General features: G+C 36.3%; 4 protein-coding genes, 1 long non-coding RNA gene and 1 other non-coding gene across 7 annotated transcripts; 3 read left to right on the top strand and 3 right to left on the bottom strand.

The window, feature by feature from the left end:
• Positions 1–3754: 3754 nt before the first annotated feature.
• LOC141615413 (uncharacterized) lies at positions 3755–5544 on the top strand. The gene is made up of 2 exons (XM_074433781.1): positions 3755–5250; positions 5327–5544. The coding sequence occupies exon 1, from the start codon at positions 3880–3882 to the stop codon at positions 5248–5250; it is 1371 nt and encodes a 456-aa protein (XP_074289882.1). The 5' UTR covers positions 3755–3879; the 3' UTR covers positions 5327–5544.
• A 4565-nt stretch (positions 5545–10109) lies between these two features.
• Positions 10110–10191, top strand: TRNAS-GCU (transfer RNA serine (anticodon GCU)). Its single transcript has one exon. It is a non-coding gene; the product is annotated as a tRNA-Ser (tRNA).
• A 424-nt stretch (positions 10192–10615) lies between these two features.
• LOC141615412 (uncharacterized) lies at positions 10616–13143 on the bottom strand. 2 transcript variants are annotated; one of them, XR_012529844.1, is made up of 3 exons: positions 11716–13143; positions 10850–11603; positions 10616–10773 (listed from the first exon to the last, which is right to left on the bottom strand). XR_012529844.1 is itself a non-coding variant. In XM_074433780.1 (2 exons), the coding sequence occupies exon 1, from the start codon at positions 13084–13086 to the stop codon at positions 11716–11718; it is 1371 nt and encodes a 456-aa protein (XP_074289881.1). In that variant the 5' UTR covers positions 13087–13143; the 3' UTR covers positions 10827–11603. The 2 variants fall into 2 exon arrangements, 1 of the variants encoding a protein (XP_074289881.1); XM_074433780.1 differs by lacking the exon at positions 10616–10773 and having other exon boundaries at positions 10827–11603.
• A 5386-nt stretch (positions 13144–18529) lies between these two features.
• LOC141615411 (uncharacterized) lies at positions 18530–20420 on the bottom strand. Its single transcript, XM_074433779.1, has 2 exons — positions 18921–20420; positions 18530–18808 (listed from the first exon to the last, which is right to left on the bottom strand). The coding sequence occupies exon 1, from the start codon at positions 20289–20291 to the stop codon at positions 18921–18923; it is 1371 nt and encodes a 456-aa protein (XP_074289880.1). The 5' UTR covers positions 20292–20420; the 3' UTR covers positions 18530–18808.
• A 5176-nt stretch (positions 20421–25596) lies between these two features.
• Positions 25597–32021, bottom strand: LOC141612493 (uncharacterized). Its single transcript, XR_012529106.1, has 9 exons — positions 30860–32021; positions 30147–30704; positions 28666–29579; positions 27599–27750; positions 27426–27475; positions 27219–27277; positions 26791–26899; positions 26557–26653; positions 25597–26430 (listed from the first exon to the last, which is right to left on the bottom strand). It is a non-coding gene; the product is annotated as an uncharacterized LOC141612493 (long non-coding RNA).
• On the top strand, positions 25947–28163 carry LOC141612492 (protein PLASTID MOVEMENT IMPAIRED 2-like). Its single transcript, XM_074431288.1, has 2 exons — positions 25947–26078; positions 26188–28163. Exons 1-2 carry the CDS (start codon positions 25947–25949, stop codon positions 27907–27909), a joined length of 1854 nt encoding a protein of 617 aa, XP_074287389.1. The 3' UTR covers positions 27910–28163.
• Positions 32022–63033: the final 31012 nt, after the last annotated feature.

Below are 63033 nucleotides of genomic sequence, written 5' to 3'. Positions count from 1 at the left end.
AAATGATTCACACCTCACTTGAAATATCTTGGTAGTAAACTTTCTTTTTTTCTACATCTTACTAATATTATACATAGTATATTATAACATTAAATTAAAATAGCTGTCAGTTTGTACAAATAAAAGTTTGTACAAATAATTTTATTGTAGACATCCTTCTATATACAAACTCTACAAAATACCATGTTGTAGCACGGAAACTATACTAGTTCATAACAATCGTCTAGTAAATTGTAGAAAATATATTTTGACGATATATAATGACAATATAATAAAAACTTTTTTTTTCTTACGAACCCCTTTTGTCATCCATAAGAATGACATAATTCGTCATCCACAAAATTAAAGGAACTATGTCGTCATATACAAATGCAAAAATCTTAGCCCTAATTTTAAATGATACGGTGTCAGGGAGGGGGAAAGCAGCAAATTTCTCGACGTCTTTGAGTTTTTGTAGCCTAAACAAACTTAAACCGTATCCCTGACATTTTATGTTATCAATCTTTGTTACTAATCTAAGACCTATATCAATGAACCTCCTCGCGGTAACAGTAACACTGGAAACATCCCTAAACATTGCGCAATTCGGGTTTATAGCATGTGTCACTGATATAAGAATCCCAGTTGGGTGTATGCATAATGCACCCACCATAGGCTAAACATCAGAAAGTTCAACATCATCATTATCATCAGAAATTCGAAAAGTATTGGGGATGAACCTTTGCTAGGGTAGATTAGTATTTATAGAACGATACGGATACTATTAGAGTAAAGCTCCTTAAAATTAAAATCGCAAATTCGTTGATTAAGATGAGAATAACCCGCTTAAACCTAAAATAGGTCGAATATAGTACTCCATATCATTTATGCAAGTGCGATATCATTTGCGCCGTTTTATTTTAAGACAAATGTATCTGCCTTTAAGGACTTGTGTTGATGATGACAATTAGGTAAACGGTAGACCTGTTAAAACTCGACCCGACTCAGATTTTTAGGGTTGGACACTCATATATCTTGACTCGCGACCTAAAATGACCCGTTATTTTAGGATTGAAACTCAACCCACCTGTTCGGCCTGATAGATCATAGATAAATTAAGAATATTATTAAAATATTAATATTTTTATATTATATTAGCTTAGATCTCGCGCAATGAATCCACGGTATTTATAAAGTTTTTATTTTTGTATTACTTAATCATGCTAAATTAACACCTCATTAATTTTCATATTTCACGTCATTATATTTTGATATGAGAAAAAAAAAATTGAACTTTTAAATTATTTAAGAAAACTGAGTAAAATTGAAGTATAAAATAATAGTGTGGTGTCTCATTAATTGTTCATTTTTCTCGTTATTGTATTTTGAGCAAAAAAAAAATTTAAACTAAAAATTAATTCAAGAGAATTGAGTAATATGTTGAAATGTACGGAGTATTTTTTATAAAATAGTATTTTTTTTATACAACGAAGATAATGATTCCAATTTATAAATTTTCTCAACTTTTTTTGTATGAAAGTAATCAAACGATTTATAATTTTGTTTATACATAGTATGAGTCAAGTCATTCTCAAATAATAGCATCAATAAGAGATTTAATAGTTTGTATTTAATTAAAATATTATAGTTTAGTATTTAGTGAAAATTTTATAATTTGATGAAAAATTAATTTTAATGAAAAAATTTATATAATGAAATACATTATAATTATTATTTTCCTTATTTAGTGAGCACAGTTACATTATCAATGACTTTCTTATTTAAAAAGATGCTTTTTGGATGAAAAATTTGCGAGTTTACTTATTTTTTTTCTTATATAGGGGATTTGAAATAATAAATAGAAAATTAGTTATTTTAATATTTTAGTAAATGGATTTTTTTGTCAAATACAACCTTAAAAAAAAAAACATTTTCAAACACCACCTTTAAAAAATATTTTGTGAAGCATAACCTTTATTATTTTATATTTGTCAAACACGACATTTTGGTCAGGGTTTGGTCACTTGCAATGGGGTGACTTTTAATCGATGTTTGAAATAACGAAAGAGGTCGATTTGAAGCATTCTTGGGCTCGTTGGAAAGGTGGGAGTACAGGTTTTACAACAGTTGTCAAAACGGTGGTCAAAGATAGCCTTATGTGGGATAGATTTGGTGTGTAAAGTAAGGCTGATCACAGAGGGTTGACGTAACTTAAAGTAGGATTTTATCGTGGGTCAATTCACTTCCCATAAACCACCACTTGCAACCAACGACCACCACAAACAACACAACTACGACATACCTTGCACTTCCCTGAATTTACATACCAAATTTCAGACCAAACAAAACATCATAACCCCTTAAAAAGACCCGCGAAAAACCCTCTGACCACCTGCTATAAACCCAGACTTACAACCCTTTCTCTGACCAGCCTTACTTTACACACTAACCGACTCCACATAAGGCCACCTTTGACCACTGTGTTGACAACCCCTGGAAAGCCTATACTCCCACCCAGAAAGTCACCCCTTTAGGTCACCACCCATTTTTTTTGTTTACTTTGTTGTCCTCATTATTTGAGCAATTAGAAGGTGACACCTACTAGGTCACCAAATTGGTATGAGATTGATACCCATGGTATCAAATTACAAATATTAAAAAGTGATAAAAAAAATTGTAAAAAAAATCATTTTATATATTTATTTGATTAAATTTTCTTTACATGATTTAATAGTATAAAAATTATTACTAAAATATTGTATTTTGAAGAGTTTTTAGCTTTGATTGATTTCTAACCCCATACCCCCAAAATTGAACCAAACACAAGGTATGAGTTATCAAGTTCCAACCTGATACCACTCAGGTATGATTCCCGATTCCAAACCCATACCCACACGTGAACCAAACACCCCCTAAGGGGGCTGTATGTAGAGTTGGCATAAAGGGCCGCGGGCTGGCGTGCGTCACGGCCAGGCACGACCCACGACCCGGTGAGAAAATCGAGGAAGCACGGGCACGGCACGACTGGGCTTGAGACGGGCTCTGACACAATTTTCTTCAGAAATCCGTGTCTAGACACAGCACAACCCAAGCACGGTGGAGCCCGGCACGCACTAGGCACGACGGGCCTGGCCCGGCCCAGCCAGAAGAATAGCCCGTTGATCATCATTTATTTAAACAAAAAGTACACTAATATCGTAAATTCTTATTATAGACGAACACTATCCGTCACAAGCTAAAGACGGATAGTGTCTCTCTCACAATATCACAAGTGGGAGGACAAATGGAGTGCTCCATTTAATTCCCACTTGTTTTGCCACTTGCATATTGTAAGAGGGACACTATCCATCTTCAGCTGATATTGTAGAGGGACCCTATCCGTCTTCAGCTTGTGACGGAGAGTGCCCGTTTTCAATGAGACAAGCTGTTTATTATAGATATGACTTTTGCTTAGACATGGTAAAATGGACCCAACCCGAATAGTTTGACCCGTCATCAACCTCAAGTCATGAGCTTAACCCGACCCAACATAACCCGAGCTAAATATTTATGGCTCCACACTGATTATTATCCATAAATAGTTTGATAATAATTTCCCAAAAATGACCCTGCTAGACCCGACCAAAACCCTACAAATCTGAAATTGATTAGAAGTCAAAATCAAATTGACTTGATCTGGTTAACCCGTTTGCCATGTCTACTTTTGCTTGCTTAATGAGCACGACTTTTGCTCTCAATTGAGAAAGACAAAACTTGTGATCGTCTCGGTTCGGTCCAATACAGATTTTGAAAAGGGCGGCTCAATACCGAATTGAAATTGGGGGTTTCGAAACCACCAAACCCTAAGAATTGGCGGGAATTAAATCCCAGAATCAGAAAAAAAATCAGAAGAGGGGAAAAATGGATGGGATTGAACAAGGTTTTAGCGTTGGTAATGGTCTAAAATTGCACAGGACAAAGGGTTTGATAATGGCTTGCAAGCAAGGCGATAATGAGACGATCACTGAATATTATGGACGTCTCAAAAAGCTTTGGGACGAACTTGATAAATTTGATCGACAACCAATTTGCACCTGTGGTGGTTGTAAATGTGACTTAAATAAACAACTTGACAATAAACGTGATGAAGATAAGCTTCACGATTTCTTGTTTGGTATTCATTCATCTTATTCCACTGCGGCGTCGACTTTGTTGCTGCAACAGCCTCTCCCTTCTCTTAATAGCGCTTATTCTACGCTCCTCATTCAGGAAGAAGAAAAAGATGATGATTATCATAATCCTCCGGGTAAGTTATTGGTTCGGACGTTGAAGCATTTGGAGAAGCCGGATAAAATATTTAGTATCGAATTTAATTTCCACTTGATTGATCTAAAAAAGAAAAAGATAGAATTGAATTACATACCTGCAATCCCTTTGATGAAAGAAGGTGCGATGGGGAAGATGGTGGTGTTCGATTCTTGTATCTACATTTTGGGCGGCGTCTTGAACCGGACTGAATTGAACCAGAACAAGGCCAAGTATGAAAATATGAATCATATTCACTGCGAGTCATCAAAATACTGTTTGGTATCAAAACGTTGGGATGCTTTTGATGCTCCTATTCAAACAGAAGGCTGCTCTATTCCTGATACTACTATTTTCGGTAAATTGTATTGTTTTGGATTACCATGGCGTCGTCCCATGGCTGTTTATGAAAATGGTGGTTGGAAAGATTTGAAGTTACCTGATCACCTTATTCATCGTAAAATCTCTTATCCTGTTATTCCTGATCGTATAAATAATCGTTATCTTGTTTATTTCTATGATTCTCGTGAAATTTATGCCTTCCGCCCCAACTCCAACTCTACTGCTACTGCTTCTGCTACTGCTGCCGGGGATTGGACTTGTGTGGTTGATAATTTCAATAAAGAATGGCATACTACAGTGGCGGTTTCAGGCAACATCCTGTTTTTTCATGTATTCAGGCTCCACTACTTTGTTGCTGCATATGACATGTCAACCAATAAATGGTTGGAAATTGTTGAGGATTTCACCAGGGTCGGTGCAACTGTTTCACACTTTAGTCACATGTTTACTTTGCCCGAAAACCATGATGTCTTATGTTTGGCCACTGGGCTGCCTTCTACATGCAATAACCCCGCAGCTGTTGACATCCTTAGGCTTAGATTCAATCATACCAGTGGCAGTAATCAGTTGACACTCACTGCTCTTGATTACCACTCTTATAATCTTCCTATTCCATCCAGGGTTAACGATTTCCTTCTGCTTTAGGTACGTACATAGGCTGTTTCTAATTCTTCTGCGTTCTTCAGTTTTCCTCTGCTAAAATGCGTGTTTATTTTTGCAGGAGCTTTCATTATATGCTTTCGGAAGGGCTTATTTCTCTGGAGATGCCTGAAAACCTAGATTATTAAGATGATGTTGTTTTACGTTATGATTAAAATGATGATGTCTTGAGTTAGTAAGATGCTGTGTGTATTTCTCATTTTCTCCTGACGGTTTCTGTATTGAACATTCCAAATATTTGTCGTGTTTGGGGTTTTTATATTATGGCGATCATTTTAAGACCATGATTTCTGCTTATATGCTAGGAAACTTAGGTTATTTAAATTTTGTCTGTCACTGAAAGAGCTCACATACATCATACTTTGCCTTTCAAGGATGAGAGATCAACATATTTTCCAGTGCAGTGTCCGTGAATGTTTCATATCTAAAATTCCAGTCTCTACCCGTCAAAGGCTGAGATTCGTTTACAGTACACAGTTTCTCTTGATGTCCATCCCCTGCTATCTTATACACCTGCAGCGGGTAATCTGGTCATTCAGATTGGCTTAGGTTAGACACATTTGTTCAATTATGATTTAACACGATGTATATCATAACACTGAATTGATTGTTTTTTGTGCGCCTTGTGATGTTTTGGGGCTTTAGACGGTGCTTGGTAGTTTATTCTCTTAGAAATTTTGAGGTTCTTTGGCGACTGATGAAATCATTTATGTTGATGTTTGTGTAACATGTTCCATTCTATGTTCTGTTTGCTGGGGAATCTGTTAGAAGTTTCAAGATATTGTTGTTTTGATTGGTTATCGTGTTTTGTTGATAAATCATACGATTTTTTTAACGAGTTTATTTTGCATACAAACGTGTGAAAAGAAATAAAACTCCTTGATCATATAGCTCTGATCCTCCCATACAAAGGGAGTTTATCATCTTTGACGTCCGGATTCTGAGAACACATGGCCATGCTCAGACAAGGTGAATGTCAAGTTGTTATGACAATTCAATTCACAGATAACTTTGAAGAACTTTTGTCAGACGGCATTTCTTTCGACATCAAACCTTTTGGAAGAAACTATCTGGCGAGTTTATGATGATTCTTCAATGCAGTGCTCCGTATATATCAGTGACAACAGGTAGTTTAAACTATCTGCTTTATATCATATTTAGTAGTGACGCCTTCCAACTTCTAAAACAAGTTGGTTAACGTAAACACCTTCCTTTCCTTGCAATTAATGTTTGCACGGGACTTAGATGTAATGGTTGCCCAAGTTACTTTTGCCCCCAAAAAAAAAAAAAAAAAAAACAAGATTCTGGTTGTCTGTAATATGTTAGTAATGGAGTATGGATAAAACAAAGCAATTTCAATTATGTTAGATACATTGTGGTAATCAGATGATCTCTCTTTGCCGTAGTTACAATCCTCCGTATCATATTTTTCCTGATTCTGTTTTTTTTTTTTTTTTCAGGTAATTTTCAGTTTTACAATTACTTGTACTCCGTATCATTTAGGATTGCTGTTTTCTTTTGACTGCTCAAAGTTCTCATCTTGCTTTTCAGCTGAATTTGCCCAGACACATTTTTGCAGTAACGAACATGAAATAACGGACAGCACTTATGCTGCAAGAACTCGTCTCCTTTTGTATTTGTTATGTACTCTGTGTCTGCGTCTGTCTGTCTGTCATTAAGGCGTTCTTGCCAGTATCCCGCAGTCATCACTTAAGTTGCTCTTGTCCATGTTCTATTTGTCTTATCTTAAGTATTATTCCATCGATCTACGAGAATGTTTTTCCAAAATGGGGCGTAAACACAAACAAATTAACGAAATAGGTTGAGTTTCAAAGTATTTACCCAAAATGGGTCCACGTCATCATCGAAGCTAGGCTCGGATTCAAGTCGCTCTCCCGCTCAACGACCTTACCCAAAGTGTCACTTAATGTCCACCCAAACCTCAGTATGCTACTTAAACGGCAAGTCGCTCCGGGAGTGAGCGATTTTAGCTCAAATCGCCTACCCCCACAGCGACTTAGGTGTTCGCAAAAAAAAAAAAAAAAAAAAAAAAAAAAAAGGCTGTTAAGGAGAGTCGAACACAGGACCTTCCACAAAACTAACACTTATTCAATATTACCTAACCATCAGTGCAAGAAAGTTTATATGTTAAAGGGAAGTGATTAAAGATAATATTGAGTAATCGTTATTCAAGTCCCAAAACACATTTATTGCTGTTAGCATTAAATATGGAAATTTAATCCCCTTAATAAGACATCACTTTACACTTGGTGTTATGGTAAGGGGTGTGAAAGAAATGCTAGTAGATTCCGTGTTCCATTCCCATTAGCTACAATTCACTTCTCTTTTTTATTTTTCTTCTTTTTTTTTTTTTTTTTTTTTTTGGCTAAGTCGCCCAGCCGCTGAGCATTTTTCCTTCAAGTCGCTCTCTCGATCTACCCTAAATCAGATGACCGTTTTTTACTACCATACAAGTTCACAACTGCTCTTTTTGTAGGGTTGATGGAGGGCCAGTCCTCAACTGTTTTGGAGATATTATCTGAACGCAATATCGTTACAAGATGGTGGTAACATTTCAAAACTACTGGGTAAGTTAAACTTCATTTCCGCAATATATGACAGTTCCAAACCTTAACCACACACAGCTATTGACATCTTTAAGATCAGATTCAGTCATACCATTGGCAGTAATCATTTAATACTCACTCCTCTTGATTACCTGTCTTATGATCTTCCTATTTCATCCACCGTTTATGATTTCCTTCTGCTTTAGGTACTATGTAAGCTGCTTCTATTTCTTTTTGCAATTATCCATTATATCAGCGCATGCATTCTTCTGTTTTCCTCTGCTAAAATGCGTGTTTATTTTTGCAGGAGCTTTCGTTATATTATGCTTATTTCGGAAGGGCTTATTTCCGCGAGTTTTCTTGGTATATGACAGTTCCAAACCTTTTGGAAGAAACTATCTGGCGAGTTTATGATGATTCTTCGATGTAATATATATCAGTGACAACAGATAGTTTAAACTTAATAGTCCTGGCTGCTTTATATCATACTGTATGTAGTAGTGAGACTAGTGACGCCTTCCAACTTCTAAAACAGTTGGTTAACGTAAACAACTCCCTTTCCTTGTTATTAATGTTTGCACGGGACTTAGATGTAATGGTTGCCCAAGTTACTTTTGTCAAAAAATTCCTGCTACTATTTTTGGTAAATTGTATTTCTTCGGATATACCCATGGACCATGGTGTCCTCCCATGGTTGAAAATGGTGCCCTTGGTATGATGTTGATAATAATGGTTTCCACATTTAATTTTCTTTTATAGCGGCGTCCTGCTTGTTCGAATCAGCCTTGTGATTTTGGTTGTCCTTTCCATTTTATGTTAATTTCTTGTTTGATTGTATCTTGGTAATTTTGTGGTTCCTGATTTTTTTTGGCTATACTCAGTTTCTTAAGGTAGAAGCATGATATCTGATGTTGACTTTCATTTTGCATTAGCTGGCCTGTTTCTTCTTTCATCTATTCCAAATAACGGTTTCCTCAGGGCTCTCGCTAGAGCTGGCAAAAGCTGACCCGACCCGAGGAACCCGACCTGCCCGAAACCCTGCCCGATACAACCCGGAAATTGGGTGAACCGAAACCGAACCGACCCGACCCGACCCGTCTCGATAACCGATAGAATCCTTATTTTTCCCAACCTGAACCCGACCTGAACCGACCCGACCCACGACCCGATATTTTCTCAACCCGATATATGACCCGATAATAAACTAGCTTAATAATAGTTTAAATAACATCAAATTGACATTTATCTTAATTATTTTCACTTAAAACTACAATTAATAAACCTACACATTATTTAAACATAAAATTACCATCTAAAACTAAATATATAAGATAAAATATATGCTGATAACCTGGCCCGACACTGACCCGCTAATGACCCGACCCGACTTGCCACCCGTTGATGATCCGACCCGAAAATGACCCGACATAAACCGAACCGGCCCGAACCCGTCGCTGGCCCGACATAACCCAAACCCTATATGACCCAACCCGCTTTAACCCGACTCGTAACCGACCCGAGTGACCCGATTGCCACCTCTAGCTCTCGCTGCCATATTATTAGATTCGTGAAAATAAAAAATTATTAAAATAAGTTAAGAAGTTTACAAAATAAAATCATTAATAAATACATTTCACGACATTTTAAATGTAAAAATGAGTTAATCAATAGTAGATTTATTAAATGTAAAAATAAGTTAATGACAACATTTTAATTACAACTTTCTCTAATACAACCCTCACGTGATCTATATACTAGTAACATAACAAATGTAAACACTTTGGTGAGATAGTTTAATTTACTCCCATCATATTAGTCATCCAAAGACCTAAGTCATTCGAGAGTCGAGACAATCTATAAACTAGTCTTAACAAGTAGCTAGGCATGTATATGTAATTCCAGTTTATCGACATTACTTATACACGGTTATCATACCTCAAGCGAGAATGCTATGTCGAAATTTTGGTGAAACATACACGTGGTCATATATATCTTCTTTCAAACAAAGGTTTAGAAGTTAGAACTACAAATAAATTGATTAAATAACTTCTAATATCGGTATACTCGAGATCTCGAATAATAGTTCAAATAAACACGAGATTTGTAGAAGAAAACTGATTTTTATTTTTATTCCTTTTTGGTCCATTTCTTCAGCAATGTACGTACATTCACGGAATCACGAAGTTTAAACAAGTGCGAGAAAAATAAAGCGCTTTACCTGTAACAAAGTTAGGTACCATCTATAAGAACCAGCAATGCGCAACTTGGGACAATAAAGTCGCTTTGGCCGAGTGGTTAAGGCGTGTGCCTGCTAAGTACATGGGGTCTCCCCGCGAGAGTTCGAATCTCTCAGGCGACGTTTTTTTTTTCTAAGGTAATTTATTTTCTCGAGTCACAAAATTGTTGAACTCGTAATGTAGAAATGCTATAGTTTCAGGGAGGCAAGAATTATTTTTGTATTAATCCTAACTGGCGTGTATATATGCAGGAAGTTACGGAAAACCAGAGAGAGTGTCCTTGAGAAATCCAGAGATTATGTTTGCGACCAAACCAATGGTATGGGATTTGAGATTTCGAGCATATCTACAAATTTCAAAAATTTATGAATAGAACATGGACGAGAGCAATTTTTGAATAGAACATGGACGAGAGCAACTTAAGCGATGACTGAGTGATACTGGCAAGAAGGCCTTAACGACAGACAGACGCAGAGACACAGTGCATAACAAATACAAAAGGATCCGAGTTCTTACAGCATAAGTGCTGTTCATTATTTCATAGAGTTCGTTACAGCCGAATGTGCCTGGGCAAATTCAGCCGAAAACAAAGATGAGAACTTTGAGCAGTAAAAAGAAAACAGTGATCATAAGACATTATAATAACTAGGGTTTTCAGCATCGCCAGGGAAATAAGCCCTTCGGAAAGCATATAATGAAAGCTCCTGCAAAAATAAACACGCATTTTAGCAGAGGAAAACTGAAGAACGCGGAAGAATTAGAAACAGCCTATGTACGTACCTAAAGCAGAAGGAAATCTTTAACGGTGGATGAAATAGGAAGATCATAAGACTGGTAATCAAGAGCAGTGAGTATTAAATGATTACTGCCAATGGTATGATTGAATCTAAGCCTAAGGATGTCAACAAATGGGGGATTATCGCGTGTAAAGGACACCCCAGCGGCCAAACATAAGACATCATGGTTTTCGGGTAAAATAAACATATCATCAAATACGAAAAGAGTTTCTTCGACCACCCAGCTGAAATCCGGAATAATTTCCAACCATTTATTTGTGGACATGTCATATGCAATAATAAAGCATGGGAAGTTGAGTCCATGAAAAAACAGGATGTTGCCTGATACCGCCATTGGCCGAGTCCATTCTATATAGATATTACCGGCAACTAAAGTCCAATCCGCAGCAGTAGCATTAGAAGACGGAGAGTTGGAGTTGGGGTGGAAGGCATAAATTTCACCAGAATCAAAGAAATGAACCAGATAACAATTATTTATACGATCAGGAATAACAGGATAAGATGCTTCACGATTAACAAGGTGACGAGGTAACTCCAAATCTTTCCAACCATTTTCAAAGACCTTGGGAGGACACGTTTTGACACCAAAGAGTATTTAGATGAATCGCAGTGATTGTAAACTAGCAAGCACCCTTTAAAGCCCCAAAACACAAGAAGGCGCACACACGACAATCAATTTAAAGCCCCAAAACACAACAAGGCGCACAAACATCGTGTGAAGCATATAATGAAAGCTCCTGCAAAAATAAACACACGCATTTTAGCAGAGGAAAACTGAAGAACGCATGCGCTTACAAAGACATAATGGGATAATTGCAAAAAGAAATAGAAGCAGCCTTAAGTATGTACCTAAAGCAGAAGGAAATCTTCAACGGTGAATGGAATAGGAAGATTATAAGAGTGGTAATCAAGAGCAGTGAGTGTCAACTGATTACTGCCACTGGTATGATTGAATCTAAGCCTAAGGATGTCAACAGCTGCGGGCAGCCCAGTGGCCAAACATAAGACATCATGGTTTTCGGGCAAAGTAAACATATCACTAAAGTGTGAAACAGTTGGACCGACCCTGGTGAAATCCCCAACAATTTCCAACCATTTATTGGTTGACATGTCATATGCATTAACAAGGTAGACGAGCCTGAATCCATGAAAAAAGAGGATGTTGCCTGAAACCGCCACTGTAGGATCCCATTCTCTATTGAAATTATCAACCACACAAGTCCAATCCCCGGCAGCAGTAGCAGTAGAGTTGGAGTTGGAGCTGGGGCGGAAGGCATAAATTTCACGAGAATCATAGAAATGAACAAGATAACGTTTATTTATATGATCAGGAATAACAGGAAAAGAGATTTTACGATGAATAAGGTGATCAGGTAACCTCAAATCCTTCCAACCACCATTTTCATAAACAGCCATGGGACGACGCCATGGTAATCCAAAACAATACAATTTACCGAAAATACTAGTATCAGGAATAGAGCAGCCACTTGTTTGAATAGGAGCATCAAAAGCATCCCAACGTTTTGATACCAAACAGTATTTTGATGACTCGCAGTGAATATGATTCATATCTTCATACTCGGCCTTGTTCTGGTTCAATTCAGTCCGGTTCAAGACCGCGTCCAAAATGTATATACAAGAATCGAACGCCACCATCTCCCCCGTCGCACCTTCTTTCATCAAAGGGATTGCAGGTATGTAATTCAATTCTATCTTTTTCATTTTCAGATCAATCAAGTGGAAATTAAATTCCATACCAAATATTTTATTCGGATTCTTCAAATGTTTCAACGTCCGAACCAATAACTTACTCGGAGGATTATGATAATCATCATCTGGTGCAGCCTTCCATTTGACACGACCTTCTTCCTGAACGAGGAGCGTAGAATAAGCGCGATTAAGAGAAGGGAGAGGCTGTTGCAGCAACAAACTCGACGCCGCAGTGGAATAAGATGAATGAATACCAAACAAGAAATCATGAAGCTTATCTTCGTCACGTTTCTTGTCAAGTTGTTTATTTAAGTCACACTTACAACCACCACACCTGCAAATTGGTTGTCGATCAAATTTATCAAGTTCGTCCCAAAGCTTCTTTTGACGTCCATAATATTCAGTGATCGTCTCATTATCGTCTTGCTTGCAAGCCATGATCAAACCCTTTGTCCTGTGCAATTTTCGACCATTACCAACGCTGCTAAAACCTTGTTCAATCTCATCCATTTTTCCCCTCTTCTGATTTTTTTGATTTTGGGTTTAATTCCCGCCAATTCTTAGGGTTTGGTTATTTCAATCTGAGAAAAACGTAATTTGGAAATATTTTTGTTTATACATCGTCTATTTATACAAACTCCGCCTGTGAGTGTTTTCGGGCATTTACTGCCGGTCCCAAGCCCGGATAAAGGAGGAGGGTTGCGGTAGGTCTGTGGCAGCCAGCATAAAAACTTAGTCACATTTTATGGACATGAATCGGAATTTGAACACCGTTGGGGCGTCTCCTCAGAAGCGACGCGATGCACTTCTTAGACCCGGGTGTAGTGAAAAGTATGTGAGGGTTGCTAGGTCGTCGCCCGGAAGCGACGCGCCATCTTTACATCTGGGGGTGGTGTCAAATAGGCAAGGGTGCGCTACATCTTCTAGACCCGGGTGTAGTGAAAAATATGCAAGGGTTGTTAGGTCGTCGCCCAAAAGCGGCGCGCCACCTCGAAGTATGGGTGTGGTGTCAAGTAGGTTTGGATCTAGGAAGCATGGTCAAGAGCGGGTAAAGAAATCAGGACATGACTTTAGGAAGGGTAGTAGGTTACGTTTTGGTACTTGGAATGTTGGCTCTTTGACAGAGAGATTAGCTGAGATAGAGGAGGTTATGAAAAGGAGGAGAGTGCATATAATGTGTCTTCAAGAGACAAAGTGGGTCGGAGATAAAGCAAGGGTGATAGCGCCTTGGGGTTATAAGCTTTGGTACACGGGTAAAGACAAAAGTCGTAATGGAGTGGGTATTGTCATTGATAAAGATTACATTGATGATGTGGTAGAGGTATCGAGAAAGAGTGATAGGATAATGAGCATTAAGCTTGTAGTCGGGGATGAGGTGGTGACGGTTATAAGTGCTTACGCACCTCAAGTAGGTTTGGATGCTTCTTTTCGACGAGCCTTCTGGGAGGATTTGGAAGAGGTTGTAGAACGAGTCCCTATTGGAGAGAAATTGATCATTGGTGGTGACCTCAATGGGCATGTGGGTACTAGTCGAGTTGGCTTTGAGAACATTCATGGGGGTTTTGGGTTCGGGGAGAGAAATGAAGCAGGAAGTGACATATTGGATTTTGCTTTGGCATATGACTTGGGTGTAATGAACACTTGGTTCGAGAAAAGACATTCTCATTTGGTGACTTATAGAAGTGGAGGTAATGCTAGTCAGATTGACTTTCTTTTGGTAAGGAATGTGTGGAGGAAAGAGTACACCGATTGCAAGGTCATACCCGGGGAAAGTGCCGCAACACAACATAGACTAGTGGTTCTTGATTTTCGGGGTAAGAGAGACTTGAGGAAGAGAAAGACAATCGGTGAGGCACGGATCAAGTGGTGGAAGCTACAAGGGGGAAACCAACAAGCGTTTTTGGATAAGGTTGGAAGTAGCGATATTTGGTCGGATTGCGAGGAGAAAGATATTGATGCAACGTGGGATAAATTGGAGCATGTTGTAAAGGATTTGGCGAGGGAGGTGTTAGGGGAATCTAAAGGGAATAGACCATCAAGTAAGGACACATCTTGGTGGAACGATGTGGTGAGACAAGCGATAAAGACTAAACGTGAATGCTATAAGGTTAAGGGAAATGCATGAGTGATGAGAACTTTGAAAAGTACAAGGAGGCTAGACGAGCCGCTAAAAAGGCCGTACGGGATGCGAGGGCAAAAGTTAACCAAGAAGTGTATGCCAGGTTGGACACGAGAGAAGGAGAGAAGGATATCTATAAACTGGCTCGCATAAGAGACCGAAAGACGAGAGATATTGGGAGAGTTAGGTGTGTGAAAGATATGGACGACAAGGTTCTGGTTCAGGATAACGAAATAAAGGCTAGATGGAGTTCTTACTTTGATAATTTATTCAATGGACATCAGGAACAAGGTTTTGGGGATGTAGAGGTTACACCAAGCATGGTTAATCGAGAATTTGTGCGTAGAATACAAAAGAGTGAAGTTAGGAAGGCGTTAAGGAAGATGGGGTCAAAGAAAGCAGAGGGACCGGATGGTATACCCATAGAAGTTTGGAGGTGCTTCGGGGAGAAAGGGATTGAATGGGTAACCATGCTCTTCAACAAGATTTGGAGGAGCAACAAGATGCCATCGACTTGGAGGAGAAGCACTCTTGTCCCTTTGTACAAGAACAAAGGTGATGTTCAAGAGTGTTCCAATTATCGGGGAATTAAACTCATGAGTCATACGATGAAGTTATGGGAGCGGGTAATCGAGCAAAGGCTTAGGAGATGTGTAGACATCTCGGAAAACCAATTTGGATTTATGCCTGGGAGATCGACTATGGATGCGATTTTTATCATGAGATAGTTGATGGAATACCATCGGGACAAGAAGAAGGACTTACATATGGTTTTTATTGACTTGGAAAAGGCATATGATAGGGTACCAAGAGAAGTACTTTGGCGGGCTTTGGCGAGAAAGGGTGTGTCGCGAAAATATATTGACCTCATAAAGGACATGTATGAGGGGGCTAGTGCAAGTGTTCGCACTAATGTTGGGAGAACGGAAGAATTTCCTATTACCATCGGGGTGCATCAAGGTTCCGCACTTAGTCCTTTTCTCTTTGCTATAGTTATGGATGAGTTGACAAGGGATATTCAGGACGACATCCCTTGGTGTATGATGTTTGTTGACGATATTGTGTTGATTGATGAGACAAAAGAGGGGGTGGAGAGAAAGTTGGAATTGTGGAGCCAGACTTTAGAGACTCGTGGGTTCAGCCGAGCGGGAGTAAGACCGAGTATTTGAGGTGTCGTTCACTAAGGTGGCGGGGTTGAGATCGACGAGGCGGGGAGTATTTTTTTCGATGGGAATGTTGTCGAGGGTTCGGATTTCTTCAGATATCTAGGATCTATTATTCAAAAAGATGGGGAGTTAGACGGAGATGTGGCTCACAGAATTAAAGCGGGATGGTTGAAATGGAAGAGTGCTTCAGGGTTTCTATGCGATAAAGATATGCCCCAAAGATTAAAAGGAAAATTTTATCGCACGGCAATTAGGCCTGCCCTACTTTACGGCTCCGAGTGTTGGGCCGTGAAGCATTGTCACATTCAAAAGATGAGTGTGGCGGAGATGCGCATGTTGAGGTGGATGTGCGGACATACAAGGAAAGATCGGTTAAGGAATGAGGTGATTAGGGAAAAAGTAAAAGTGGCGCCAATAGAGGACAAGATGATGGAAAACCGCCTAAGATGGTTTGGCCATGTGAGACGGAGACCTATGGACGCACCTTTTGATTAGGAGGTCGGAGACTTGGAGAACGAGAAAAAGGTCCCTAGAGGCGAGAGGAAGACCGAGACGACACATGGTTGAGAGTGATAGAGCACGATATGAGAGTTCTGGGGCTTGAGGAGAGTATGGTGACGGAGAGGGCACAATGGAGGGAAATGATACATGTGGATTTTTAGTATCTGATGTTTTTTGACAGATTTAATGTTTTTTTTTATTTAATTTAAAGAAACTAAATTATTTATTTTTCTCTCTTTTATTACACTTTTTCACCAACCACTTTCTTATAGATTTTACCCGGTTCATTCCGGATCCTTAACTCTATTTCGGTTTTTAAAAATCGTTTTAATCTTTTCTCTCGATTTAAATTTTAAGTTTTTATAAAAGAAAGACGGAATTCGATTTTAAAACCCCTAAGTTTACCTTGCCTTTCCATTACATTTTTCGTTCTTCCTTTTTGTTTTTCATCTTCCCTTTTTTATTCGCATTTTGAGGCTTGCGTTCACCCATAGACGGTTCGAAAGGATGATTCATGTCAGCCGACCCCAAATCATTTTGGGATTAAGGCTCTGATGTTGTTGTTGTTGTTGTATCGTCTATTTATACAACAGTAGATGTTACCTAAATACAATTCTATATACTAAAATATAAATATACATAACTTGGGCAACAAGTCACGAGATATTTAGTAAATATCGTCTAGTACTCCGTCTCGAAAAAGTACGAGTTTTTAATGTAATGGTGCAACCTTAACACATGCAAAACAACTTTTAATTTCCATTTTGTTTCCGGACCTGGATAGTTATACAGCTGGCAAGTCCGGCCCAACCCGACCCGCAAGGACCCGAAAATATTGTGACCCGAAGCCGACCTGATCCGACCCGATGAGAACGCGTAACCTGACACGACTCGATTATCAGTGACCCGAACCCGACCCAGGCGCGACCCGATTTTGACCCGACCCGACGCTGACCCGATTAAATTGATGACCTGAGAATTATTAAGCTTAATTTTGATCAAAATGAAAGTGATTTTGTGGTTAGATTGATATTGATATGCTTGACTTAGTAATGAAGTAATTAAACCAAATAATAGGTTAAAAACTGAATTTAATCGTAAAAAAATTATAGTAACGCGATTAAGTTACCGGACCCGATTATGACCCGACCCGACCCTATACATCATTTGACCCGAATGACCCGACCCGATAACGAGTCGTCTCGACCCGAAAGGGTATGCTGACCCGATATGACCTCAACCCGACCCGACTGACCCTATTGCCACTTCTAGATACAGAGATGCGAATAAATCTCGGGATTATGAGCATGAACTGACTTCAGTGCTGTTATACTGTCATAATCAGAAGTAAGTGGATTGGCATTCTACAGGAAAATCAGAAGAACCAATTAGATCAGCACTATGAGCACCCCTCTTGTATTATTGATTCCTGTAATCAGAAGTAAGTGGATTGCATTCCTGAATGAAGCTAAAAAGTCACCCATCACATACAGAAGAGAATTGTGAGCAAGACTGGCGATTTCGGAATGTTAAATGAATATGCATCTAACGACTCATGAAAGCACCCAAAACACAGATTGTCCATGCTGCTAATTGAAATATGAGCATCAATTGATCTAAGAATTAGCTTCTGCACAACCCAAAATCACACCCATTCCACCAAGAGAAATAAACGCCGCTTGGAATTTTGTCAGCTGCAGTTCATTATTGACAATAGCTCTGATAATATTGGCACTTCATACATACTATTCCAAGAGATATGATCATTAAAAAGGATTTTTACAAGTCGATATGGCAGTGAGGGCCCTGAGGAAACCATTATGGGGATCGATGAAAGAAGAAACAGGCCAGCTAATTAATGCAAAATGCTTCTAGGTTAAGGTTTGGAAGTGTCACATACCAAGCAAACTTGTGGGATCAGAGTGAAATCTAACTTACCCAATAGTTTTGACATGTTTCCACCATCTTGTAACAATATTGCATTCAGATCGATAATATCTCCAAAACAGTTGAGGACTGGCCCTCATCAACCCCACAGAAAGAGCGGTTTATGAACTTGTATAGTGGTTACTTAAGATAAGACAAATAGAACATGGAGGAGAGCAACTTAACTGATGACTGAGTGATAATGGCAACAAGGCCTTAATGACACACAGTACTGAACAAATACCAAAGGAGCCGAGTTCTTATTTCGTATGTGCTGTTCATTATTTCGTTACAGCCGAATGTGCCTCGGCAAATCAGCTGAAAACAAAGATGAGAACTTTGAGAAGTAAAAACAAAACAGTGATCCTAATTCCTAAACGATAAGGATACAAGTGATTGTAAACTAGCAAGCACCCTTTAAAGCCCCAAAACACAACAAGGCGCACAAACGACAATCAATTTAAAGCCCCAAAACACAACAAGGCGCACAAACATCGTGTGAAGCATATAATGAAAGCTCCTGCAAAAATAAACACACGCATTTTAGCAGAGGAAAACTGAAGAACGCATGCGCTTACAAAGACATAATGGGATAATTGCAAAAAGAAATAGAAGCAGCCTTAAGTATGTACCTAAAGCAGAAGGAAATCTTCAACGGTGAATGGAATAGGAAGATTATAAGAGTGGTAATCAAGAGCAGTGAGTGTCAACTGATTACTGCCACTGGTATGATTGAATCTAAGCCTAAGGATGTCAACAGCTGCGGGCAGCCCAGTGGCCAAACATAAGACATCATGGTTTTCGGGCAAAGTAAACATGTGACTAAAGTGTGAAACAGTTGCACCGATCCTGGTGAAATCTCCAACAATTTCCAACCATTTATTGGTTGACATGTCATATGCATTAACAAGGTAGACGAGCCTGAATCCATGAAAAAAGAGGATGTTGCCTGAAACCGCCACTGTAGGATCCCATTCTCTATTGAAATTATCAACCACACAAGTCCAATCCCCGGCAGCAGTAGCAGTAGAGTTGGAGTTGGAGCTGGGGCGGAAGGCATAAATTTCACGAGAATCATAGAAATGAACAAGATAACGTTTATTTATATGATCAGGAATAACAGGAAAAGAGATTTTACGATGAATAAGGTGATCAGGTAACCTCAAATCCTTCCAACCACCATTTTCATAAACAGCCATGGGACGACGCCATGGTAATCCAAAACAATACAATTTACCGAAAATACTAGTATCAGGAATCGAGCAGCCTTCTGTTTGAATAGGAGCATCAAAAGCATCCCAACGTTTTGATACCAAACAGTATTTTGATGACTCGCAGTGAATATGATTCATATCTTCATACTCGGCCTTGTTCTGGTTCAATTCAGTCCGGTTCAAGACCGCGTCCAAAATGTATATACAAGAATCGAACGCCACCATCTCCCCCGTCGCACCTTCATTCATCAAAGGGATTGCAGGTATGTAATTCAATTCTATCTTTTTCATTTTCAGATCAATCAAGTGGAAATTAAATTCTATACCAAATATTTTATTCGGCTTCTCCAAATGCTTCAACGTCCGAACCAATAACTTACCCGGAGGATTATTATAATCATCATTTGGTGCAGCCTTCCATTTGACACGGCCTTCTTCCTGAACGAGGAGCGTAGAATACGCGCGATTAAGAGAAGGGAGAGGCTGTTGCAGCAACAAACTCGACGCCGCAGTGGAATAAGATGAATGAATACCAAACAAGAAATCATGAAGCTTATCTTCGTCACGTTTCTTGTCAAGTTGTTTATTTAAGTCACACTTACAACCACCACACCTGCAAATTGGTTGTCGATCAAATTTATCAAGTTCGTCCCAAAGCTTCTTGAGACGTCCATAATATTCAGTGATCATCTCATTATCGTCTTGCTTGCAAGCCATGATCAAACCCTTTGTCCTGTGCAATTTTCGACCATTACCAACGCTGCTAAAACCTTGTTCAATCTCATCCATTTTTCCCCTCTTCTGATTTTTTTTGATTTTGGGGTTTAATTCCCGCCGATTATAGGGTTTGGTTATTTCAATTTGAGAAAATGTAATTTGGAAATATTTTCATGTATATTGATTGACTAGTGGAAAAGCCCGTGCCATGTGCGATGCACGAAGTTTTTTTAGGATTATTTGTAAAAATATATTCTTTAGTTGATAAAAAAAGTCCATTTATGTTGTCATTGATGGAAAAAAAATCCGTAATTGGTGTAGATAATAGTCGATGAATTATTAAAGCTTTGGCATCGAGTATAACATCAAGTGACATAGTCATAGTATGTAGCTAGCTTTTTCATTGTTACAGACACAATCGGATTTTAATTAAATCCAAAACGCTATCTTTGTAAACACGGTGCAGCTCACCAATATGAACCCTTAATAGCGGAGACATGCATTTATGAGTTTTGCAAATTATTTTACAGCTACGTAAAACTGAATGATGTTACAAAAAATAGCAAGTATCATAATTATATATATTTAGTGCGTTGAGAGAAAATGTTAGATCTCTTACAACATAATTTTACCTTTAACTATTTAAAATTAAGACTATTTGCTCCTTATCATCTGTGACAACATCAATTAGTAGGTTATGTCATTTTTAAAATAATTGGGTTACCAAGTTAGTATAATAATGCCAGTTAGTAGTATATATTTTATGGCAACGATGAAAGCATTGTTTTACGTTACCATGATATGGTAATAGAGAACTATTAAATTTAACAAAAAGTCAAAATATGCTAAAAATGGGAGCAAACAAAAATTTTCCTATGCTCGGTTGAGTACCTTTTGCCAACTTTGAAATCCGTAATTATCTTTCTTTCTATTTTGAATTTCTCAAAGCGATTGATAATAATACAATGTCTCTTTAGATAGTTCTCTTACGGAGTTACAAAAGGGCGAATCTAACTAGCATGTGTATACTACTCAGCTACTGTATATAAGCCCAGGAATTTCAATGTTGAGATTATATTAATTAACATTAGAGTTCTTTGACAGTTTCACTACTAATTGTTACGTTTGCTCACATACACAGGCAAAAGATTAGCTCAGTCACTGCGTGCAGTACGATTACCTCAAAAACAAAAAAACACAGCTCAAGCTCAAACAAATGCAAATTTCCCTTACGAGCTACTAAAATTATGGGGTAAAAGATTAGCACTTAAGCGTAGTGAGCTGCACCTTACGCAAAGTGGCACGCAGCAGGAAGTAGCATGTGGTTATACTTGGCTATTCTAATAAGGTAAATAAATGATCGGGATGGAGGGAGTAAATGATTAGCAGTTTAGCAGCAAGTGTAGTGAGCCGCGCCTTAGGCAAAGAGGCACGCATTGCTAAAACAGTGCATAAATATTTACGCTTAGATGACGATTGACATTCGATAATGATTCGGGATGCAGAAAAGATGATTTCCTTTGGTGGAGGTCAGAGGATACATATTCTTACCATGTTTCTCAATCATCTAGGCTACAGCATATGTACATCAGTCAGTATATGCATATATACTTAGGCATAAAACGTAAACAAATGACTGGGACGGAAAGAGTAGTAATCCGTAATTTTATAATTACAAACAATGAAAAGCAATTAAACGAGAACCAAGTACTAGATACACTGTTAGAGATAAAGTATTGTTAGAGATAGAGTATGACTAGTAGCGAAATAACATAACATGTCTCGGACAAATTAGCTTATGTGTTATAAAGTAAATAATATAATTGTAATTATGATAAATAGTTATGAAATTGTAAAAGGAGAAAGTTTATCTGGATAAGGAGGAGGTTGTGACGTGACTTGAGGTCACTGTCCTAAAGTCAAATATGCCCCGTCTGCTACACACGGCCTCAATGGCATTCGACCCCCAGGATTAACACAACCGCTGCGACTTCGGTGTAGGCAAAGACGCAGATGAGAACAGCCAAGATAGTTGCCAGAAAACCTCAAAGAATATTTCTTAAGAATGTATGGGAGAAGAATGATTTTGTTGTGCCTCAAACTGAAGAAGAAGGCTTGTTTATATAGGCTAAAAAGACTTAAGAATTAACGAAATCAGATTTTGGAAAATAAGAAAGCATGGTAAACCGGGCAATCAGTTTGGATGACCACAAAAGTCAATTCCGTAGACTGCGCCAATCAGTCTCGGAAATTGAACTCTTGAAAACATTAAAAAATGTTCCAAAAAACAACTTAGCTAGTATTTTTCCAATGTGGACAAAAAGACCTATTAAAGCCATTATTCCAACATACACACCCGAAGTTTTGTAAGCTCAAAAGTCATGGAAGCTCACATTGTTTATGGCATTTTCCGGCGGCTACTTCCTGGTTGGAATGCACCAAACTAAGCTGCATTGTTTGAAGAATGTTGGTGATGAGCTATATCTAGTCTCATGTTTTAGGCAGGCAAACATGAAACATGTCTAGTATCAAGGTGTAATAGGTAGAATTATCATCGGATCGAGTATTAAGTTTCAAGTCTGGGACTATTGTTGGAGTACGTACACAAGTATCATATTTGTGAAAACTAAAGACTAATTTTTTTTTACTATTGACACGCCTAAAACGTCGCTATTAAAGGCACGTAAATTAACAATTTATATACCATAATACTAATTATTATAACAAGTATAGAAGTAAGCAATGAGATCAAACCCAAGAGAAGGGGGTTTTGTATTTGATTTTCAAATTATGTAAAAGAACAAACTAGTTCTGTTACCCGCGAAATTCACGGGGTTATCTTGTTTGATGACAAAGGGGAATCGTAAAAAAAAAAATTTGTTAATCAATACCTATATTGCCGTAATATATAGTCAATGTATTTGTTCCACAATTTACTAAACGTTTGCCACGAATTATTAGTATTATGCCTCGAATATTTCTATGTTTATTAGTATTTTATCACGATTATTGTTATTATTATTATAATCGATTTCTTTAGCTACGTAATTAATTCAACTTAGAAGAATTTTTTTATAAGAGAATGTTCTATATTTTTATTTGTGAACTATAATTCAAGGTAAATTGAATGATTGACATTGTTTTGAAAGATTATGGTGAGAATTAAAGGCTGAAAAAATAAATGATGATTTTATCTGTAAAATCTATTCCAACAAATAAGATCCTAAAATTTATTTAGTATTTGCTTTAATGTTTAATTTACTTTTAGAATGATATTTTTTCCAGATTTGATTAGAAGTGTTTTTTAATGGTACTGTTGTAAGTTTTATTAATTTTAGTGTAAAACTAACTATTTTTTTTGTTTAGCATTGGTTTAACTATAAACCAACTGAGTTCGTCTCCTTCACGGATCCAAAAGATGCCATAGGCATCATGAATGGGTTGCTGAGAAGACCTTTGTTAGCCTTGATAAGGACAATCCCACGTCTACTATAACCTTGCTACTATAGCCTTCAAATCAAGGTCTCCACTACAAACCGTTTCCTGGAATGCCTTTTCAACTCCGGCCTCATTGCCGCTTTTTTTAAGATTGATCCTGGTACCGAGGTTGTTTCAGTTTGGCATTCTCCTGGCCATCCATACAGTCTTTACCCCGGTTCTGGTTTTTTCAGGTATGTCTGATTTATTTTCCTTTTTTCGATTAGAGGTCAATCACTCACTGGTATTGTAGGGATTTAGCTGCGGCGAACTCTATGAGATAAAAGACGGCATTTATTTTCCCAACATTTGAAAAAATAAAGTAGTACATTTTCTATATTACATGTTAAAAATCAATTTCACCATTAATTATACGTCTCGGTTCACTTTGCTTCTGCCATTCTTGAAGTAGAAGTAGTGGATATTTCGGTTTGGGGATGGAGGAGTAAAGAGTGTGGTGCTGGGGCTTCTACAGATAAGAATGGAAAGACATTGGTGGGAGGACAAATAGATAATTGAAGTTAGTTTCCATTTTGTTCAATCCCATCCATTTTTCCCCTCTTCTGATTTTTTTTCTGATTTTGGGATTTAATTCTCGCCAATTCTTAGGGTTTGGTTATTTCAATCTCAGAAAAACGTAATTTGGAAATATTGATAAACTGTTAAGACAGGAAGAGCTCCTTTATCCTTGGTCTTTATGTCAAAACAAAAATAAACAAATGAACGGAACGGAGGAAGTAATAGTTATCATTTTTATTTATAGGGGGGATTCGTGATCCAATATTATCATTAAAATGCATTTTCTCATATTTTATTGGTGTTTATACTGAATTCAATTGATAACTAATGAGTGACGGCATAGCGATTATTAGGTAATATTACTCCTTTCGAACCATTCATTTTTTTATCTTCAATTAAAAAGTAGTAGCTTGGCCAAAAACGATAAATTAGAGAGTTTTAAAAGTGCTTTTGAGAAGTCAAAAACTGATTATTCACCTCCAAAAGGACACTTCTACTTCTACTTTTTATATAAATAACCAAATAAGTAAACAAAAGTTGTATTAAAGTAGTTAGGCCAAACATATAAATTTTGTAAGAAACCGCTTTTACAAAAGTATGGCCAAACAACTAAAACTTTTCTGAAAAGTAACTTGTGAATAAACTCATTTTAAAAAGAAAAATCTTTTTTTTTATAAGCAAGGCCAAACAGCACCTTACTCCTTTCCAACCATTCATTTTTTTATCTTCAATTAAAATACAAAGCTTAAAATGACTAAGTTATTTTATTACTATTTGTAAAGAGGATTAAGATGTGATCAAGGACATGCAACATTAACATTACAAGTGGAAGAAATGCGCTTAGCATTAAGGGAATCAACATATCGCCTAAGAGCAGGACTCCTCTTATACTGACAAAGGCATGGTTTCCGAAGATAACCGAATTTGAATGTTAGCGTATACTTTCTCCATTCCAATTATTTCTATACAGTTGATATACGTGAGTTATATTTTAATCAAAATGTATATAATTGATTAAAATAGACGGAGTAATCCAAATCGGCCTGGGTAAGGACAGTGCTGAAATCATTCCAAAGTTTTCAGAGAGCTTTAATAGGTCCATAATCTATATGTTGTGTATATAAAGGCCTTCTTACCTAAAATAAACATTAGAAGACGGTAAATTATGCAACTGTAGTAGACGTTTTGCGTCACGCATCTTCGGCCACAGTAGACTGAAGATTATCTTAAAAAAACTCAATACCACCATGGTAACTGGTAAGTATTGGCAACGCTTCGTATTTAAAACAAAAAAAAAAAAAAATGAGCTTCGTCATATTTGGAAAAACAAATAATTGCAACATATTTTGGTGACCGAAAGACGAACAGCATTACAACCCAATTTAAACCGGTGTGGAAATCTTCTGAGAGATTAATACAGAAAATGACATACAGGTAGCAAGTTGGAAAAATTTACAAGAAAACAGATGATAGATAACGTTGCAGTCTCAAAATCCAGCCAAAATAGATGGATCACATTGCTATTCAACTACCACCAAACATTGTTCTTTCTACATACCCTACCATTCTATACAATACAAAATAAAAAAACCAGCTTCAACTCCCATTTTATCGATTTCATTATCCATTTTAAGCGGAACAAATACGGGAGAGCAATCGACGTCAATCAAAGTTTACCAGAAAACCGGGAATGGAAATGTAAGGCTGTATTTTTCAGAATATTGAGTTGAGATGGCGGATAAAGAATTAAAGGGCGGAAGTGAACTCGGGTCTGTTAAAGCGGCCATTAACAGATATGGTGGGAAGGTTTATAGAGGGCCGGGTCTCAGAATTGACCCTCAGACAGATGCACCAGTCTCAGAGGTAAAAATTTACTAACTGTAAAAAAAAAATGCAGGTCGGATTTTGACAGGTCTAGATTAGTGTCTACTTATATGAATTCACCAAAGTGACATTGTTAATCTTTGAGCAGGAAGCGAGTTCAAAGGCGCAAGAGCTCCATATAGCGAAGAAGACAGTCGACAAAATCAACGAGAACAGAAGATCGGCAGAGACAGTAACATCCCAAGCTGAGATAGAGCTTCTTACAGCGAAGAAAATAGTCAGAGAGCTTACTTCACAGATAGAAGACTTGAAAGCGAAGGCTAAGCAGAAGATACACGAGCACGAGCTTCAAACAATCGACGTGCTAGAAAATCGTCAGTACAATGATGTTCTGCAAGAGTTAGAGAATGTGAAGTGGGAAGTCAGCAAGATGAAGCTTGATATGGCACGTGAATTAGAAGACAAGTCTCGAGCTGAAAAGGAAGTAAATGCTGCGAGGTTGAGACTCGGGTCTTACATGAACACTGCGGAAAAGTTGAGGAAAGAGATTGAAGAAGTTAATGAAGAAGAGGTACTGGTTGAGCTAGCGCAAATCCAGGCACGTAAAGAACTTGCTGCAATTGAAGCTCAGAGAAAAGAGGAATTTGAAAAACATTCTTCCAAGGTTGACGAAGCGAAGAAGAAAATCAATGTTCTAATAAAGGAAGTTGAACATAAAAAGCGACTCGAGGAAGTACTAGCCATTACTAACTCAGAAGCTGACGTGTTGCAAAATGAGCTGAATTTGATCAAGGAGATGGATGAGAGGATTGCTTTGTCCAAGAACTCGGAATTGCAGTCGGTCACCAAAGAGTTGGAGGCTGCAAGGAAAGAACACGCGTTAATTAAAGCAGGTGTTTTTGAACTGATGACAGGCATGGATTCAACTAGGGTTGAGCTGAGGAATATTGTCAAGGAGAGGGAAGAATTAGAGAAAATGGAAGTGAAAACTGAGAAGTACATAGAGAAGCTGAACATGAAGCTTCTTAGATCGAAAGATAGGCTAGAAGCTGCCAAAGCTTCCGAAGAAAAGGCTAAATCAATGTTGCCTAGTTTTGTAGTTTCTCTAGAGGAACTGGAGAAAATTACCAAGGCAGCAGTGGAAGAAAAGAAGGGAATTATACAGGAAATAGAAGATACCAGGGGTGACATTCAGAAGACGGAGTCAATGACTGATTCAACCGAGGAAAAGCTACTGGCTGCAATGCAAGAGATGGAAGAAGTTAGAATGGCAGAAGCGAAAGCTCTTAAGAAATTGAAATCTCTTGTGGAAAGTGTGGTTGTAGATAGAGCTTCTAGAAATGCAGAGAACATCAGCATATCTAAGTTTGAGTACGACTACCTTACCGGTTGTGCCACGGGGGCAGAAGAAATCGCGAACAAGAAAGTAGCAGCAGCTAATGCATGGGCAAATGCATTACGAGCAAATGCAAAAGAGATGGAGATTAGAACTGCAGTATTAAAGAGAGAGGCCAAGGAATTGAAGCTCAAAGAAGAAGAGTCAAGTAAGATCAAGGTACCAGTAGATAAAGATCATGATAAAAAGAGTGTCCAAGGAAGGAAGTCAGTGACAGAAAACAGCTCTAGCTCGATCCAAGCAAGACAAGCGAAGTTCAGGAAATCTATTGGATCTCCGGCTGCTAGACGTCCAATAATTTCCACTTCTTTGACCCTGAAAAGGAAGCGAAAGGTAATCCGTAAAATTGCAAACTATTTTGTTAACAAACATACTGAGAATGAGAATGAAAACGAGAATGAAAATGAGCATGAAAATGAAAATGAAAATGAAAACGAGAATGAGAAGAAAGACTTGCTGGAAGAGAAATTGTGACAAACAGTCGGGGAATGTTCGAACATGATGTTAATTAGGGTAGTGGGATTTCATGTGATGGTTGTAAAGATTTCGGAAGGGTAGTTATTGAGTGTTGATAGAGGGTACAATAACATTCTCATATTATTATATCCTCTGTCAAGAATGATTCTTTTTTATATAAAATTCAAAGATGTTATTAGCTCTGACAGCTTCTGTTTTTTTTTGTACTGGTGTTTCATTACTGAATAGTGAATACTGATTGAGTGATTTAATTTTGTACTGATGAGACACTGCTTCTTACTAGACCTCTGAGTTCACAGGCTAAGAACCGTATGCTTGTGAGTTGTGACTCTAAACATGTCATTACATATGTTAATTCGACTCTTCATATCACCTCAGGAACTCGTGTACTCATGTTTGGTATCCGTACAGACTCTTCTAAGAATGTTTCTAGGGGTGGAATGCTGTAGTACCTAGGTTTTCAGGAGCACAGGGAATGCAACATAAAGACTGATTACAAATACTAGGAAGGTTTATAGCAAACAGCACGATGAACAAGTGAAACATTGACAGAGATGTCATACCAGGAAATCAATTTCTGAAAACTAAACACACAGATGATTTCACTAGATAAAACATGAACATCAGAATACTAAAATAGACTAATTCATTAAAATACCAAATTCTACTCCACATTTGACAGAAGTCACAAGTTACTATGTCGGTAATTTAGTATGGAAATGTAACCAACTTTTGATACACAAAATAAATAACCTCAATAAGATCAATGTTGTCGTTGCTGACTGCATAAAACTCCCCCGAGTCCCTGACAGCATCATGTTTCCAACATCAGTTGTTTGTACCTGAGAAAATAATGTAGGTACTGAAGGCTGAGCTCTGTATATTTGTGCAAGCATTGGATCTACATACTTACTGGTGTAGTCTGTGTTCTCAAAATAAGAAATGGCCATAGGTTGTGATGGGTCGCAAACTGGCAGAACAGAATTCAAACCCACTTGGGTTTGACTAGAAGTCTAAAAGTAACAGTCAGAGGGCGTTGCATCGACATATCACATCGGTTATGTGATTGTCCAACACCCATATGGTATCAAGTAAACGGGATATTGCTGATACTGCACCGCTTGCAGTGCTTAGATGTACGACTCGTGCATTGTGGAACTTGGATTAATATTGTTTAACATAATGGGTTTGGGGAGTTGGATGGTGAATGTAATGCTGAGGTGCAGTAAATCGTGGTAGTGAAGATGGGGCTTGTCGAGGATGATCCACGGGTTCTGATAGTATATACCCAGATACCTCAGTATATCGCTTTGAAGAGAACTTTCAGAAGTCAGGCTACATTTTAACAAAGTTAGTGGAAAAGGGTTTTATCTCAGCTTACATTTTAAGAAATGCATTATAAGTGATTCTACGCACGAACTACCCCAGGACTTATTGCAGCACCGGAAAAAATCCTACACATGAAGTGATTGGAAGATCACTAGATGGCAGCACAGGAAAGTATCCTACAGACAAACTACCCCAACTTTGTTCCCCAAAGTGATCAGGAAATCACTAGATGACATCGATACTCAAGCTGCAACAGAGGAAGTAGCAACTACCAACCAGTGATAATACAATAGAATCACCTAATGTAAAGATCCATTTCAGACGAAATGCTCACAACCCTGCAGAGTTACAGTCCTGGTTAGGGCATAATGCACAAGTCTATTTATCATCACTGTTAATACGTCAATCTCTATTTTTGCTCGCATAATGCGCAAGTCTAATCGTTCTTCAATCTACAGCTAAGCTAACTACACCCTAACTTCAACTGAAATGCAGCACGCACAGCATTGTAACACCAGGCTTTCTAAACTCGTGATCTCGTGACAACTTATATTGCAAAAGTTCTGCTTTCTTTCTTTTTGTTTGTATGAATATAAAACAGAGGTAAATCAACAATTTTGTTCAAATTAGTGTGTTCTACATTATTTTCAGCAGGTACACTTATTTAGGCAACTTCAAACAATCTTTCATATTAACCGACCCCAAATCATGCTAAGATTCTAACGTTAAGTCGTCATCAATGACTCAATGTTTAGGCAACCAAACAAGGCTATAAAATTAAAACTCAAACACAAATTATGAAAAAATGAACACTAAAAAAATTCAATAACAAAACTAAAATGTAATATCACAACACTAACATAAAATACAATCATACACAAAAATAAATAATTAAATAGCCTTACTACGATCAATGTTGTCATTGCTGCCTGCGTAAAACTCCCTGACAGCATCATGGTTCCTACAGCAGTTGTTTGGAGCTGAGAAGGTAATTTAGGTACTGGAGGCTGAGCTCTGTATATTTGTGCATGCATAGAATCTTCATATTTACTGGTGTAGTCTGTGTTCCCAAAATCAGAAATGGCAACTCGAGATGGGTGGCAATGGCCATTGATGGATACTTGATAGTGTCACCGCCTGCTATTATAGGATTCAAACCCCCTTGGGGTTGAGTAGAAGTCCAAAGGCAACCGTCAGGGAATTTCTTCAGGATACTGCTGATACTGCACGGGTTGCAGTGCTTGGATGGACGGTTGATGCATTGTGGAACTTGCATTAATATTACGCTGTGGTAGTTGATGGGACTTGTCGCGTATGAACCAGGGGTTTTGATAGTATATATACCCGGACACCTTCAGGATCACTTTGAAGTGAACTTTCAGAAGGCATGCTTTCATTTACGGCAAGGTTAGTGCAAAAGGGTTTATTTCAGGAGATCCTAATGCAACTTGGTATACAATTGCCTGCTGGCTGAAGTTTGGGCTCGCAATGCTGCTGTCAGCCTATCACTGTACCATTGATAAAAAACATAGCACTATATAACAACTATGCAAGAAGAAAGTATTCAACCCATAAGTGAGTTTTATCAGCACGCAAAGAAATGCACTCTAATTGATACTACACATGAACTAACCCCGGACTTATCGCAACACAGGAAAGTATCCTACACACGAAGTGATTGGGAGAACACTAGATGGCAGCACACAAACTACACCCGACTTTTGCGCCCCAAGTGATCAGCAATACACAAGCTGCAACAGAGGCAGTACCAACCAGCCATAAATGATAATAATATAGAATCACCTAATGTAAAGATCCATTTCAGACGAAATGCTCACAACCCTGCAGAGTTACAGTCCTGGTTAGGGCATAATGCACAAGATCCATTTCAGATGAAATGCTTTCTGAACTCGTGATCTCATGACGAATTATATTGCAAAAGTTCAGATGAAATGCTTTCTGAACTCGTGATCCATTTCAGATGAAATGCTTTCTTTTTGTTTGTAATGAATGTAAAACAGAGGTAAATCATCAAATTTTACATTCTTTTCAGCAGGCACACTAAAGTCCCTTATCATTTATGGAACTAGTCATTATCGACTTCAAACAATGTTTCATGTCAACCGATCACAAATCATTCCGAGACTAAGATTCTAATTTTACTCCTCGCAAATGTTTAGGCAATCTTACAATTCAAAAAGAAATATGAAAAAATGAAACATTAAATTAAACAATTCAACAGCAAAAAAAAAAAAAAATGTAACATCACAACACTACATATAGGTTACAACCCGATTACGAGGATCCTTTTTCTTCTTAAACCCGAATACATCCGACTTAATCGTATCCCAACCCGACCCATATCCAAACCCATTCCCATACCCAAACCCAACCCCGACACCACATCCGAACCCAAACCCGAACGCAATCCGGAGATGATTCCAACCCCAACCCGAAACCCCAGCTCCACCCACGAGCCCAAACCCGAACCCGACTCCACACCCGACCCCAGCTCCGGATCCGGGTCCTAACAAAACAGGCGTTTCAGCAGCGTTTTTTGTGGGGTTTTTGTTGAAGAGTTCATTTGGGGAGAAACGTTTTTCGTCAAGTCTCCATTTTTGGACGGTTTTGGATTTGGGTTTCTTGTGGTCTTGATTCCAGTTCCAGAATGATTCGGGCGGGTCGGGTTTGTCGAGGATTTTTAAGGTTTTAGTGATGGGGTTCATGGTAGTTGAAATCGTGGATTTTGGTGAAGAACTGTAGTAGATAAGGGTGTTTATGTGCAACTAATTTCAAAATAAGAGATTTATTAGTTTTAAACCCGTGCAAAGGGTATGTATTTGGGCAATTATTAATGTTTGGATGTATTTTTTTATTTTTTGCATTTCTGTTGTACTTATATAATTGCTCTAAATCAGCGATCTATATAATTAATGTTTAAACTTGTTACAAATACGTGTTCACATGCAATGGCTTAAGAGGAAATAACAAAAGATATTTTTTTTAAAAAAATATATCGTACTATCTGGTTTTTAAAAATTATGCATGTAATTTATTCGCATTATATGTAATTCAATCCCGTTATTAAATATAATTCCTTCTCGCAATTATGTAATTTTATTATTATTTAATTTTTTTTAAAAAATTATGTAATTCATTTATTTGTAATTAGTTTCATTTATTCCGATTTGTAATTCATTTCGCTTATATGTCATTAATTTCATTTATTCGAAGTGTATAAAACTATTCATAGTATTTGTTCTAAGACGGAATTTGTCGCATGTTTGTATAGCCGGAATTCTGAATAAATGAATACATTACACACTAACGGTTCCCACCATAACATGTATTTCCCAAAAAAAATGAATTAATGACGTGACACGCCCTGGATTGAGTATTGTCTTCTGAATTAATAAAGATAAGATCTTAAGATGGGTTTTTATTTTAAAACCGAAAAATCAAAATGTAATTATTTAATGATAAAAGGTTAATGCAACAAAAGTTATCACTTTAAAAAAGAAAAAAACTGATGGTAATATTTTATTAGAAAATATTTACTTCATATGTTTGGTTTGTGATGGGGTTTTAGATAACCATAAGCGCACGGTGTGTTATAGTACTTGGGGGTCGAATCCACGAGGAGCAAGTAGACTACTAATTGTTATAATTCAACGGTTTAGCTAAGTCTAATAAAATGGATGTGTGGATATTAGCTAACAACTAGTTTAATGAACAAGAAGTAAATAAACTAAGTAAATTCTAAAATAAAGAAACAAGCAATTGAATACAGTTTTTATCAATTAAAGGAAGGCCTAGCCCCTAGGATCCGATCAAGCCCTTAGCAATGACTAAATAAAGAAATAAGCAATTGAACACGGTGTTTATCAATTAAAGAAAGCCCTAGGATCCGATCAAACCCTTAGCAATAAGAGACACTCACGTTAATATATAATTGTAATTTATTTTCACAATATAATTTTTACTCAATTCAGTACTTTTTACCCACAATTTTTCATTTGTATACCCTCTAACAAAAAACCAACATAATTCTCTCTCAATAGCTAGCGGCCTACCTCCTTCCTGGCGCATCTCAAAGAATCAAAGTAAACAATAAACCGTTTTATTTAATTATGAACAATAATATGGAAAAATGAAAAACGGATGAACACAAAGAACTGGGGAAGATTTTGATTATTATTGAATGAATTAATCATGAGGATACAAGATAAACTTATATACTAGTTTACAGAAGATACGATCCTAATTGCTTGCCTATAAACAAGAGATTATTTACATAAGGAGCACATATATATTATACACCGAATATTGCCACAATATCGTAAAAATATCGTAACAATATTATTCAATACTCCCCCTCAAGTTGGAGCACTTGGCAGACCAATGCCCAACTTGGACCGTAGATAACGAAATGCATCACCCCCAAGCGCCTTTGTAAAGATATCAGCAATCTGCTCTTTACTTCGTATATGTGATGTTGAAATTGTTTTGTTGACGAGGTGATGACGTATGAAATGACAGTCAATCTCGATGTGCTTTGTACGGTCATGAAAAACTGGATTTTTGGCAATGTGTAATGCCGCTTTGTTATCGCAGAAGACTTCAATTGGACCCGTATGATCAATACCGAGTGACTTAAGGAAAGATTTCAGCCATATTACTTCACTAGTCACGCCAGCTAGTGCTCTATATTCCGCCTCGGCTGTTGATTTTGCCACTGTCGTCTGTTTTCGTGCCTTCCATGAGATGGGTGACTGTCCCAAAGATACAAAATAACCTGTTATGGATCTTCTTGACAATGGGCATGTTGCGAAATCCGAGTCCGAGTATCCACGCAACATCAAATCACAATTTCTTTCTATCACGATCCCCTCACCTGGACTTCTTTTTATATAGCGAATAGTGTGAAAAACCGCATCCAAATGCTCTTTTCTCGGGGCATGTACGAACTGGGACAATATGTGTACTGCGTACACTAAATCTGGTCTCGTGATAGTCAAATAAATGAGTCGTCCTACTAAACGTCTATACTTCATGGGGTCCTTCAGTATGTATCCATCTGCTAATGCCAATTGATGATTCGGTTGGATAGGAGTATCTACTGGCTTCGCTCCTTCCAATCCCGCTTCCTTTATAATTTCTAAAGCGTACTTTCTTTGGCTAAGGAACAATCCTTTAGACCCGGTGGCAACCTCGATTCCTAAGAAGTACTTAAGTCTTCCTAGGTCCTTAATACCGAAACTTTTGTCAAGAAAAAGCTTGAGACGGTTACTTGCTTCCTCATTATTACTCACAATTATCATATCGTCAACGTACACAAAAATCCCAAGAAAAACGTCGTTTTTATTGTAAGTGAATAATGAGTAGTCAGCCATAGATTGAACAAAACCGTACCTTGTCAAGGAATCCGTCAACTTAGCAAACCAATTTCGTGAAGCTTGCTTTAGCCCATATAAAGACTTCATTAGCTTACATACTTTAGTCGATCCCCCTTTGTCGAAGCCAGGTGGTATTCTCATATAGACTTCCTCATTTAAATCCCCGTGTAAGAAGGCGTTATTAACATCTAATTGAGTGATAGACCATCCTTTTGACACGGCCACAGCAAGCAAACAACGAACACTTGTCATCTTAGCAACCGGAGCGAAAGTTTCATGATAGTCCACGCCTTCTATTTGGGTGTAACCTTGCGCGACTAACCTTGCTTTATATCGTTCAATAGTTCCATCCGCCTTATACTTAACCTTGTAAACCCATCGGCATCCAATAGGTCTTTTTCCTTTTGGGAGATCAACTATCTGCCACGTCCCATTCATCTCAAGGGCCTCAAACTCTTTAGACATGGCCTGTCTCCATTCATATGTTTGAGCAGCTTCTTGATAGTTGCGCGGCTCTTTTATCGTATCTACTTTTGCTAAGTAACTTCTGTGATTGTTAGAAAAACAATTGGTAGTGACATAATTGAAAATTGGATAACGAGTACCTTTCCTTGTAGATGTTGATTGAATCGAGTGAGCACTTGCAGCGGGGTCTATGATACGGGTCGACTTGCAAACATAGTCTTTCTTCCAATATGGTTCAAACTTTTCGCGAGCACCACGTCCCACCATTTCATTTACTTCACTCGTCACAACATCGGTGCCCCCTGTTTCCATTTCCTCTGCCATGTCATTTTCTATTATTTGGTCACTATTACCATTTTCTTCTTCATCATGAATATGTTCATGATTAGCATTTTGTTCATCACTACTATGTGCATCATCTACGTACACATAGGAATCAGTGGGACATGCTTGTCGTACTTTATTTTCGTCGATCGACTCAGAATCAGAAAAAGGAAAAACGTGCTCGTAAAATATCACATCTCTCGACTCAAATAATTGTTTTGTTTTTAAGTCATAAACTTTCCACCCCTTTTTACTATGTGGGTATCCTACAAAAACGCATCTTTTCCCTCGTTCTTTAAATTTGTCTCTGGGTTTGTCTTTATTGTGAGCATAACATATACTTCCAAAAACTCGAATATTATCAAGGCAAGGTCGTTTTCCATGTAAAACTTCATAGGGAGTCAAGCCATTGAGTAGTCGAGTGGGTGTTCTATTTATTAAGTACGCAGCGGTTAGAACACATTCTCCCCAAAATTCAACAGGTAAATTGCCTTGAAAACGAAGAGCCCTCGCCTTTTCTAAGATATGCCTATGCTTCCTTTCCACCCTACCATTTTGTTGTGGGGTGTCTATATTACTGGTCTGAAAAACTATCCCGTGTTCATTGTAGTAGTTTTTCATAATACCCGAGAGAAATTCGGTTCCATTGTCACTTTGTACTATTTTAACCTCTTTTCCAAATTGTGTTTTTGTCATTTTACAAAAGTTTATCATAAGCTGACTAACTTCTCCCCTATCGCGCATCAGGTGAACCCAAACGCTCCTACTTCGGTCATCAACAATAGAGAGAAAATATTGTGCCCCCGACAAACTTTTAGTATGGTACGGTCCCCAAATATCACAATGTATGAGGGCAAATAATTCAGAACTTCTCTTATTATTGGGTTTAAAAACTGACCGAGTTTGTTTGGCCCGGCAACATGGGTCGCAAATATCACGAGAATTCCATGACAAATTAAAACCAACTAAGCTTGAGAAAAGAGGTAAAATACTAGACGATGGATGTCCGAGTCTTTTGTGCCAAAGCCGCGCATCACCACTTGTACTTGCTCTTGCCACAATGTTCTCACCTCCTCCTTGAAAATAATAGACCCCATCGCTGTGCTCACCCCGTACAATCTTCATCCTCGTAGATTGGTCCTGTATAACACAATGATCGGTATAAAAAGTCACGACACAATTGTTTTCTTTAATCAATTGTTGGATAGAAATTAAGTCACAAGTTAAAGACGGTACAAAAAGTACGTCGTTAAGAATAAAGTTTTCATTTAATTTCACACTCCCATGCTCATCCGCTACTATTTGTGACCCATCAGGTAAGCCAACAGTGGAGTTTCCGCCACGCCATATATTGTCGAGCAAATCACGTCGTCCCGTCATATGATGCGATGCTCCACTATCAAGCAACCAATTACCAAAAGATTTATTATCCATACCTGTTTGGGATTTATGACTACCTGCAACCTTTGCATTTAAATTAACAGGCCCCTCAACTGGACTACTTCCTCTTGCGTGAATTCCTGCTTTTGCGAATCACTGTCATTTACCGTCGCAGCATTAACTCGTTGGTGACGGCCACCACGACCTCTTCCTCTGCCTTCCTCAATTCCTGGTTTCTTAACGGTACCCTCGACAAAGCTCATTTTATTTTTGGCGTCGAGACCGTTCTGCCCATCTGCCCGTAACTCAAAATTATCCCCATTAAAAATGGTTTGAGTTAATGTCAAACATGGGCTATCATTTGGATGCAGGTACAATGGTGAGGATGGTGAGATTTTCTCTACTTTGTTATCATTCTTTTCAATTCCATCTTCCCGTGTCATTGTGTTTTCTTGGTATTTTTTTTGTTGTAATTTATGTGTGAAGGAAAAGAAAGCCAGGATCGAGATTAGTGCTCTGATGCCATGAAAAACGGATGAACACAAAGAACTGGGGAAGATTTTGATTATTATTGAATGAATTAATCATGAGGATACAAGATAAACTTATATACTAGTTTACAGAAGATACGATCCTAATTGCTTGCCTATAAACAAGAGATTATTTACATAAGGAGCACATATATATTATACACCGAATATTGCCACAATATCGTAATAATATCGTAACAATATTATTCAATAAAAAACAAGTTTTAATTTTTTTATTGCATAACTATAATCAAATTACTTCTTTACCCTTTAATTCATTGACCTCTTTATTAATTTAAGTTTTGTGTTAAATTATAATTTATTGTTTATGGGTTGTTTGTGGTACTGGTGGTAGGATGGTGGTGTGGGTGGAGGACGGCAAGAGATAACGGTGCAGGTAGAGGTTTTTGTGGCAGATGGTGTCGTCGGCGATAATGGGGCGGGTTCAGATGGCTAGCAGGGAGAGTGGAAGAGTGCGGTCTAGGTTTGCCTTTGGGAGTAGGTGAGTGAGAAAGGAGAAGTCGTTGCCGGTAGAAGGAAGATGGACGGGAAGTTGCGCGAAGGGAGTGGAATAGGGTGGTCACCGACGGTGGTGGCAGGTGGTCAACGATGGTATTGGTGGTTATGGTTACTTTGAGGTTTTTTCCTTCCTTTTCTTTTGGACGTGGTATAGTTGATTTGTGAATTGGGGATGGAATGAGAATGGTAAAATGGTCAAACATGTACATGAGTAAAATGCGTACTGCGAAAATCAGGCCACTTGACAATCTTATATATATATATATAAAACTGGGTTGAAACGCTGTGGATGCGACACGTGTCAACCCAGCATTAAATACGAGTATTAATTACAACTGGACATTTATGCTGCATTTATTATGTTTATATTAAATGTCCAGTTGTAATTAATACTCGTATTTAATGCTGGGTTGACACGTGTCGCATCCACAGCGTTTCAACCCAGTTATATATATATAAGATAATTTAATAAATTTTATTATAAAATTATATTAAATAATTAGGTTGATTTGATTCTAAATTTATTAAAAAAAATATTTGATAAAAATTCTAAATTGTAAATAAAAACGTTCATTGCGAAAAATGCTTTCAATCGAGTATACTTTTCATTATATTTATTAACATATTTTGATATGTAGAGATGATTAAAGTGAGCATCTTACAATGTTTTACATTTACGTAAAAAAAATATTTTGAGAAAGTTATAAAACTTAGACCATTAATTTTATTAAGAAAAATATATTTTGAAGAGTCATTGTATATATTAAAAAAAAACTTAAAAAAAACTACTAAGATATAAGTTTTTATAGGGTGGGAACGAAAAAATATATTGCGACAAAATGAATACATATGAGATTTTGAGAGGTTTAAATACTGTGATAACGAGTATGTATGTACACAGTGATCACGAATAAATTTGAATAATTAAAAAAACAGTAGGTCTCATGAGAGTCCGTCTTCCACTAATTTAGTAGGAGACATAATAGGGAAAAAATAAATTGAGTGGGTCCCTCACCCCATCATGTGAGAGGTCTCTCAATAACGTTATTGAGAGACCGTCTCTCCGAAGTTTTTGTGTTAAAAGAAAAGCAATGATTATTAAGTAATATATAATTATACAGGTTTTTTCTACGTGGTACCCCGTGTTTCTTCGCATTTTACGTGGTACCCCTATATTTTTGAAAATATAAGTGGTATCCCTAAATTAAGTAAAATGTTCTAAAAATACCCAATCTACTAAAAATCACGTTTTAATATGTTAGATTTTGTAAAGAAGATATGTTTACAATTGAGTAATGACATGACAAATTATTGCCAAAAATCAATAAAAAATGTATAAATTAAACATTTTAAAGAGGCGGATTATAGCATTTTTTGTATTTTAAGATGTTTTTATCATGTTTAGGGGTACCACGGGTATTTTTAAAAAGTGAGGGGTATCACGTAGAATTCGAATAAATACAAGGGTATCATGTAGAAAAGCCCTATTATATAAACAACATGAAAAAGTAGAATACACATTACATTTTTCTTGAATATCTTTAGTTAAATATGTATACGTCAAGAACAAAACATTAGTTATGACTAACTATATATTACTTTTATTTAAATATTTTATATGTTATCTTATAAAAATGATATTTGAGAAAATTCAACCTATTTTATTTATAGTAAAGTCTTAAACATCGTTATATATAGTTGTTAAATGATATAATTTGATACCTTAATGTTGATTGTTGCATTATTCGAATAAATTTTATTTTAATTAATGTGATATTTGATCAGTTACAATTTTTTTGTAAAACGTTGATCATGCGTAATTAACTATAACTTAGTAGTATTAGTTTTAATTAAAATTATATGTATTTTATTTTAAAACAGTGAACTTAAACCTAAAAAAATAAAATTTGAGAAAAAAAAAATTATTTTTATTTATAGGTAAAAATATTAAAGGTTATATATGAATTATATTATTTTTTTTCAATTATGATAATAAAATTTTAAAACAGACCGCGCGAAGCGCGGGATACTACCTAGTATTACAAGAAGTGTATATATGACATTTAGCATTGTAGCACTAACATTCAATTCTTATTGTAATTTCACGTTTATAAATATCATTGTAGAGAATATATTTACAATACAAGATACCATCAAATATATTATTACTTTTTTTCCTTAATAAAGATTTATTAAATTCGTTGATTAAACACAAGGGTTATACTATTAACTCTAAACAATTAAACAAATATTGTATTCTGCCCGTGAAAAATTACTAGACATTTTAGGGAGCTATGATTTCAATAAAACAGTACCTAATAAATTATTTAACCTCATTTCATATATTTAACTTAAAATAACATTTAATAGGCGATTTCATGCATAAATAAAGAAGTAATTAATCAAATTGTGTCACGACCATTAATAATTTATTTTTCATAAGCATAGGACATCATATGCATAAAAATAAATTTTAAATATTTTATTTGTATTTATTTATTATCCTAACACAATTAAACCTTATTTATGGACTAATTAGTTATAAAATTCAAAAGTAATTATAAAAATTACAAAATCGACATGAATACTAACTTTTATACACTAAAATAAGTCATCTTATGATGAAACATTAAATTTTTACATTTATTTATATATTTTATATATTTACTTGAGATTAATTGCATAAAACACGAATATATATTAAATAAGATCAATAATAATCATAAAAATCAAATAATCAATTTAAATACTATATAAGTTATAATAGGCCATAATAAAATTAAAGAAGTAATTTTTCGAAATTATTTTTATTTTAATACATTTATTAGACGACTATCATATAAAACCGTGATTAAATATCAAATAACAACAAATAAAACATATAATAATTATAGAAATCAAATAATCACATGAAAACTCATAAATAATGATAATAAAACAGAATATAATCAAAAATATAATTTTCATAGAATTTTGATATTTTTGAGTACCAATTTGGATAAAGATGGTTTTTGTTTGCAGCATTTAGTTATGGGTTAGTATTGTTTGTTTGATTAAATTCTGAGATTGTGTGTATGTATCTTAGAAACTTTTGAAGACCAATTTGGATATAGATGATAACTTTTCTTTCTATTTGTTTATTTTTTCGATATCTAAAGGTACGACGACATGGTTGTTCTCGCTAAATGGAGTTGTCTCATTAGGCAAGGTTGGCCTAGGCGTTGGGTTTGGCTCATGAGGCATTGTAGGGCTAGGCAGAGTAGGCCTAGGCGACTTAGGTCGCCTAACCGTCCAAAAGTAGTGGTGGTAGAAAAGTGTAAGAGAAAGACTAGAAGTCGAAGATTGGAGGAGTTTCTGAAGAACGCGTGCTTTATTCACGTTGACCTCATCGAAAATTCATCCAAACTAGAATATATTTTCAGAGGGGGTGGTGTTTTTATATCAAAACACGGTTTGATTGCCACATGCGATCACATCATTGAGGATCCTAGTAAAACCGTAGCTGGCATTCAAATTAGGTGTCATGGCAAAAAGGAAAACTTTATCAAGGCAAATATTGTTTTTAGGTATCCACAAATTGATTTAGCTATTTTGAGTATTGAAACCTCCTCCATAGCTAAATTTAGGCATGTGAAACTCAATAGCACTCTCAATGTGGATTGGGGCCAGTCCGTCGTTTCAGTCTCAAATGCGCAGACCCCATTTTCAATCTCCCGTGGGATTGCTGCCTATCCGTTTCCAAATGACGTTGAATTGCCTGAACTGAAACCAGTTGGGCATAAAGTAGAGGACCTGAATGATGGAGAACACCCATTCCCTCGGTTTCAACACTGCAAACCAGATGGAACTATTAACCAGCCGGATGTGCCTGTTGTCGTGGTTCATGGCAACAGCTCTGGTCCCGGTACTTCTGGCTGTCCTATATTCAAAGAGAAGAACAAGCGCTTCGTTGGGATTAGCCTCATTAGTGGTCATGGTTTTACGTACTGTTTGCCATCGAGTATGATTTTTAAAGTTCTAAAAAATGAGGTATATGCTTCCATCTTTTCATTTGAAATAGCAAAAGGTTTCAAACTGATTTCATAACATTTCCTACAAGTAAAAGTTAGCCTTTGATATTGGAAATCTTATCGAAACTACACGTCACTCGTGTGGGTTTTAACTACAGGTTGAGAAGGTTGAGAAGGCTTCAAGTGCAGCCGGAGAGGGTTGGAATCCTATTTTGACAGATTGGTGGAAGGATTTGTTTTAGTTTGTAGATAAAAGAAATGGGAACTATTAATTCTACTGTGAGTATTTCATTTTATGTTATTTAACTCTTAGCTTTCTATAATTTTGATTTTTTTTTTGTTATTTTCCCCGCCTATAACATGTACCTAAATTCTGAATTCTGCTCGGAATTCTGTCACCCATTTTTTGAAATAGAAGTCGTCAACCTTTACTATGTAGATCAGATATAGACATTTCCAACGACACATTCATGGTTTAGTCTTTTTTACCGTCACAAACATGAGGCTCGTGTAGGAAGCTTGAGGGGTACGTGACTTTCCTAGCTAGTTCCTTTCTTTATCATTATAAATTTGTCAAGACAGGATTTGACATACAATGATTTAGAGAAAAGTGCTACGATATACAAGTCTGCATATTTTATTTGTTAACTAGTTTTATTGCCCGTGAAATTCACGGGTCTAGTTATATTGGGGTGTTAAATTGTTAATGTGTTATGCAAACCCAATACTGAGGACAAAAAGGCCTTGTAAGAAAAAAAAATTTATTAATCAATACGTATATTTGTATAATGCCACTAATATTGCTATGTTTATTAGTGTTTTACCACGATTATTGTTATTATTGTTGTTGTTGTGTTTGATTTTTTTTTAAGTCTTTTTTTATTAAACTCCCTCCATTCCAGTCATTTATTTTATTTTATTGTTCTTTCATTAAAAACAGTTGAGCTACTTATTTAATTCAACCAAAAATAATTTTTCAAAATAGAAATTTTTATATTTTTATTTGCGAACTACTCCCTCATATTCTCTAACATCTTCCACATTTTCTACAACGACAAATTTACTAAGATATTCCAATTTCCTTATTAGTCTATAATTTGTGATTATTAGGACTTATGACCCATATTTTCTCTCTTACCTTCCATTTCCTCCATTTTGCACCACAAATCTCAATTCTCTTAAAAACTAATCAAAAAACAATGTGAAACATAATAGTGAATAGGAGGGAGTATAATTCAAGGTAGATTAATCGATCAACATTGTGTTGAAAGAATATGGTGCGGATTATAAACGTTGAAAGAATAAATATTATTTTATCCGTAAAATTTATTCTAACAAAAAAAATTCAAAATTTATTTAGTATTTATTTTGATGTTTAACGATTGTTTAATTAGTTTGAAAATGAAAAGCCAATTTTAATGATTGTGTTTAATCCTATAAACTCTTACAACAATTTTTTTTTTTTTGCTAAAATAAAATAAAATAAATGCATAACGATGTGGTTTGCAAAAATTCTGTCAAATGGAATGTGATGCTTTATCATGTCTTTTTTTAGTATATATTAGTTTAATTTCTCGTGAAAATCACGTAAATTATTTTTTACTACTTTTGTAATAGTTTGATATTCACATATTTATGTTGAGTTGTGTGTGTGTGTGTGTGTGTGTGTTATTGTAACCTATTATTTTTTTTATTCTTATTTTGGCTTTTGTTACGGAATTATATAAATTTTGCTCGATGACTGAATTATAATTTTTTTAGTCCAACTCTATCAAAATGATAATAAGAAGTGTTAATCATAGGTATATACTTATTTTTATTTTTTTCTGTATGTTTGGAAATAACAATGATATTTTATAAAGGTAATTATTATTTTCCCTCATTTTTTATTAACCGTTGTAACGTTTAATCAAGTAAAAACAATTTAAATGAGAAGGGTATAATAGACAAAGCAACATCAATACTCATGCAACCTTCTTACATTAAAATTAAAAGATATACTATTTCTACAAAGAAAGTATAAATTTATTTTTAAGTCACTTGATAAAAAAACATAAAGAATACTATATTTACACTAAATTTGCTTTGGTTGATGCATTTGTAACATGTTGTTAATATCAGTCTCGATAAATTAAATACACATTAACAGTTACGAATATATTAAAAATATCCCAAAATATTCCATTGCTATTAAAAATGTGAGACTAAAAAAATTTATACAATTTGATCAAGTTAAGGTTTTATTCAACAAAGTTGGACCTCCATTCGGCATAATGGATAATTATATTTGATTATCGACAATCTTAAGTATCTTCAACAACATTCGATAACGGCAATAGCGAATTATACAATACGAATACGTGTCATGTTGTTCTCTTTTTTATTCTAATTCCCTTTTATCTCTTAATTTCTCATCCATTAATTTGATTCTAACTCACCACAAAGGAAAAATATGATTTTTTTTTTTGAAAAATCAAACCAAAATAAAATATATAGGTGAAAATAGACAACCTTTTATGTTCTTTTTTTTTTCTAGGAATGTGTTAGAGTTCTTATCAATTGATCATCTTTTTAGGCAAAATTTTATCGAATTGATCTCATAATTATAGAATATGAAAAGTTTGGCATTAAGTAGAGATATTGTGGTTATGAAATGAAGTAATGCGTGGAAGATGATGGTTTACATAATGTGGAAAATCAGTATATTAATTGCTACTTTGCCTTTTCATGTTTTTTTTTTTTACTTTTTTTATTATCTTTTTTAGGTAAAGCTAATTTTGTTACCCGTGAAAATCACGGGTTATCTCTAGGAAAATTAAAAATTTAGATAGTTGCTTTTTTTGGTGAATATCAAATGAAATCGGAATTTATTTCATCATTGATCATATGCCTATTCTTTAATTTTGATCATCAACTAATAAAGATTCATAAATTTTAGAATTTGATTATGTACGAATTAGAAAACTTAAAACCAAATTAAAATATTGAAATTGCTAGTTGTATAAAAAGTAAATTTACCTGTGGAGTATGCATGAGCATGGCATCAAGAGTTAGCCGCTAACCCTATGACTTCACCACAAGGCCTTCCTTTCGTATTGCTTACAAAACAAAAGTACAACAAAAAATAATACACAAATTAGTATTTCGTCATCCCAAATTCAAGTTAAAGAAAATACTGCAAATTTTTACCATCCACAAATGATTGTTTTGGAGGAAAACAAATTAAATGAGACGTTCTTAAATAGGAGAGGCTAAATAATGTTAATTTGGAAGTTAAATAATGTACACTAAAATTAGTGTTCACAAACTTTAAATAACATAAATATTAATTAGGAAAAATACAAAAACATTCAAAGGGTTGTATATAGTGGGTTGCTTTATACAATCTTTATGGTGGTAGGAATTATTGCAAAATTAGTATGAGAGTTAAATGGAGTAACGGTTAGGGTAGGGTAGGGAATTAGAAGAGACTTGTGAGAAAATTCGACGATGCCTTTAAGAAAATCATTGGACTTATGTGAAAATTATCGTGGGTTGAACTTAAATAATGGTTGAATATAAAATGCCATAATTTTACGTTTAAGAATATTATTAAGCTCATTTATTTTTCTTTTCAAGTTTGTGTAATTTTAAATAAATAAATAAATGTATAACTTTTATGAGCTATATTACTATGAAAAATGTTAATCGATTCACTAACATTTCTTTTTATTGTAAAATGGGAATTTTAATTGTAAATTAAGAAATTTTGATGTGAATTTTGATAAGTTACATATTTTTTTTTTGGAATTTTTTAATTCAACCATGAAATATAGTTTGTAATTTGGAAGTTCATGAGTAATAGTTATTAAATGGAGGATTAGTGAATGAAAACTATTGTATGTTTAATAGCCATTATAAACTATTGCTTCCCATCTTTTAATTTGCCTTTTCATTTATTTTTGAGTTATGAGTATTATTAAATAAGATAATTCATTAGTGAGAAGCTCAAGAGGTAAAACAAATAGGAAAAAAATATTAATGAAAATTACTATTATTATTATTGATCTTAAATAGTGGTTGAAATAAAATGTCATACTTTTACTTTTAAGAATATTATTAAACTTCACAATTATTTTAGTTTTAGTTAAAAGGAATTGTATAACGATCTTAAATAAATAGATGTAGGTGTAAATTTTAAGTGGTACAATTTCAGGAAATTTAAGTTTTAACTTTTTACCAAAAAAAAAAATTACAACATTTTCAACCAATATTTTCATCATATGAAAATAAATTAAAAAAAAACCTATGAAAAACTTTAATCAATTCATTAACATGTTTTATTACAAAACATTCAATTAAAATGTTAATTTTATAAGTTAATGTTATGTTGTCAATTGTCATTAATCAAACAATATAAATTAAAATTAATTAATATTAACCAATCTAAAATAACATGTGGAATAAAATTAAATGGTATAAGTAGCATTTTAACTATATAGTATAGATGTCTGCGTGGAGAATGGTTGGGTAGATGCTAAACGAATGAATCGACAATCTGTCTCTTCCTTATTCTCATTCCAAAATATATAGATAATACATATTAGGGTTAGGCTCACTGCCCAATACAAAATAACATAGAGACGGGCCTAGTACAGACCCGTATTATAGTCCTATTACCCCCCCCCCCCCCCCGAAGTTGGAGCATAGGGGTTAAAAATGGCCAACTTGCGCACCAATGACGTGAACTGCGATACTCCAAGAGCTTTGGTAAGAACATCGGCCAACTGAACAGTGGTCGATACATGAGACGGCGCAATAAGTCCTAGCTGAATAGCATCCCTAACGAAGTGACAGTCAATCTCAATATGCTTCGTACGCTCATGAAAGACGGGATTTTGAGCGATGTGCAAAGCGGACTTACTATCACTAAATATTTCAACAGGCGTGGGGTGCGACACACCCAAATCCCCGAGTAAACCTTTGAGCCACTTAACTTCACAAGTAATGGCACGAAGAGCGCGATACTCCGCTTCAGCAGAGGACAAAGAGACAGTGGGCTGCTTTTTAGTCTTCCACGAGATGGGAGATGAACCCAAAAACATAAGCCATCCTGTTAAGGAACGGCGAGACTCAGGACATTTAGCCCACTCCGAGTCACACCATCCGGACAACTGCAAAGGAGACCGAGCAGAGAGAAGAATACCTTGACCGGGGGTGCCCTTTAAGTAACGCACAACGCGTAGGGCCGCATTCCAATGGTCCTCCCGTGGAGCACTCATGAACTGGGACAAAAGATGTACGGAATATGACAGGTCAGGTCGAGTAACAACAAGATAAACTAACCTGCCTACTAATCGGCGATACGGCTCAGGATTAGCAAGGAATTTGCTACCACTGCAACCCAGCTGATGATGTTGCTCAAGGGGAGTAGAGACGGGCTTGCAACCGAGAAGACCCACCTCCTGAAGGATGTCGAGTGTATATTTACGTTGACACAGAAAAATTCCATCGGTGTTACGAGCCACTTCGAGGCCCAAAAAATACTTCAAATCACCTAAATCTTTCATGTGAAAGCACTTATGCAAATATTCTTTGAAAGAAACAAGGGCATTTAGATCATTCCCAGAGACAATGAAATCATCGACATAGACAAGGACGTGAATGCGTACCGAACCCTTCACAAAAATGAATAGAGAATAGTCATAGTAGCTCTGGGAGAACCCATATTTCTTCAACGCAGACCCGAGCTTTGAAAACCAACAGCGAGGAGCCTGCTTGAGGCCGTACAAAGACTTCTTCAATCGACACACTAGACCGGGCACCGGAGATTGAAACCCCGGAGGCAACCGCATATACACTTCCTCCTCCAAATCGCCATGAAGGAAGGCATTATGGACATCCATCTGATGTAAGTGCCACTTGTTTGCAGCTGCGACGGTCAGAAATGCACGAACAGTGGTCATTTTAGCGACCGGAGCAAATGTCTCATCATAGTCCACTCCTTCGGTTTGATGATTTCCGAACACAACCAACCGGGCTTTAAATCTCTCAATGGTAGAATCAGATTTGTATTTAATTTTGTACAACCACTTGCTTCCAAGAGCTTTCTTACCCGGAGGAAGCGGTTCTAGAACCCATGTCTTATTATCGACCAGAGCTTTCATTTCAGTTTCCATAGCTTGGCGCCAGGCTGCACTTTGAGCAGCTTCTTTGTAATTGCGAGGCTCGTTATGGGTCATCAAGGCTGCCAAGTAAGAACGATGTGGAGACGAAAATCTTACAAGATAAATAATTATCTAGAGGATACGGAGTACCTGAGGTTGGCATTGACACACGGAGAGGAGCAGCACTAGATGGACTACTATCATTATCATCGTCACTGTCAAAATTAAGGACATAGTCACGGAGAGTCGTTGTAGGAATCTTGCTTCGATGTCCGCGACCCATGGGAGGAGACGGTGGGGAGCTGTCACTGGTGGGCCCGGCAGGACCAGTCATGGGCGACCCGTCGTTTGGAGCTGGTGTACCCGGTGGTGTATCCACGTGGTCATTAGTATCCGTCGCAATTAGCTCATCGTCCCAATTGATGAGCAACTCATTCTCATTAGTCTCATTTGAAATGTCAGGGGCAGAAACTTCACGTGATGATGTAGCAATGAAGGGGAATTGATTTTCATAAAATTTGACATCACGTGATACGAAAAATTCGTGACGGTCGAGATCATATAAGTACCAACCTTTCTGTCCGGAGGGATACCCCATAAAAACACATTTCCGGCTTCGACTAGCAAATTTATCACCTTTCGACTTTTGATTGTGAGCAAAACATAAGGAGCCAAAGACCCGTAAAATGTCATAATTTGGAGGGCTCTTAAAAATAAGCTCATGTGGTGTTGCATCATTAAGTAGCCGGGAAGGAGTACGATTAATGACAAACGCAGCAGCTAGAGCACATTCCCCCCAAAATCGAATAGGAAGACCACCCTGAAACTGCAATGCGCGGGCTACGTTTAAAATATGTTGATGTTTTCGCTCGACCCTTCCATTTTGTTGGGGGGTGCCCACACATGACGACTGAAACAAAATTCCTTGGGTAGAAAAAAACGGTTTTAGTGGATGAAATTCGGTACCGTTATCACTCCTCACAATTTTTATGTCAGCGGAAAATTGTCTTTTAATCATGGCAATAAACAATTGGAATTTAATAGTGACATCGTTTTTGGCATTTAATAAATAAATCCATACTCCCCGTGAATAATCATCAACTAAAGTCAAAAAATATCGTGCTCCAGTCGTCGAAGGGACATCATACGGTCCCCATAAATCACAATGAATTAACTCAAAAGCATTTAAACTTTTATTATTGCTCAAAGGAAAGCTGCTACGAATGTGTTTGGCTCGATGACAAACCTCACATGGTTGTGACAAAGAATGTTTGCTATTACGTAAGAAAGGAAGCAATTTAACAATTTTCTCGGATGGATGACCCAGCCTATTATGCCATAGCTTGAAAACAGACGACCCAGATGTCACCAAGTTCACCTCCTCCGGTTTTTGACGAAGATAGTATAGTCCATCTAGCCTTTCACCCGTGCCAATCGCCTCCCTCGTATCCCGGTCCTGTATAGTGCAAGAATTAGCATTAGTAATGACTTCACAGTGCAAGGCATCACTCAACTGAGAGGCCGAAATTAAATTACAAGTTAATTGGGGCACGTATAAAACTGGATCAAGCGATATATTCGGAGTAACATCAACTCGTCCCACAAGGGAAGCAAGAATTTTCGAGCCATCAGGTAAGCCAACAACACGGTTCGAAATATTTCGAACATCACAGAGCAGCGCATAATTACCAGTTACGTGATGAGAACATCCCGTATCAATTAACCACTTACCAGAATGGTCATGGGTAGGCGTACCATAAACTGTTACAGATGACGCGGAGGATGTGGACGCCATTTGAGAGGTATTCGCAGAAGGTGTCGGAGAGGTAGTGTGAACCGCATGACTGGAATCAGATTGTTGAAAGCCATCCCCACGACTCCCACCCTCCTGTTGTGAGCGAGGAACATTCCCACTGCCACGCCCCCCACCCCGTCCACGCGTGGATGAGCCACGGCCAGCACCACGCCGTTGGCTTTTTAACTCGTAATACCAATCAGGAACTTCTCCCGTGAGATCAAAACACATGCTTCGGTCATGTCCATTTCGTTTGCAATGATTACAATACAACGATTGGCGCTCAGTTCGAGACATTTGAGACGGGGGTTTATTGGGAATAGGACTTTGTGAGCGAACATTAAAGCTCGCTATTTCAGTCGGAGTCTCAAGAGGTTTACCAAGACCACGCACCCGTTCTTCTTGACACACCATATTGAAAGCCCTAGCCACTGTCGGCAGCGGGTTTTGTGCCAATATCACAGACCTGAGAGACCCATACTGAACCACGTGCAGACCCAAAAGGAATTGATGCAAACGATCGGATTCACGTCGTTCCAGATGTTGCTTGGCACTAGTACAACTCGAGCAACATTTACACTCGATAAGAGGTCGTTGTTTGTCAAGGTCGTCCCACAACTGGCATAATTTGCCATAGTAGACCGTGACAGACATCCCTTCCGACTGCTGACAGTCGCGAAGGCCCGCCTGTATTTGATGGATCCGAGACCCATCGGCAACACCAAATCGCTCTTGCAGAGCATCCCATAAACTTTTAGCATTTTCAAATTTCGGAAGCAAAGCACGTACCTCAGGGGAGATTGTCCGAGACAACCACGCGACAAGCATAGAATGTATAGTCTCCCAATCATCATCCGTACAGGGAGGTTTCGGTTCGTTAATGACACCATTAACAAAGACATACTTTCGGCGCGATTTGAGCGCAACTCGGACTTCGTGTGCCCATTCATCAAAATTATCTAGAGTAAGACGTATGTGGGTGATAGAGTCACCGGGTTTATCTTGAGGACCAAGATAATACGGGGAAGAGGGGTCGATTTTTGACCCGGAGCCGCCATCACCGTTCGTCATGGTGACGGCTAGGGTTTTTGTTTTTAGGATTTTAATTTTGATATAGGATACACTGATACCATGCTAAACGAATGAATCGACAATCTGTCTCTTCCTTATTCTCATTCCAAAATATATAGATAATACATATTAGGGTTAGGCTCACAGCCCAATACAAAATAACATAGAGACGGGCCTAGTACAGACCCGTATTATAGTCCTATTAGTAGACGTGTGTCAATCTTAACCAAGGTGGCAATGTGAATGTCTATGTGGCTTTTCCACATCTTACGTGGCTTTGTCTAGTTGGCATTTTTAGGATGCCTTTTAATAGTATTTTATAGATTTATCGGTGGCTTGAAAATGATTCTGTTCAAGGGTGTGAGGCGGGGTTGGTTGAGGGAATTGTATATCTCTATCTGTTAATGACTAAGTGGCGGAGTCTTGAATGTGTAGTGGGACTGAAAATGATTTAAAGGGAATCGTAGATCTGTGTATGACAGTTTGTTCATCCTTCACCTGTTTTCGTTCTAAAATCACAAAATGGTTGACTCTGTGGTTAAAGATGTATTCTGTATTTGAAGGTCCTATACACACACACCCATTTTCCACTGCTCTGCATTGTAGAACTAAGTATTGAAAGAATCAGGATAAATTTTACGACATTACCACAAAGTCATTGATGCCACTGCATTTTTCCAAGAAACTTAACCTCAACATTTACTTGTGTTTGACAGGCGGAAATTATGTAAGAAACTTCATGCACTATATGGTTTTGAATGTAAAAAGTTGATGGGAGAAAGCTGGGAGATCCGTGTAGTTGAGTATTCTAAGAGTGTCCGGTGGTCTGATTGAAGAGGCCAACTCAGATAAATTCCATAAGTAAGCTTCTATCAGGTTTTTGCTTGAAGACATTTTGTGATGCTGTACATAGTGTCGACGTACAAACAATGCCGTAAGAAAAACTAATTGTTTGGAAGAACATTGGCAACAGGCACTATCTAGTCTCATGTTTTAAGGCAGGCAAACATGTATAGTAATCAAGGTGTAATAGGTAGAATTATGATCAGTTCGAGTGTTAATTTTCAAGTATGAAACTCTTATGTTGGAATATGTAGCTTGTGATCAATTTAAGAACAAGAAGCAGATTATGGAGTTTCTTCATCTTCAACAATATGCATTCGATGAATGATGAATCTTAAAAGTCTTTTGTTTCCGCTAGGCTTATCGTCAAAAATCACTTCAATTGCTCGTGTAATCACTTTTAAAGCATACATATCTAACATAAGTGTATCAAATTTGTGAGAAAATAAAAATGTTTTTTCTTCTTGTCTTCCATAAATTACTAATTTCGCCCGAGTAAAGGACAAATCAATCTAATTGCGTATAAACGTACATGTCATAATTCACGTATGTATCAAAGAGAATATATACAGGTTTTTGTTAGCATGGAGCCATAGATCAACGCTTATTTGGTAAATCAAGCGAAGAGCTTGCCTCCTTCTTGTAAAAAGGTAATTTTAGTTTGTAAGACTCGTGCATTTTTTTATAAGGTACGAAGTGACTAATATTTAGATGACAACTCGCAATTTTTAGATGATAACTCGCAAGTCGTGGTGTATATAGTTAAAAACTTGCAATTTTTAGATGACAACTCCATATATTTGACGAGCTTCAAGCGATGTAGGATCGACGTCTGTGAGCGAGCTAGAAGATACGATCATGATCAGCATGAATGATACGGAGTAATATTAATTCTAGCCTTCTAGGCTAATACTCCCTCTGTCCCGGTCATTTGTTAACCTTTTTCATTTTTGGGTGTCTCAGTCATTTATTGCCCTTTCTATTTTAAGAATAAATTTGATGAATACTTTATTTCACTTGTCATTAGTTAATTGGCTCCCTCCTCTTTCTTTGGTTTTTGTGTCAACAACAAATGACCGGGACGTAGGGAGTATTAAAAAAGTGAAAGACGTTAAAGATTTTGGGCTTAATTTTTAGTTGGGCCAGTCTTATAGTAAGAGTAGTCTTGTTGAACAGTTATACACACCATATAATACGGCCATGGCCCATAATGATAATAACTCGCAAAAATCTACTCCCTCTGTCCCGGTCATTTGTTGTTCTTTTCCATATTTGGGTGTCTCGGTGTTGTTGTCCTTTTTAGTTTAAGAATGAACTTAATGAACAATTTGATCATTCACACTCAATTTGTTCCACTTGTCATTTAGTAATTGGCACATTCCTCTTTCCTTGGTCTTTGCGCCAAAACCAAAGGACAACAATTGACCGGGACGGAGGGAGTACTTTTTTCTACAAGGTGTACTCGTTTTTTTTTTCTCTTCAAATTCTACGATATATTTCGGTGGTTTTCAAAATTATACGAAATATCAGATAAAGTCGGGGATGTATCAAATTACCCCATAATTTATGTAATATGTACAATTTAACACCTTAAGTTTCACTTGTAGTAAATAGGGCTGAGCAAAACCGTATACCCGATACGGTTTTGAAAACCGTATCGGGTATACGGTTTTTAAATTCACAATTTTGTCGATACGGATTCGGCCCGGTTTAACCGTATACCCGGTTTTCGTATACCCGGTTTTTCCGTATATCCGGTTTTCGTATACCCCGATACGGTTTTCAGTTGTTTGTTGTTCAATTTATTGCATACACGATAAAATCGATACACCCTAACTTAAATTTTTTAATAGGTTTTATATTAAAATAATCTAAATTTCAATATTCATTATACAAATGCATTAAGGAAAAAGAAAGTGGACAAGTTAAAGTGATTTTGGTTAAATTATTTAGTTTTTGTAAGATATTTTTGGTTTTTTTTATTTCTTTTCAAAAACCGTATCAGAAACCGTATACCCGGTTTTGTTTTTGCCCGACCCGGATACGGTACGGTTTTTTGAAAACCGTATCGTATATACGTAAATCCGTATCGTATATACGAAAATTCGTTTAATTGAAACCGTATACCGTATCGTATCCGTATATTAAATCCGTTTCGTATATTTTTGCTCACCCCTAGTAGTAAATTACCCTTATAAGCTTTCAAAAATGTACAATTAAGCCCAAATAAATTTTGCTACCATTTTTTAAACTAAAACCCATTATTTTCTATTATAAAAATCATTTTAAAACATGTCTATTAAAAATTAAATACAATATGTACATATTCAACAAAAAATGTGAACGAAATTTAAGATAAAAAAAAAATTGGGCATGTAACTTTTCATTGTAACTTGACTAAAAAATTAAAATTCTCAAATTATGAATATTTTTTTCACCAAAATACAAAAAATAAATAAATTTGAACATGTTTTCTAATAATAATTAGGAATATCAAGATTAATATTTTATCAATAATTTTGACTTTTAATAATAGTAAATATATTTAATTTAGTAAATCTATATATATATATATATATAAAAGAGAGTTTTTTCGAGCGATCTGAGAGCGTCCACATCATCAAAATTCAATTTAGGAAAGTATAATTTTTTATGTAAAAAATAAAGTAGAGAATCTTTTAATTATTATAATATGTATATTTCCTAAATTATATTCAACTGATATTTCTAATTTTTATATCAAACTTTTACATTTCATTTGGCAAAAAAATATCGTTAAAAAAATTATGAAAATAATATAATTAGCTTTGTGGTAAAAAATGCTATCATTAGAGTATAGATTTCATATTATTTGCATATATTAAAGATGGTGTACTTTTTAATATGTAAAATTGTGTACTTTTTAGTATGTTTTGTCCCACATTGGAAAATAAGTAGGTGTGGTGAATATACTACATATAAATAGTAGAATTGTCCCACATCAAAAGATTAGTATAAGGTAGTGTGATCCTATGATTATAAATAGGAGACATATTTGGAACTTATGTATCAACCCAAAATTTTTTGAGTCTCATAAATATTGTTTTAAAGAGCTTTATTAAGATTTTCTATTATTATCTCTACGATATGATAAAAAAAAATAAAGTGGAGATTGATGATAACTACTCGGGAAAGAATTAAGAACATGAACAAGAGAAGCAAAAATCACTTAATATTGGTGTCACATAGGCAACCTATAATGAACAATATTACAACATACACAAAGTTAAAGCACAATACAAAACAAAGAGTTTTTACTTATGGTTGTCTCCTAACACAGTACAAAACTAAAGATTTTACTAATAGTTGTCTCGTGAATGCACTAATAGAGCGTTAATGTGTCGTTATATGTACGATATAGAGATCTCTATCTAATGATCATCGATCGAGACTAAGTGGGTTTAACTTCAAAGAAAAATAATACGTATACAATAATGGGTTTTTTTTTAAGAAGAGACATTTACTTCTTGGTATGTTATATCTTTCACATTGAAAAATAATGTAGGCATGACGAATATACTACGTCTAAATAATTAAATTATGTATCTCACATCGAAAGAATAGTATATAAAAGATATGTACTTTTTAGTAGGGTGAAATTTAAATAGGAGGCATCCTTGAAACTTAGGTATTAACACAAAAAATTCATATATAAAAGATATGTACATTTTAGTATGTTATATGTCCCACATTGAAAAATAATGTAGGTGTGGTGAATATATTATGTATAAATAATAGAATTGTCTCATATATATAAATTTTCTATATTATATTAAAGTGATGTTTATAATTTTGATATAAAAATTTTATATTTTATTTGACAAAAAAGTATCGTATGAAAATTATATAATTAGATGGTGACAAAAAAATGCTATCATTAGAGTGTAGATTCTATTGTATTTTCTTATTATTAAATCGAGTTGATGTCAAAGTAGGTGCGAAAAAAAATGGTGTACTTAGTATTTTATTTGTCCTACATTGAAAAGTAATTTAAATGTGGTGAATATACTATGTATATATATTAGAATTGTCCCACATCGGAAGATTACCATAAGGCAGGGTGATCTTATAATTATAAATAGAAGTCATAGCCCAAAATGTTTTGGGTCTGTTAAGTATTGTCTTGGAGAGCTCTTAAAAGTTTATATCATTATTTTCTACCTATAGATTTTATATGTCCCACATTGAAAAATAATGTAGGTGTGGTAAATATACTACGTTTAAATAATATAATTAGAATTGTATTAAAAAAAATTCTATTATTAGAGTATAGGTTCATATCATTTGCATATATTTTAATTTGATAAAAAAAATAGAAAACAAACGATGAATATTAATAGATAATATAGTATTTGCTTATTATTATATCGGGTTGGATGTCGAATTAGGTTCAAAAAATATGGTGTACTTTTAAATATGTTATTCGTCTCACATTGAAAAATAATGTAGGTGTGATAAATATATACTACGTATAAATAGTTGAATTGTCCCACATCAAAAGATTATCATAAGGTGAGGTGATCCCATGATTATAAATAAAATATGGAATTGGGAATTAGATGATGAAGTGTTTGTGTAATAGATTACAAAAGAAAAAGGAGTCACAAGTCATAGGAGTAATGACGAAAGTTTTCAAATGGTATTCTGGGAAAGAAAAAGGTGAACACAATGGTACCATTTGTAGAAACTTAAAATTAGGGGTATCATGTGTAATCTATCAAAGTTCAAGGTTACTATGAGAAATTTTCAATATTATAATAAAATAGTTAATTAAATTTTCATTTAAAAGAGAGAGATATCCGTACCAATAAAACAATAAAGGGTATGTTATTCTTTAATTGTTATTTTATTTTCATGCCATCAAACTTAACGTCCATTTAACATCCTTTATATTAGGGGGTACCATAGGCAAAAAAATGGAACCTTAAGGGTACCATAGGCAGATTCTTAAAAGTAGGGGTAACATGGAAAATCTGACAAAATTAAGGGGTACTACGGGACATTTTCGTATCTCAATTATGATAAAAAAAAATGAAGAAAAACAACGTACAAATATTAATGGAGAGTACTTGATCATATTATTAAATTTAAATATAACTATTATATATAATTAGTAGCAATTGTCCGTATTCGGTATTCGGGATCTGGTTGGATGTCAAATTAATTGCAAAAAAGATGGTATAATTCTAAGTATGTTATTTGTCCCACATTGAAAAACAATGGAGGTTTGATGAATATATACTACGTATAAATAGTAGAATTGTCCCACATCAGAAGTATAATCCAAGTTTGGTGAATACATTACTTATAAATAGTAGAATTGTCTCACATCCAAAGATTAGTATAAGGTGGGGGTGATTATATGATTTTAAAAAAGAGTTAACTCACGTATATATTAATCTTTTATTTTTTTTGAAAGTGATATTTTAATAATATGTAAACAAATCATTAGACATAGAATGTAAACATTAAACTCTTATAACATTTTTTTTTCATTATAAATAAGTTAATTAACCCGTTGCAACGCACGGGCACTCAAACTAGTTTTATTATTAAAAATAAGATACGTGGTGAATTGCACATTCGAGAAATTATAAGGTATATTTATGTTATAAGACCGCCCTATACAACAATTTGTGATTATTTCCGCAGTGAACAGTTGGAATGAGATGGGCTGGGTCGGTGCTGGTATGCTGTTTTTGGGTTGCTGCAGCCCAGTCGGTTGGGTGACTTGGGTCCACGTAATTCCGCTCCTCCTCGCACACCTTTTACTTTTACTTTTACCTCTTTTGTAAATTCTGCCTGCTACGCAGAGCATTCTTGCAGGCCCTCCACACAAAGCTTCGAACTTTTGGCGGCACATCAATCCGCCATAACTTCGACCAGAAACTCGACCCCTGCCATTTTGTTGCTCTTTCATCCACCTAATAAAATGGTACCCCGTCTTAAAGGAATATCGACCATTCTTTGAATAGTGCCAAACAAGCCCCGTCTTCTATAGTATTTGGACATAAGGGGATTTTGCTTACCTCAAATTCCAACAGATTCTGCTGTAGCAATGTCTCATTCCAACACCAACCATGGGTTCTCAATTATCCAATCCGCCATCGTACTGTCCATATCGTCCTTCACTGGTGAAATTACTCGAAAAGAGCTGCTGTTGCAAAACTGGTAAGCTGCTGGATGTATGCAAAGGCAGACCAGGATACTTAAAGGGCCAGGATTGTGACACTTACATGCCTCCTCAAGATGTCAGCTGGAGTTGGAGAAAAATCTGCAAAATTAAAGAGGAATTTAAGGCAGGTTATAAATTACTATAATGCAGGAGTCTGGACAGTAACAGGAACAGGAACAGAATACTCGTCGTATATATATATACTATTAGTGCAGGCACCAGCAGGTCTGGTGCGACTGGAAGTATCCTAAGCTGGCTTTTATAATGTGGCTTGTTTACGCAAAGGAGCTTGAATGTGAAAGAGAACCTGAAGAGGCTTGGCTGCTGTCAGGATGATATTTGCTGCACATGTGGAATGGAAACAGAAACGCATGATCGTCTTTTTTTCAGTGAAGCTACAGTCGGGTTATTGATTTGATCAAAGATTGGTGTCAATTGCAGATTCCCAGAATGAATGCTAATGATATACGGAGTAGTAAGGAGCTTGAGTGGGACATATACTCAAAGGAAAAACCTTTAGACCAACTATTATAATTATTCCTATTACACTCCTTCACTCAAATGTCCATTGACTTGACACCGTTTTCCAAAACATTGCTTTTTGCGCGGGTATTAAGAAACGGATTAAAAAAACTATTAAAAGTATATAGGGAAAGGGAATGGTGAGGTTAAAGATATTAAAAAAATATAAAGGTGAGTTTTATGGTGGATTTGTGTGGCGTATGAATGACATTTTTTGTAAATATAGATTTTCAATAAGGATAGAAAGGTCTTTTACATGTCCAAATAAGGAAACCTATAAAGTGGAGTTGAATGGACGGAAATAGAATACTTGTAAAGTGGAGTTGAATGGAGGGAGTACGGAGTAGTATTTGTGTTTCTCCATACTAATTCTCCTATGAGACGGTAGCATATGGCCATATGGACTTTGTCGATTTGGTTAATTTTGTAAAGTAATTAGAGTTTGATAAACCTGGCTGCTAAAGGTCGTCGACAAATTACTAAATATCGTCGACAATTTTAATGAACTTCCAATTTTGCCCCTCCCTCACACTCCCCCTTATATTTTCCTTTTTATTCAATAACAACCTTTAAAATTGGAAATTTTGAAAACAAAAAAAAACCCGACTCAAATTTCAACAAAAAAACGTATCGACCGCATAATTTCCGTCACGAATTCAAACATTCAACAAGGTATGTGATTACTATTAAAAATTTTTTTGTAGTATTTTTTTAAGGTTGTAATTTTGTGACGGAATTAGGATAGATGCCAAATTAGTGACGGAATTAGGATAGGTGCTACGATTTCAAACGCAATTATCGTAATCGAAAAAAAAAAAAAAAAAAAAGGAAACTGGGCTGGGACGAGAGAGTTCTTCGTCCAAGACCAGGCCCAGACGAAGGATTCTCTCGTCTGTCATGGGCCATGGACGAAATTTTCTTTCGTCTGGGCTTGGTGATGGACGAAGAATTCTCACGTCCCAGCCCAGTTTTCACGTTTCCTTTTTTTTTTTTTTTTTTTTTGTTTTTGTTTTAGATATTGTCGATACTTTTTTTTTTTTTTTTTTTTTGTTTTAAAATAAATTTTGTTCCGTCTTGTTTTGTTATCGTTATAAAGTAATAAATTATTAATAATAATTGTCGTTCGTGGCGAAGTCTTTTTCCGTCTCGTTTTGTCGATGTAAAATATAAATTAATTATCACTAATAAACTTCTTTTGGGGATATTTTGTTTTTTTATTTATTTTTTAATTTACATAAACTTATATTTATAAATTCTTTGTTTTATTAATTTAAGTAATCAAGTTGTTGTAAATATAATTTTGTTGCGTCTCGTTTAGTTTACGTAAAATATTAATTAATTATTATTAATAAACCCCGTTCCGGGTTATTATTTTTTTTTTTTAAATTTTAATTTACTTAAACTTATTTTTTGGAATAGATGGCCGGTGGAGGAAATGACCGTCACGTTCGAGCTCGAAAGGGGCTCCAGTTTGAGTCTGAGGTTGGAGATGGTAGTACCGATTCGTGGACCGATGAGCGGGTGGAGGAGGAGCCGGTTCGGTCCGTGATGTGATAGGTGAGGAGGAGGCGGGTATTGAGCGAGTGCGTAGGGTGCCACGTAGACGGAATGAGGAGGGGCGTTTCCAGCGGAGGTCGGATGGTAGTTCTAGTAGTGTGGTGGCTCCGAAGAAGAAGTCGGGTAAGGATGTCTCTTGGTTGATCGATCATCGTGTTCCTGGTGGTCCTGACTTTCCCCACGTGATTCCTAGCTTTGGGGGCCACATTGCCAACACCTTATGGTCGACTCCTAATGAGGTCGGTCGACCGGTTTTGACGGTTACCACCGGTTTGGTAAGACGAGGTTGTTGAGTTGTTGGCAACTCCCTCCTACCGTTAAGACTATTTATGACGACTTGGTCTTTCTCACCTATTAGATTCCATGGCCGAGAATTATAACATGCCCCTTATTTCTGCTTTTGTTGAGAGATGGCAACCCGACACCAACAGTTTTCACATGCCTTTTGGGGAGATGTCCATACTCCTTCACGATGTTGCGCGATCTTAGGCGTTCGGGTTGATGGTAATCGTTGTAAGGTGGAGAATAATGACGGGACGTTGGCGGATCCCCTTATGCATGTTTGTGGCTTTTTTGGGATTTCATCGGAGCGATTGAGGTTGCCGTTAAACTCTAAGAAGAAGGTCCCTATTTGCAAGAGTAGGGGTATATTGGTAGATGCAGTTTGTGAAACGGCGAGAGCTAATTGTGATGTTGTTTTTGCTCGGGGTTTTTGGTCATGTGTGTTGGGGTCGACACTTTTTGTCGACAAATCGGAGTGATAGGTTACGTCCTCAGTTGTTTTCTTTAGTGTATGATGTTGATGATGTACACCACTACGCTTGGGGAGCCGGTGTACTTGCCTTCATGTACCGACAGTTGGGGGTGGCTTCACGTGCTTGTGTGAAGACTATTGGTGGTTGCTTGACTTTGTTGCAATCGTGGATCTATGAGTATTTTCCTATGTTCAGACCCGGTCCACCTTCGGCAATTGATCCTACTCAGCCTCGGTCGTGTTCTTGGAGATCCGTTGGTCCCTTCGCTCAAAATGCGGAGAAATTGTTGGAGTATCGGAGGTTGTTAGATGGGCTTACTTGTGCTTCCATTAGGTGGGATCCGTGCGGGCGCGTCGGAGCAAGATATCATCCTCGTACTTTGTATACCGGTTGTATTCGTTTCATGGACATAGCGGAGCCGTACCCGGCACCGATCGGTGTTTACGACAGTTTGGGTATGTGCAGATAATACCCAATCCCATTATGAGATTGACAGCGCATCGTCCTGCTTCGGGGATAGGGTACGAGGTTAGGGCTGGGGTTGCGGAGACTGATCATCTTTGGGATTGCTGGGAGGATCACGTGGTTCAGCTTTCTCGTAAATCGAGACCAGTTACTATCCCGGGTGAGACGGAGCCAGATTATGTGACTTGGTATAATGGGAATTCTCACCCGTTGATCATTGATCCCGACCACCATGACGCCCCCGCGCCACATGAGGATTTTGATATCCCTGCTGAGGTAATAATATTACTTACAGTTCTTGTAATTATTGTTTAACTTTCTTTTGTTCCTCGATAATGTTTATAATGTTTTAGTTGTTCTTGTCAATTTGCAGACGCACGTCTTTGTAATGTTTCATTTTACGAGGCCAAAAAAATTAAGGATGACAAGAAACAGCTTGCCTTCCTCCGCAAGATGATGAAGAACGTCGACCCATTGATTGAGAGGGCTGGGGATATCATACGTCAGCGAGGACCTCGTCAAACACCCGGTGATGTTGTTCAGCGTAGAGCAGATGGTGTTTATACTGATAGCGAGGAAGAGGATAATCAGTAGTGGGAGACTAATTTGTGTTTGTTTTCATTTATTTTGTACGTTTTTGAAGACATTATTTATGTTGGATGATTATGTTAGTTGACTATTTGAACGTTGTTTATTTCAAAAAAATTGACGGTTTTAAATTCTGAAATTTCTTAAATTTCTTAAATTTCTTGAATACATAGCAACTGATGCAAATTCATACATTTCTGGATTTAGTAACTACTTCATGACAATGGCCAACATAATGAAAACAAACAAATACAAGATACACTTGAAATAAAACTTCATCATCCTTGTCATTTCTGAAATCTCCTTTTTTATACCTATCACTTGCTCTTTCATGACATTTCCACTTGATGCATCATCACCTTCATCTTGACATGCTATATTCAACTTTTTTGTTATTGTTAAATGATCTTGATCAACCACGACACAAAACGATCGCAAATTACGCACTTAAAAAAGCTTTCTTCGGATTAGTAGTCATCCTTAAATCATGATGATAGCGTTTCTTTGACAACGATTGCAAATTTGATTCTTAAAATCAAGGCCTTCAATTGGTCGGGTTCCCCACCTTGATGATGATGTTGACATAAGTAAAGATTTGAAGAAAAAAATGGAAGATGATGAAGATGATTGGAAAATAGAAAAGGTTGAAGATGAGTGCAAAATTACAACATTATGTAGATGTTTATATAGGGAAAAATGTGACCGTTATAATTCAAATTTTACCGTTATAATTCAAAAATAACCGTTATAATTCAAATGTGACCGTTATAATTCAAATTTTACCGTTATAATTCAAAAATAGCCGTTATAATTCAAATGTTACCGTTATAATTCAAAGATTACCGTTATAATTCAAAATAACCGTTACAATTCAAAAACAGCCGTTATAATTCAAATTTTACCGTTATAATTAAAATTTTACCGTTATAATTCAAAATTTACCGTTATAATTCAAATTTTACCGTTATAATTCAAATTTTACCGTTATAATTCAAAATAGCCGTTATAATTCAAAAATAACCGTTACAATTAATAGGTTATAAATAGGTCATTCTATGTCAATTTCAATCACAACACCCAAATCATATTCACTCACTACAATACTAATTATTCACTCACAACATCCAAACCTTAAAATGGTTCTCACAAATGCTCAAAAAACCAGAGTTTATCAAATAAGAATCGATTTAATTGTTCAAAATTTACCAATTC

Source organism: Silene latifolia, chromosome 11 (assembly GCF_048544455.1).
Source record: "Silene latifolia isolate original U9 population chromosome 11, ASM4854445v1, whole genome shotgun sequence".
Classification (NCBI taxonomy): domain Eukaryota; kingdom Viridiplantae; phylum Streptophyta; class Magnoliopsida; order Caryophyllales; family Caryophyllaceae; genus Silene; species Silene latifolia.
The sequence above is the reverse complement of the archived record's forward strand: the minus strand, read 5'-3'. Positions and strand labels throughout refer to the sequence as shown.

Coding starts and splice junctions, on each gene's coding strand:
- LOC141612492 (XM_074431288.1), top strand. CDS start 25,947: ATGGCGGATAAAGAATTAAAGGGCGGAAGTGAACTCGGGTCTGTTAAA. Junction 26,079..26,187: donor CAGATGCACCAGTCTCAGAG/GTAAAAATTTAC, acceptor ATCTTTGAGCAG/GAAGCGAGTTCAAAGGCGCA.
- LOC141615412 (XM_074433780.1), bottom strand. CDS start 13,086: ATGGATGAGATTGAACAAGGTTTTAGCAGCGTTGGTAATGGTCGAAAA.
- LOC141615411 (XM_074433779.1), bottom strand. CDS start 20,291: ATGGATGAGATTGAACAAGGTTTTAGCAGCGTTGGTAATGGTCGAAAA.
- LOC141615413 (XM_074433781.1), top strand. CDS start 3,880: ATGGATGGGATTGAACAAGGTTTTAGCGTTGGTAATGGTCTAAAATTG.